We start from the raw sequence: 72,089 nt of genomic DNA, 5'->3' as shown, positions 1-72,089 counted from the left end.
ACTATAGCAAATGACACAAATTCTTGTGGTCTAATCATCACAGTGGAGCGTGTAGAAAGCATCCAATTGCGTAAAACTGTTTTGTGTGAGATAGAGTAAAAGGATATGAGCATTTCAACAGAGAGTTGTCCACGAAACTTTTGAGCAAACCACCCGTGAGTACTGCAATGACTTCATGATTATCATGATGGTTCCCTTCTTCAACATCCGGTGTATCATAAAGAGTATTGATTGTGGCAGGGTTAACTCAAAGCTTTTCTTTCACAAAAATTCTAGCACTGGTTTCCTACTGTAGGGCACCACTGCAATAAAAATAGCTTTTGATCCTTCAAAAATTCAACCAAATTGATCCTTTTATAGGCAACCACATCGATATTATTCTCATCAATCAGCATCGATTCACATACAAGAGCCACACAGCAGTATCTTCTCCATAGTAGAATTTGTGGGAAAAACAGTAGTCAAATAAAACTCAGTAGCATCCGTGTTGTCTGTGATGTTGGCAACACCATCAACAACACCAGCATCAGCATCATCATCTTCTTTAGAAGCCTTGATTCCTCATTAGCTTAAGCACTAGACTCATCTTTAAATGTGGAGAAATTATCAGATACATTTGGGCCTGATTGCAGCAAATTATTCCAGCATCTCTTTACCAAGCTTATCATCGGAAAGATGAATAGAAACAACCATAGAATATCAGCCTTCCATTGCTTTAGAATGTCCAGGACTTGAGTCGGGGAAGCTTCATTAGCATCATAAAAGACAATTTCCTTAGTAGCAATAGGAGGAACAAAAACATCAAATTCAATCGTCAATCGATACTTGGCAATAAGGCTTCATAGTATATACTGTATTCCTTCTCCTGACTTACTTTCTTCACTACATGATCCATCGAAGATTGTACATCAGCATGAGTGATCTGCATAAAATCAGCTGTGGGAGTAGTGTTGTGCACAATGTTGGCAAAACGAGACACAACATCAGATTCAGACCAAGTTAGGTCTATTTCCCCTTTCAGCAAAATATGACCAGCCTTCAATTCTTAACCAACCAGAGACAAAGACTCATCAATGTCTAGGATAAAGCCATATTATTCCAGAATCCCAAAGATGAGGTATGGAAAGGGCAAATTTGTGGACTTTATCAACCTCCATCAGCAAATTGGAATATGAACTTGAATATCAACTTCATCAAACTTGAAAGGACATCAAGTTCCAACTGCAAAAAGTACCACACCTTGTACTTGGTTACCACAGTAGATTTGGTTGAAGGAGTCTCGTTCTTCACAACACTAATTGATTTTCAGCAGAACCCCTTTCTCTTCAACATCAAAAGTGCGATGTAGAGCAGTGATAACAACTAAATCAAACATCTATTCGCTCATGCACAGACACTCTGTCAAAATTGGTAGATAGCGAGGTTTGTAAAGAGTTCCAAAATAGGCTTTTGACTGTGATGAACAAAAGCAAAGACAGTAGAAAAAAGACCTCGAGTCTTGAACAAATTCAACCAAATTCTGCCTCTTGCATCATCCAAATCAATCTTCTTCTCTTCAATGAATTCATGGTTGACATACGTATGTCAATAAACAATAGAAGCTTCTGAACACAACTTGTGAAATAAGACAAGTGACATATCATATTCTGCATAAACAGTGTTGCCTTCAGTGTTGGCAACACCATTCACAACATCATCACCAGTAGAATCTTTAGTGTTCGCTTCCTCAAATTCATCATCCTCAGAGATTAAAGATGAACTACCAGAAAAATTTTGCCTATTATCTGCAAGTTTCTGTTGCATATCTGCATCAGGTTCTTCCTCAATAACAGTAGAAGTAGGCACATGTTTGGAAAAACCAAAACAAAAAGACAATTTGATTAGCACAAAAAAACAGATAAGCTTAAATATAATCAAAGCGAGAGAATGTAGGAAGGCAATTTGATGACTGCAAAGGCCAATTAAGCATAAGAATTATCAAATCAATGAGTAATATATGCTTAAAAAAAATCCATTGGACAGTAAAAAGAAATTCAGAATTCAAACATTAACCTTCTAACAAACTCATCCAGAAACACTTACCAACGAAAATTCTTATGGTTAGAACTTTTCAAATCGAGGAAATAAAATCCAACCCAATTATGAAAATAATACGAGATTGAAAGAAATCAAAATTCCCATAAATAACTCCACATCGGATCAACTCCACTAAATCATTGTTAATAACAAAAATTCAATTTCCAGTAGATAGAGTATTTCACCAAATTTGTTCGTTTAGAACGTCAAACCCTGAACAGAAAATATTCACAATTCTGAATGCATATGCATGTCTTATTTTATGCCTAAAACAGAATATAATATAAAAATAAAATGCAATCACATGCACATGATATGTTCACAAGTGTAGTGTTGCCTCTCGTGTTGACATCATCATCAACAACACCATAGTTTTTCAAAAAGTATTTGAAACTTACACACTTGATTACCCTTGATTTCAGAAAATTTCCAGAAGTGGTAGTCTGCACACTAAAAGAACAGTCTTCATTGTATTCAATTAGGTAGCTTTTTCCATTTTCTTCCGATTATTGATAAAGTTTGTATGTATGACATTGGTCATCAAACTTAGTAAAAAGCTGAACACTGAATTTGCGAAACCACCTTTCACATGGGACAAGAACATGGAATACACGTACATCCCTCAACTGTTGGAAAACCGTGTTCAGATAAATTGAATCGATACCCGGTGCAGCGGAAGTTTAAAAAATTTATTTTTCTTTGATATGAAACAATTTCATATCATGGGTATCAAAACGTTTAACGATTAAATCACACAAGTAAAATAAATAATAATTAATTAAATATTTTACCTCCAATCTCGAAGCAAGATTATGGACACCAACAGAATTTAATCTGCTCTTCTTGTATATCCCGGGAACCGATGGCGTCACGATCAATCACCGGAATAAGGTCCACGAACAGAAAACAAAAACCCTCTGGTTGACTGCACTAGAAATCAATCAGAAGTTTTGCGTAGAGAATAAACAGATATGATCTGTTAATTCAGAATTGTAATTTTTCACAAAAATCACAAGTCTGAATTTTCTCCGGGAGGGACAAGGATTTTGAAAAACCCTTAGAATATTTAGAGTGTAATTTCGAAAATTATAAGACAAAAAGTGTTTGATTTTCGAACCCAACACCTCTATTTATAGATAATTTCTAGTTATAATTGTATCAGGACTCTAACTCCTTAAAGCCCACAATCCATAACTTAAGCCCAACAAGCCAAGCCCGTTGTTATAGAAATTAATATAAAATTCATCGTGACTCCGATTGATAAACTGATTTCACCAATGTGCACAGAAACCATTTCTACATCTTTTAGAGTCAAGATAATTTTTTTGAATCCGAATTCAGTGATTTCCAAAAATGCCCATCACTATGTCATTTTAGGAAATTTCACTCCCTTTAGTTGAGAAATCAAATTTCTCTTTCATTAAATTTAACTCTTTAAATTTAACTATCTCTACGGGGTTTTAGTAATCCATTACTTGTGTAACCCTCAATGGTTCAGGAATACTGCTAGCCGTGGGCTCACAACTCCTTGTGACTCGGAACAAAAATTTCCGACTTACCCAACGAATCATGGTAAGAACGTCTAGCAACATCGCCCCATGATTCCCTAGGTATTACTGCAGCCAGTAGATTTTGGTTAGCGTACAGTACGGTCCCTTCAACCAAATATCCCGATCGAATCAACAACCATTGGTGCATCGAGAGTCGTTCGAGATTCGATTACTATGCACAACATCTTCGAGATCTATTAGTGACATCGCATGTGTTACTAGGATAACCATTAACCTAAAACACATCATGTACTCTGGCCAGAGATTCGTCACACTAATATCTCCTCAGATCGCATAGGATATCCACACTCGCAAGTATGTGGTGAATCCTTGACAACAAAGCATCGACTCCTATATGCGTCGTAACTGTACCCAATCCCGACACCTGATGACCCCCATAGAGTTGGTAAACGAGTCAAAGCACAGTACTAGCATATAGAGTCTCAATAATGTTTCAAGTAATAAGGACTAATGGTGTACAACAAAAAACGCGGACTTTATCCACTCGATAAGTGATAACCACTTGGAAAGTCCGAATAGGGTAGTTCGATCATTCATCATATAAATATCCATTTGCATGCTTCGAACATCTCTATGTTCCCTACCAATGAAACGTGGTACTCTGCATCGCAAATGCTAGTCTCAAACTCGAGCGATCCTTATCCTTATTTTCGGATGGCTCAATCGACTAGGAACTGTTTAGAATATACAGTGACTATAAGATGTGTTTCATGATAGTCATCCCCATGTACTACCACATCTTACATACACTATAGTATATTCAAGGTCTTTATCAAAACAACAATAGTATATCACAATATAACAATATGAAGAAAGATAAAGTCATTGCCATTAATAAAATATAAATTATATTAAACAAAGATTGTTTACACAAAGAGTCATAAAAGCCCTTAGCCACAAGTTGGCTATCCGGGCACCCACTCTTTCAATCTCCTACTTGCCCTAAAGCCAACTAGTCATATTACGTAATCTTATTTCTTCGCGATGTTTGTCAAACAATGGTCCTGGCAAGGGCTTCGTAAGCGGATCAGCGATATTGTCTGCAGAGGCCACTCTCTCGACTGTAATGTCTCCTCTTTCCACGATCTCCCAGATGATGTCGTATTTCCTCAGTATGTGTTTGGATCTTTGATGAGACATTGGTTCCTTTGCCTGAGCAACGACACCAGTGTTGTTGAAGTACACCGGGACTGGACCAACAGATTCTGGAATCACACCCAACTCTTGGATGAATTTCCTCATCCAAACCGCCTCTTTAGCAGCAGCTGATGCTGCAATGTATTCTACTTCAGTGGTGGAATCCGCTGTGGTGTCTTGCTTGGAACTCTTCCAAGAGACAGCACTGCCATTGAGCACGAATACAAATCCAGAGGTTGATTTCGAGTCATCCACGTCACTTTGAAAGCTAGAGTCGGTGTAGCCTTCCAACTTCAATTCTCTTCCACCATAAACCATGAATATATTCTTAGTTATTCTCAAGTACTTAAGAATATCCTTCACGGCTTTTCAATGCATTTGACCTGGATTGGCTTGATATCTGCTCGTGACGCTCAGAGCATAGGCCACATCCGGTCTAGTAGATATCATCCCATACATGATACTACCTATGGCTGACGCATATGGTATATGTGTCATTTTCTCTATCTCTTCGTCAGTCTTGGGACACATAGACTTGGATAGAGAAACTCTATGACACATAGGTAGATGTCCTCTCTTGGACTCATCCATTGAAAACCTTTTCAATATAGTGTCGATGTAGGTTGCTTGAGTGAGTCCTATCATTCTCTTAGATCTATCTCTATAGATCTGTATCCCTAGAATATAGGATGCCTCACCCAAATCCTTCATCGAGAATCTACCTGATAACCATATCTTTGTTGACTGCAACATCCCTACGTCATTCCCAATGAGTAGGATGTCATCAACATAAAGTACTAAGAATGTTACCGCATCCTTAACTACTTTCTTGTACACGCATGGTTCCTCCGGGTTCTTGATGAAACCAAAATCCTTTATTGTTTCATCAAATTTTTGGTTCCAACTTCTTGATGCTTGTTTGAGACCATAAATTGATCTCTGAAGCTTGCATACCTATGCTCGCTTCCCATGGAGGTGAATCCTTCAGGCTGCATCATATAGATTTCTTCCTTAATGTTTCCATTAAGAAATGCAGTCTTTACATCCATTTGCCATATCTCATAGTCATACCATGCTGCTATGGCAATTAGGATTCTTATGGACTTGAACATTGCGACTGGTGAAAAGGTTTCATCATAGTCAACTCCTTGTCTTTGAGTATAACCTTTTGCAACCAATCGTGCCTTATAGGTCAACACCTTGCCATCAGGCCCAAGTTTTCTTTTGTAAATCCATTTACATCCTATTGGAACAATTCCATCAGGAGGATCTACTAAAGACCAAACTTGGTTTGAATGCATCGAGTCTATTTCCGACTGCATTGTTTCAAGCCATAAATTAGAATCCGCATCAGAAATTGCTTCCTTGAAGTTTCTTGGATCACATCCAATATCGGGTTCACTTTGATCCCCTTCAAGAAGAAGATCATATCTAACAGGAGGCCTAGAAGTCCTCTCAGATCTTCTAGCAATAGGCGTGTCTTGTGATGATTCTTGAGGTGTAGGATCGTTAATTTGTATTTCGGGTTCTTCTCGAATTTCTTCGAGTTCCATCATCTTGCCTTTCTTATCCAATAAGAATTCCTTCTCCAAAAAGGTGTCATTCCTTGAAACAAACACCTTTTGTTTCAGCAGGATGATAGAAATAATATCCGATTGAATTCTTCGGATACCCCACAAAATAACATAAATGGATCGACTATCCAACTTATCTCCCACTGTCAGCTTCACGTAAGCAGGACATCCCCAAATCCTCAAGTACGAATACTTAGGAGCTTTGCCATTCCATAACTCGTATGGTGTTTTATCTACTGCTTTAGTGTGAACGTTGTTCAACAACAAAACCGCCGTTTCAAGCGCGTAGCACCAAAACGATGGTGGGAGCTCAGTGAAGCTCATCATGGATCGAACCATGTCCAACAAGGTTCTATTATGACGCTCCGAAACACCATTCAGCTGTGGTGTCGTAGGAGGAGTCCACTGAGAGAGAATCCCATTCTCTTTTAGATAGTTCAAAAACTCGGCACTTAAGTATTCTCCACCACGATCCGATCGAAGTGCCTTAATACTTTTGCCTAGTTTGTTTTCTACTTCACCCTTGAATTCTTTGAACTTTTCAAATGCTTCAGACTTATATTTCATTAAATATAAATACTCATACCTTGAATAATCATCAGTAAAGGTAATGAAGTAGGTCTGGCCAAATTGAGTACCAATTCTAAATGGACCACAAACATCTGTATGGATCAAATCCAACAGATTTTGACTACGCTCAGGTTTCCCCTTGAATGGAGATTTAGTCATTTTTCCTTTCAGGCAGGATTCACAAGTAGGTAGAAAATTAATATCAGACATATCAAACATGCCCTCTCCCACTAGCTTGTTCATCCTCCTTGAGGAAATATGACCTAGCCTAGCATGCCAAAGATTTGCCGGGTTTTGACTATCGTTTTTCCTTTTATTTGTTGTTACCGGTTTATCGACATAATTCATTGAAACGTCTTTTAATTTTTTGTTATATAGATCGTTTTCAAGTTGTCCATTTCCAATCAAACATTCATTCTTGTAAATATTGCAAATCCCATTCACAAAATTGCAAGAATAACCATCTCTATCAAGCATAGAAATAGAAATAATGTTTTTGACCAAATCTGGAACATACAAAACATCTCTCAAAAATAACTTAAAATTGTTTTGCAAAATTAAATTAATGTCTCCTATCGCTTTGGCTTCGACTCTTGAACCATTCCCGAGTCTCAGTTGGTTCTCACCCATCCTTAGCTTACGACTTCTTGTCATCACCTGCAAATCATTGCAAATGTGAGATCCACATCCGGTATCCAATACCCAAGAAGAAGTATTAAGAGAAACATTTATTTCAATGTAAAACATACCCTTTTCAGTTCGCAACTGATCGAGGTATTCTTTGCAGTTACGTTTCCAATGACCGGGCTTCTTGCAGTAATGGCAAACGTTTTCATCCTTCTTCTCATATGAAACCTTGGCCTTCCCCTTCTTATTCGGTACACTCGTCTTGGGCGGGGCAGAACGCTTCTTACCCTTTCCACTTGGTCCCTTCTTCGAGTTAGAAGAGGACCCAACCAAGAGTACCGGTTTATCCTTCTTTAGTGTGGCTTCATATGTGACAAGCATAATGACCATCTCTTCAAGGGTGGCCTCTATCTTGTTCATGTTGAAGTTCACCACAAAACCTTCATACGATGAAGGAAGTGAAAGGAGTAACAAGTCCGAGCTGAGTTCATGCTCCAAAGTCAAGTCGAGTGTTACCAACTTTTCAATGAGCCCAATCATGCGCACCACATGCTCACGGACAGAAGTCCCCTCTCGCATGCGGCTTGTCATGAGCTCTCTGACAGTGGCATACCTCTCCGACCTTGACTGAGCTCCAAATAGCTCCTTGAGTGCTTTGTGAATGTTAGCAGCATTCACGGCATCCTCAAATCACCTCTGGAGTTCATCAGACATCGAAGCCTGCATGTAGCATTTGGCCTTGATATCATGACCCACCATAAATCAAGTTTGGCCAACTCTTCCGGACTTGTATTAGCCGGGGCTTCCTTCGGAGGCGGCTTCTCTAACATGTAGAAAGCCTTTTCCGAAGTGAGAATAATCTTTAACTTACGGAACCATTCCGTATAGTTTGCGCCAGTGAGTTTGTTTTGTTCGAGAATTGCAAATAGTGGATTACGCGAATTCATTGTAACGATATACTGAAAAGGAAACAAACAATAATCAGTGATTGTTTAATTTTTTACTAAGACATAAAATATGGCGAATTTTAATTTTATGAATTACACTCCCACTATTTTAACGATTTCACCACCCTCTAGTGAAAACGGGAAACTTTTTCCTTAGTGAGAACATGGAGTCCAATTGACAAATCATAGTCCCGAGTAATATCAGCCAACCATAATTTTCAAAAGGTAGAGCCCAATTACTTCCAAAGTAACCCCCATGTATTTACCTCATGTCCAATAAGGGCCCAATAATATGACGCCGTTTATTGTGATATGTCAAGATGACCCATCAATATTAAGTTGTGATGGACGGTCGCCATGTGGATCCCCCAATAATATGAGCCGATCCCATGGGAGTTCCACCCAACTTACAACATTTGTCGATCCAATGTACAGCTTTCCGACGAACGGGCCCCCCCAATAATATGAGCCGGACCATATCCGCGGGTAGCATCTCATACATTGATCGTTGATGGAAGGTAGGAAAATTTAAACAATATTTAAATTCCCTTTTATTAATCTTGATATAAATTTTAAATCATATTTAAAATGAGGGATTTTTAATTTTGAAAATTTGTCTCATCATTCATTTTTATATATGCTTGCGGGATTCATACAATTTGTTCTAAACATGCATACATCAATAATATCATATATTATTTAAGGATGATCGATCCCATTATCTATTCGACCCGTGGTTGCCAATCACGAGTCTAAGTCCAATCCTAGGTAATATGCAGGTATGCAATGCAATCCTATTACATTGAGCTTCCAATTTATATTTCTTCAGTCTTCATTGTCTGCTGGGCCCACCATTTCTTCAAATCTTTGTCTCCCACTAAGTCTAATAAATTTCGATGACAAATATGGAATACATTTGTAGGGGTGGGAACGGGCCATAAACCAGGCCCACTTTTATTACATATGACAATCATATTGGGCTATAAACCAAGCCCATTAATAAACACCAACAACAATAAGACAAATGTAAATTTCTAACATACACCTACAAAATTGGTTATGGAAATCGATCATCCCATTATCCAATTTTAAATTCAAAATTTAAATAATTGGATAAACATGCTGTGGCATCATAATTTAAAAGATAAAATCATATTTTATCTTATCCATCCATAAGATCACATCTTATCATCAATTGTACCCAAATAATCAATTTTCAAAATTCAATTTAACGGATAAAATATTTAAATTTTCCAAAAATTCAAATTTATCCAAAAATCAATTTTAAAAATTTCGGACTCGAACAATTCGATCCGATGCCTCGTGATCTTATCAAAAACATTTTTTGATCACATCGCTGCCCATGGGCAGCGCCGAGCGCTGCCCTTGGATCGCTGCCCTTTTTTCTTGCCCGTCAGAAAAATAAAATTTTTGATTTTTTAAAAAATATGTTTTGTTTCAAAAACCCGAGGCCAAAAATTTTTGTACAATCGATTAATTTAATCGTTTGATCTGAGCAACCTGACTCTGATACCACTGTTTGAAAACCGTGTTCAGATCAATTGAATCGATACCCGATGCAGCGGAAGTTTAAAAAATTTATTTTTCTTTGATATGAAACAATTTCATATCATGGGTATCAAAACGTTTAACGATTAAATCACACAAGTAAAATAAATAATAATTAATTAAATATTTTACCTCCAATCTTGAAGCGAGATTATGGACACCAACAGAATTTTGCTCTTCTTGTATATCCCGGGAACCGATGGCGTCACGATCAATCACCGGAATAAGGTCCACGAACAGAAAACAAAAACCCTCTGATTCACTGTACTAGAAATCAATCAGAAGTTTTTGCGTAGAGAATAAACAGATATGATCTGTTAATTCAGAATTGTAATTTTTCACAAAAATCACAAGTCTGAATTTTCTCCGGGAGGGACAAGGATTTCGAAAAACCCTTAGAATATTTAGAGTGTAATTTCGAAAATTATAAGACAAAAAGTGTTTGATTTTCGAACCCAACACATCTATTTATAGATAATTTCTAGTTATAATTGTATCAGGACTCTAACTCCTTAAAGCCCACAATCCATAACTTAAGCCCAACAAGCCAAGCCCGTTGTTATAGAAATTAATATAAAATTCATCGTGACTCCGATTGATAAACTGATTTCACCAATGTGCACAGAAACCATTTCTGCATCTTTTAGAGTCAAGATAATTTTTCTGAATCCGAATTCAGTGATTTCCAAAAATGCCCATCACTATGTCATTTTAGGAAATTCCACTCCCTTTAGTTGAGAAATCCAATTTCTCTTTCATTAAATTTAACTCTTTAAATTTAACTATCTCTACGGGGTTTTAGTAATTCATTACTTGTGTAACCCTCAATGGTTCAGGAATACAGCTAGCCGTGGGCTCACAACTCCTTGTGACTCGGAACAACAATTTCCGACTTACCCAACGAATCATGGTAAGAGCTTCTAGCAACATCGCCCCATGATTCCCTAGGTATTACTGATAGTGCCTGCAAGAACCAGTAGATTTTGGTTAGCGTACAGTACGGTCCCTTCAACCAAATATCCCGATCAAATCAACAACCATTGGTGCATCGAGAGTCGTTCGAGATTCGATAACTATGCACAACATCTTGGAGATCTATTAGTGACATTGCATGTGTTACTAGGATAACCATTAACCTAAAACACATCATGTACTCTGGCCAGAGATTCGTCACACTAATATCTCCTCAGATCGCATAGGATATCCACACTCGCAAGTATGTGGTGAATCCTTGACAACAAAGCATCGACTCCTATATGCGTCGTAACTGTACCCAATCCCGACACCTGATGACCCCCATAGAGTCGTTAAACGAGTCAAAGCACAGTACTAACATATAGAGTCTCAATGATGTTTCAAGTAATAAGGACTAATGGTGTACAACCAAAAACGCGGACTTTATCCACTCGATAAGTGATAACCACTTGGAAAGTCCGAATAGGGTAGTTCGATCATTCATCATATGAATATCCATTTGCATGCTTCAAACATCTCTATGTTCCCTACCAATGAAACGTGGTACTCTACATCGCAAATGCTAGTCTCAAACTCGAGCGATCCTTATCCTTATTTTCGGATGGATCAATCGACTAGGAACTGTTTAGAATATACAGTGACTATAAGATGTGTTTAATGATAGTCATCCCCATGTACTACCACATCTTACATACTTTATAGTATATTCAAGGTCTTTATCAAAACAACAATAGTATATCACAATATAACAATATGAAGAAAGATAAAGTCATTGCCATTAATAAAATGTAAATTATATTAAACAAAGATTGTTTACACAAAAAGTCATAAAAGCCCTTAGCCACAAGTTGGCTATCCGGGCACCCACTCTTTCATCAACTACTTAGTGGTTTAGTCAGAGTTCGATTTGCAAGGGCCAGTGTGTTTAAAAATTTTACTGAAAAGCTTGGTGCCTGTCGAATTACTGTAACAGAGATTAAAACACTACACACCACAAAGTGAATGCAGAATGTCTAAAATCCTAAACATGCATGAAAAAGAAAAACAGTGTTGTCTATGGTGTTGTAACACCGATGAAAACATCAGTAAATGGTTATAATGCACATATGCTAAGAGACCTCCGAAGAGTAGAAAATCTCTCGAAATCTAAAATTTTTGTGAATATAACTGCCAGTTGGTTATTAGTTCCAACAAAATTCATTCGGGTCACATTTTTTTCTACCAAATCTTGAATAAAGTGACGCCGAATGTCAATGGGTTTTGTGCGAGAGTGTTGAACTGGGTTTTCTAAAATGTCAATCGCACTCAAATTATCACAATAAAAAATGGGGGGTTGACTTTTAAATCCACAATCCTCTAACATTTGGTTCATCAAAAAAGGTTGTGAACAAAAAGTTCTATCTCCAAGACAACAACACCCTCCCATAGTGCATTTTCTATCATTCAAATCCCCATCACAATCAACACTACTAAAACCAACAAGAATGATATTTGTCTCCCTAGTATACCACAATCTCAAATCCAAGGTGTCGGAGGTGTATCTTAAGATACATTTTACTTCTTTTAAATGCGTGACCTTAGGATCAGATTGGTACCTAGCACATAAATACACACTAAACATGATATCAGCATGAATTGCAGTTAAGTACAAAAAACTTCCAATCATGATGTGGTACATGGTGTTTGCAACACCGGCCGCAACACCATTCTTACCCAGCTTTTCACCCGACCCATTGGTGTTTTCATGCTTTTAGTATTCTCATTACAGAACTTTTTCACCAAAATTTCAACATACTGACATTGTGACAAACAAATATCATCATGCATTTTCTTAACTTGAAAACCAAGAAAATAACTCAACTCAACTACCATGTTCAATTCAAAGATGGAAGACATACATTCAACAAAATCATGAACATGCTTTTGAGAAAAAGCACAAAAAATGATGTCATCCACGAAAACTTGGCAAACAGGTATTTCACTTTTGAACTTATGAATAAAACAGGTTTTATCAACCTTACCTCGTTTGAAGCCAATTTCAAGATGATATTCAATCAACCTTACCTCGTTTGTGGACATGAAATTCAAGCATACTAACCCAACCACCTTGAGTTAGTCCACTTTGTCCTTCATTCGAGTTTGCATTGTTCCAGAAGAATCTTCAATAATCTTGATGATGGATGGTTCTTTTGTATTTTGCTTGAAGTGTCATTACCATCATTTATCAAAACAACATCATCATTCACTAGTAGAATTTCTGCCTATTACTTAGGATATTACCTTAAGTAATAGGCAGATAAGTACCGAAGTAGATGCACGTGAAGTAAAAAGTTATTTTTTACTTCGCATTAAAACCAAAGTAATAAGTCGATAATTACCGAAGTCTTTGCCTGGTCCAAAAAACCCAAACCGGTTCGAAATTGAACCACTACCGAAGTAAAAACACATGTATTACTTCATCAATTTTGTAAAATAACGAAGTAATTGATGCATTTTTACTTCGTCAATTTTGTAAAATAACGAAGTAATTGATCCTCTATTACTTCACACATTGTAAAATAACGAAGTAATTGATCCTCTATTACTTCACACATTGTACAATTATCGAAGTAAAATAGATATACGAGTTCACAATTTTTAAATTGTGGTGAAGTAAAAGGTGTCATTTTACTTCCTCTTTCTTTGAATATTAAAGTAATTTATCATATAAGACTGCGGCGAATTTTCAATTACCGAAGTAATTGCTACAAACGACTTCTCTAATTTTTAAATATGGCGAAGTAAATGTTTTCTTCTACTTCGCCAGAAATTAAATTTTCCGAAGTGTTTTTGTTATATTACTTCACCATTTTATTTATAGTGTATAAGTAAATAGATAATAACAATACCACAATATCTAAAACTAAAATGATTAATTGGATTCATAAAATCATCCATACAAAAAACGAGGAATATTTACAAATCCACAAATTCACGAGTAGAACCAAAAAATGTATCCGCAAAACCAAAAATATGTACACAAATATATCCTATAAATCCACAATGGAAACAAGTTTATCTAAACGTACACGACCCATTTAGGCGCCCACATAGGAGTTGACGAATTCGCTCCATTTACTTCTGACTTGATCATATTGAGATTTGTAATATCGATTGTTGATTAATCCTGCAAATCCCAATGGTAGCAGTTTAGAACTATAAATATCTTGAAAACATACAAAAACTTTCATCAGCAGCTAGTGATTCAAGCAAATCATCTTGTATATCAGAATTCACATGTTAACTTAAGTACAAATATTGTTCTACATTCCTTCAAATACTTATGCAAAGCAGCAAGTTTATCGAAAAATTCTTGTTCACAAAATTTATACTACAAAATTAAGGTACGTATTGGCATATATTTGTTGATAATTCAAGCAAGGGGTACTAAGTGTCGATCGCGTTCATGAAACCGCCGAGGAAGCCAGCACCATTGCTATTGCCACAGAGGATCTCCTTTTTACCCCTGTCGAAAGGTTGATTCGAATCACAGATACGAAGAAAGTTCATAAAACTAATTGTCTAACAAATCCCTTTGCATGATTAACCTTTCAAACTCTAGGAATACAGAATAATACATAATATAAAATTTAAATTCTCCCAAAATAGCATATCACTAAAAATAGTAATCTTCTAACATCTTGTTTTTTTGTCCTATATTTAGAATATGTATTTAATTACATCTTGTAAACACAGTAACAAACTCATAGGAAGACATTAATAAATTTAAGAAAGGTAGCACTGAAAAGTTCGCTTCCAGCATACATATGGTTGACAAATTAATAAATCCAAAAAACTGGAAACAGATAAACTTGCACTGAAACAAGCTGAACTGTAAAACCAGATGGAAACAAATTGAATACAAAGCTAACGCCTTTTTTAAAAAAAGGCTTCCGAATTATTTTTCTTCCCTAAAATGATTAGGTGCAATATTCTAGTCAAATGTATCTTATGGGCTTCACCAAGATAAGTTATGTACCTCATTAATTGAAAAAACTAGAACGATAAAAACATATACGAAAGGACTATAATAGGAGGTAACATCATAATCCCAGACAAATATACTAATACACAACTCAAGTGCACTCATTTAAGTATGCATGATAAAGTTACGTTGTATGAAATGTATAAAAAAAATCATGCTTATAACGTTTTAAACAATAAAAAAAAGATAAACTAGTATATTGTTTGTTTAAGAGTATATAATTTGTTTAAGAGTTTAATAACCCTACCTAAATATCAAAATCACCAAATAAAACATCAAGGTATCGAGAGAGCTTACACTCATATGTAGTTCACATCTTGAGGAATCATGTGATTCTTTCCATGGGTCCATCACCACCTATTACAATTTACAGCAAAACGCTCAATACTTAACACACGTTGATAAAAGAACAATCTTTTCTAAAACTTAAGTGATTCTGCACCGCATTCTGTGGTTACACACTAATATACACTGGGCAAATCAACCTCCAAATGGTAAAGAATCAAGAAAAAAAAACCTTGCAGAAGTTGGTAAAAAAGTAGAAGGTAATAATAAGAAAAATGAACATTTGACACACACACACACTGTAAATTTGATAGAATTTCCTTTGCAGGTGATGATGCATCAGAAATGCTGTGGTAGATGGAATGCCAGCCCTTCAAATTTCACAAAAGTTGCCACAGACGAGTACACATGTACAAGATCCTGAAGTGAAAGAGTGGGTGCCCGGTGAGCCAACTTGTGGCTAAGGGCTTTGATGACTCTTTGTATAAACAATCTTTTGTTTAATATAATTTACACTTTTATTAATGGCAATGACTTTATCTTTCTTCATATTGTTATATTGTGATATACTATTGTTGTTTTGATAAAGACCTTGAATATACTATAGTGTATGTAAGATGTGGTAGAACATGGGGATGTCTATCATGAAACACATCTTATAGTCACTGTATATTCTAAACTGTTCCTAGTCGATTGAGCCGTCCGATAATAAGGATAAGGATCGCTCGAGTTTGAGACTAGCATTTGCGATGCGGAGTACCACGTTTCATTGGTAAGGAACATAGAGATGTTCGAAGCATGCAAATGAATATTCATATGATGAATGATCGAACTACCCTATCCGGACTTTCCAAGTGGTTATCACTTATCGAGTGGATAAAGTCTGCGGTTTTGGTTGTACACCATTAGTCCTTACTACTTGAGACATCATTGAGACTCTATATGCTAGTACTGTGCTTTGACTCGTTTACCGACTCTATTGGGGTCATCAGGTGTCGGGATTGGGTACAGTTACAACACATATAGGAGTCGATGCTTTGTTGTCAAGGATTCACCACATACTTGCGAGTGTGGATATCCTATGCGATCTGAGGAGATATTAGTGTGACGAATCTCTGTCCAGAGTACATGATGTGATTTAAGAAATGGTTTCTTAGTAGCACATGCGATGTCACTATTTGATCTTCAAGATGAATTGCATAGTTATCGAATCTCGAGCGACTCTCGATATACCAATGGTTGTTGATTCGATCGGGATATATGGATGAAGGGACCGTACTGTACGCTAACCAAAATCTATTGGTTCTTGTAGGCACTATCAGTGATACCTAGGGAATCATGGGGCGATGTTGCTAGGCGCTCATACCATGATTCGATGGGCAAGTCGGAAATTGTTGTTCCGAGTCACAAGGAGTTGTGAGCCCACGGCTAGCTGTATCCCTGAACCATTGAGGGTCACACAGTGTAATGGATTTTTAATCCCCGTTGAGATAGTTAAATTTAAAGAGTTAAATTTAATGAACGAAGAAGTTGGACTTCTTATTTAAGAGTAGAGGAGTAAGATTTCCTAAAATGACATAGGGATGGCCATTTTTGGAAATCACTGAATTCGGATTCAGAAAAATTTATCTTGACTTTAAAAGGTGCAGAAATGGTTTCTGTGCACATTGGTGAAATCAGTTTATCAATCGGAGTCACGATGAATTTTATATTAATTTCTGAACATGCGGGCTTTTCTTGTCGGGCTTGAACTTATGACTAATGGGCCCTAAGCTGTTAGTGGCCTACATTATAAATAAGTTATTGCAGTACAGAAATTACAGACAACAGGTCACAATTTTCGAAAACCTAAGTATTTTCTAACAAGAGTGGCCGCCCCCTCCCTGTCTACTCGAGAAAAATCCAGCCTGTGATTTTGAATTACAGTCTGGTTTAACGGATCAAATTCGTTAATCTCTTCGTAGAAACTTCTGATAGATTTTCTAGTGCAATCTATCAGAGGGATTAAATATTCATTCGTGGACCTGATGAAAGAGTGGGTGCCCAGTGAGCCAACTTGTGGCTAAGGGCTTTGATGACTCTTTGTATAAACAATCTTTTGTTTAATATAATTTACACTTTTATTAATGGCAATGACTTTGTCTTTCTTCATATTGTGATATTGTGATATACTATTGTTGCTTTGATAAAGACCTTGAATATACTATAGTGTATGTAAGATGTGGTAGAACATGGAGATGTCTATCATGAAACACATCTTATAGTCACTGTATATTCTAAACTGTTCCTAGTCGATTGAGCCGTCCGATAATAAGGATAAGGATCGCTTGAGTTTGAGACTAGCATTTGCGATGCAGAGTACCACGTTTCATTGGTAAGGAACATAGAGATGTTCGAAGCATGCAAATGGATATTCATATGATGAATGATCGAACTACCCTATCCGGACTTTCCAAGTGGTTATCACTTATCGAGTGGATAAAGTCCGCGATTTTGGTTGTACACCATTAGTCCTTACTACTTGAGACATCATTGAGACTCTATATGCTAGTACTGTGCTTTGACTCGTTTACCGACTCTATTGGGGTCATCAGGTGTCGGGATTGGGTAAAGTTACAACACATATAGGAGTCGATGCTTTGTTGTCAAGGATTCACCACATACTTGCGAGTGTGGATATCCTATGCGATCTGAGGAGATATTAGTGTGACGAATCTCTGGCCAGAGTACATGATGTGATTTAAGAAATGGTTTCTTAGTAGCACATGCGATGTCACTATTTGATCTTCAAGATGCATTGCATAGTTATCGAATCTCGAGCAACTCTCGATATACCAATGGTTGTTGATTCGATCGGGATATATGGATGAAGGGACCGTACTGTACGCTAACCAAAATCTACTGGTTCTTGTAGGCACTATCAGTGATACCTAGGGAATCATGGGGCGATGTTGCTAGGCGCTCATACCATGATTCGATGGGCAAGTAGGAAATTGTTGTTCCGAGTCACAAGGAGTTGTGAGCCCACGGCTAGCTGTATCCCTGAACCATTGAGGGTTACACAGTGTAATGGATTTTTAATCCCCGTTGAGATAGTTAAATTTAAAGAGTTAAATTTAATGAACGAAGAAGTTGGACTTCTTATTTAAGAGTAGAGGAGTAAGATTTCCTAAAATGACATAGGGATGGCCATTTTTGGAAATCACTGAATTCGGATTCAGAAAAATTTATCTTGACTTTAAAAGGTGCAGAAATGGTTTCTGTGCACATTGGTGAAATCGGTTTATCAATCGGAGTCACGATGAATTTTATATTAATTTCTGAACATGCGGGTTTTGCTTGTCGGGTTTGAACTTATGACTAATGGGCCCTAAGCTGTTAGTGGCCTACATTATAAATAAGTTATTGCAGTACAGAAATTACACACAACAGGTCACAAGGATTTTTCGAAAACCCTAGTTTATTTTTAAAGGTGGCCGTCCCCCCCCCCCCCCACCCCCTCCCCCCCCACCCCCCCCCCGCCCCCAACCCCCCCCCCACCCCCCCCCCCCCCCCCCCCCCCCCCCCCCCCCCCCCCTCTCCCTCTACACGAGAAAAATCCAGCCTGTGATTTTGAATTACAGTCTGGTTTAACGGATCAAATTCGTTAATCTCTTCGTAGAAAACTTCTGATAGATTTTCTAGTGCAATCTATCAGAGGGATTAAATCTCTGTTCGTGGACCTGATTGAAGAACAGTTCGTCCATCAGTTCCAGGGATATACAACAAGAGCAGAGAAATCTGTTGGTGTCCAAAATCTCGATTCGAGATTAAAGGTAAAAATTTTATAATTGTTATTTAATTTTTACACACACAATTTAATCGTAAGGTTGATACCCATTATGGAATCGTTCCATACAAAATTTTAAACTTCCGCTGCACCGGGTATCAATCATAATTGATCTGATCGCCACGCGTTATCCAACAGTGGTATCAAAGCCAGGTTGCTCAGATCAAGCGATTAAATTTAATCGATTGTACAAAATTTTTTAGGCCTCGGTTTTTGAAACAAAATAAATATTTAAAAATAATTTTTTTTTTCCGGGTAAAAACCCGGGCAGCGCACGGCGCTGCACAGGGCGGCGCACGGCGCTGCCCGGCGCAGCACTGGGCGCTGCCCATGGGCAGCGATGTGATTGCTGCCCAGGGCAGCGATCGTCGCTGCCCGGCCCGGGAACTTCCCGGGCGGCCCGCGGGAAAAACTATTTTAATTTTTTTTAAAATTAAATTTTAATATGTTAAAATTCTATTTTTGGTCCGATCGAAAATTGTTTTGATTGGTCCACGAGGTGTCGGATCGAATTGTTCGAGTCCGAAAATTTTAAAATTGATTTTTGGATAAATTTGAATTTTTGGAAAATTTTAATATTTTATCCTTTAATTGAATTTTGAAATTAATTATTTTTGGTACAATTGATGATAAGATATGATCTTATGGATATATTGAATAAAATATGATTTTATGTATAAAATTGGATTTTATAGATAAAATATGATTTTTTTTGATAAAAAGATAAAATATGATTTTATATGTAAAATAAGATTTTATGTATGAAATATGATTTTATCCTTTTAAATTTAAATTGCCATTGCATGTTATCCAATAAATTAATTTTGAATTAAATGTTATTGGATAAGGATGATCGATTGCCATGACCAATTTTGTAGGTGTATGTTAGGAATTTACATTTGTTTTTATTGTTGTTGGATTTATTAATGGGCCTGGTTTATGGCCCAATATGAATGTCATATGTAATAAAAGTGGGCTTGGTTTATGGCCCGTTCCCACCCCTTAAAAATGTATCCCCTACTTGTCATTGTTATTTATTGTAAATACATTAGATTTAGTGGGAGATCAAGAATTGAAGATGGAGGTGGGCCCAGCAGACAATAAAGACAGAAGAAATGTAAATTGGAAGCAAATGTAATAGGATTGCATTGCATACTGCATATTACCTAGGATTGGACTAAGACTCGTGATTGGCAACCACGGGTCGATTAGAAATGGAATCGATCATCCTATATAATATGTGATATTATAGTTGTATGCATGTTTTAGACATAATTGTGTAAATCCGGCAAGCATACAAAATTTTAAAAAATGATGAGACAAATTTTTATAATTAAAAATCCCTCATTTTAAATATGATTTAAAATTGATATCAAGATAAATAAAGGAAATTTAAATTTGTTTAAATGTTCCTACCTTCCATCAACGATCAATGTATGAGATGCTACCCGCGGATACGGTCCGACTCATATTATTGGGGGGGCCCGTTCGTCGGAAAGCTGTACATTGGGTCGACACATGTTGTAAGTTGGGTGGAACTCCCATGGGATCGGCTCATATTATTGGGGGATCCACATGGCGACCGTCCATCACAACTAAATATTGATGGGTCATCTTGACATGTCACAATAATCGGCGTCATATTATTGGGCCCTTATTGGACATGAGGTAAAAACGTGGAGGTTGCTTTGGAAGCATATGGGCTCTACCTTTTGAAAATTATGGTTGGCTGATATTATTCGGGACCATAAGTTTGTCAATTGGACTCCATGTTCTCACTAAGGAAAACAGTTTCCCGTTTTCACTAGAGGGTAGTGAAATCGTTAAAATAGTGGGAGTGAGATTCATAAAATAAATTTCGCCTATTTTATGTCTTAGTAAATTAATTAAACAATCACTGATAATTGTCTGTTTCAACTCAGTATTTCATTACAATGAATTCGTAATCCACATGTTCTCGAACAAAACAAACTTTCTGGCGCAACTATACGGAATGGTTCCATAAAGTTAAGAATGTCCTAAGTTCGGAAAAGATTTTCTAAGTGTTAGAAAAAGGCTTTTCCGAAAACAGCCCCGGCTGATGTAACTGCCGAAAGGTTGGCCGAACTAGAGAAATGGTTGGACCATGATCTCAAGGCCAAATGTTACATACAAAATTGGACAAGTCTAAACAAGTTTGCCATCACTGCAAGAAACCCGGTCATTGGAAACGTAACTACAAGAAATACCTCGAGCAGTTGCGAACTGCAAAGGGTATGTTTTACATTGAAATAAATGTTTTTCTTAATACTACTTCTTGGGTATTGGATACCAGATGTAGATCTCATATTTGCAATGAGTTGCAAATGATGATAAGAAGTAATAGGCTAAGGATGGGTGAGACCCAGTCAAGGCTCGGGAATAGTTCCAGAGTTAAATCCATAGCTATGGGAAATATTTATTTAATTTTGCAGAACGGTTTTAAGTTACTTTTGATAGATGTTTTATTTGTTTCAGATTTGATTAAAAACATTATTTCTGTTTCTATGCTTGATAGAGATGGTTATTCTTGCAATTTTGTGAATGGGATTTGCAATATTTACAAGAATGAATGTTTGATTGGAAATGGACAACTTGAAAACGATCTATATAACTTAAAACTAAAAGACGTTCCAATAAATTATGTTGATAAACCGGCAACAACAAACAAAAGGAAAATCGATAGTCAAAACCCGGCAAACCTTTGGCATGCTAGGCTAGGTCACATTTCCTCAAGGAGGATGAACAAGCTAGTGGGAGAAGGCATGTTTGATATGTCTGATATTAACTCTCTACCTACTTGTGAATCCTGCCTAAAAGGAAAAATGACTAAATCTCCTTTTAAGGGGAAACCTGAGCGTAGTCAAAATCTGTTGGATTTGATCCATACAGATGTTTGTGGTCCATTTAGAGTTGGTACTCAATTTGGCCACACCTACTTTATTACCTTTACTGATGATTATTCAAGGTATGGGTATTTATATTTAATGAAATATAAGTCTGAAGCATTTGAAAAGTTCAAAGAATTCAAGGCTGAAGTAGAAAACAAGCTAGGTAAAAGTATTAAAGCACTTCGATCGGATCGAGGTGGAGAATACTTAAGTACCGAGTTTTTGGACTATCTAAAAGAGAATGAGATTCTCTCTCAGTGGACTCCTCCTATGACACCACAGCTGAATGGTGTATCGGAGCGTCGTAATCAAACTTTGTTGGACATGGTTCGATCCATGATGAGCTTCACTGAGCTTCCACCTTCGTTTTGGGGCTATGCGCTTGAAACGGCGGTATTGTTGTTGAACAACGTCCACACTAAAGCAGTGGACAAAACACCATATGAGTTATGGAATGGCAAAGCTCCTAAGTATTCGTACTTGAGGATTTGGGGATGTCCTGCTTACGTAAAGCAGACAGTGGGAGATAAGTTGGATAGTCGATCTACCTTATGTTATTTTTTAGGGTATCCGAAGAATTCAATCGGATATTATTTCTATTATCCTGCTGAAACAAAGGTGTTTGTTTCAAGGAATGCCACCTTCTTGGAGAAGGAGTTCTTATTGGATAAGAAAGGCGAGATGATGGAACTCGAAGAAATTCGAGAAGAACCCAAAATACAAAATAACGATCCTGCACCTCAGGAACCATTGCTGGACACGCCTGTACCTAGAAGATCTGAGAGGACTTCTAGACCTCTTATTTGATATGGTCTTCTTCTTGAAGGGGATCAAGATGAACCCAATGTTGGATGTGATCCAAGAAACTTCAAGGAAGCAATTTCTGATGCGGATTCAAATTTATGGCTTGAAGCTATGCAGTCGGAAATAGATTCGATGCATACAAACCAAGTTTGGTCTTTAGTAGATCCTCCCGATGGAATTGTTTCAATAGGGTGTAAATGGATCTACAAGAGAAAGCTTGGGCCTGATGGTAAGGTATTGACCTACAAGGCGCGATTGATGGCAAAAGGTTATACTCAAAGACAAGGAGTTGACTATGATGAAACCTTTTCACCAGTTGCAATGTTCAAGTCCATAAGAATCCTTATTGCCATAGCTGCATGGTATGACTATGAGATATGGCAAATGGATGTGAAGACTGCTTTTCTTAGTGGAGACATTAAGGAAGAGATCTATATGAAGCAGCCTGAGGGGTACACATCCATGGGAAGCGAGCATAAGGTATGCAAGCTTCAGAGATCAATTTATGGTCTAAAACAAGCATCAAGAAGTTGGAACCAAAAATTTGATGAAACAATAAAAGATTTTGGTTTCATCAAGAATCTGGAGGAACCATGCGTGTACAAGAAAGTAGTTAAGGATGCTGTGACATTCTTAGTACTTTATGTTGATGACATCCTACTCATTGGGAATGATGTAGGGATGTTGCACTCAACAAAGATATGGTTATCAGGTAGATTCTCGATGAAGGATTTGGGTGAGGCATCCTATATTCTAGGGATACAGATCTATAGAGATAGATCTAAGAGAATGATAGGACTCACCCAATCAACCTACATCGACACCATATTGAAACGGTTTTCAATGGATGGGTCCAAGAGAGGACATCTACCCATGTGTCATGGAGTTTCTCTATCCAAGTCTATGTGTCCCAAGACGGATGAAGAGATAGAGAAAATGACACATGTACCATATGCGTCAGCCATAGGTAGTATCATGTATGGGATGATATCTACCAGACCGGATGTCGCATTTGCTCTGAGTGTCACGAGCAGATATCAAGCTAATCCCGGTCAAATGCATTGGAAAGCCGTGAAGGACATTCTTAAGTACTTACGAAGGACTAAGAATATGTTGATGGTATATGGAGGAAGAGAACTAAAATTGGAAGGCTATACCGACTCTAGCTTCCAAAGTGACGTGGATGACTCGAAGTCAACCTCTGGATTTGTGTTCATGCTCAATGGCGGTGCTGTCTCTTGGAAGAGTTTCAAGCAGGACACCACAGCGGATTCCACCACTGAAGCTGAATACATTGCAGCATCAGCTGCTGCTAAAGAGGCCGTTTGGATGAGGAATTTCGTCCAAGAGTTGGGCGTCATTCCTGAAGTTGTTGGTCCAGTCCCGGTGTACTGTGACAACACGGGTGCCGTTGCTCAGGCAAAAGAACCAAGGTCTCATCAAAGATCCAAACACGTACTGAGGAAATACCACATCATCCGGGAGATTGTGGAAAGAGGAGACATCACTGTCGAAAGAGTGGCCTCTGCAGACAATATCGCTGATCCACTTACTAAGCCCTTGCCAGGACCATTATTTGACAAACATCGCGAAGCAATGGGTCTACGTAGTATGACTAGTTGGCTATAGGGCAAGTGGGAGATTGAAAGAGTGGGTGCCCAGTGAGCCAACTTGTGGCTAAGGGCTTTGATGACTCTTTGTATAAACAATCTTTTGTTTAATATAATTTACACTTTTATTAATGGCAATGACTTTGTCTTTCTTCATATTGTGATATTGTGATATACTATTGTTGCTTTGATAAAGACCTTGAATATACTATAGTGTATGTAAGATGTGGTAGAACATGGAGATGTCTATCATGAAACACATCTTATAGTCACTGTATATTCTAAACTGTTCCTAGTCGATTGAGCCGTCCGATAATAAGGATAAGGATCGCTCGAGTTTGAGACTAGCATTTGCGATGCAGAGTACCACGTTTCATTGGTAAGGAACATAGAGATGTTCGAAGCATGCAAATGGATATTCATATGATGAATGATCGAACTACCCTATCCGGACTTTCCAAGTGGTTATCACTTATCGAGTGGATAAAGTCCGCGGTTTTGGTTGTACACCATTAGTCCTTACTACTTGAGACATCATTGAGACTCTATATGCTAGTACTGTGCTTTGACTCGTTTACCGACTCTATTGGGGTCATCAGGTGTCGGGATTGGGTAAAGTTACAACACATATAGGAGTCGATGCTTTGTTGTCAAGGATTCACCACATACTTGCGAGTGTGGATATCCTATGCGATCTGAGGAGATATTAGTGTGACGAATCTCTGGCCAGAGTACATGATGTGATTTAAGAAATGGTTTCTTAGTAGCACATGCGATGTCACTATTTGATCTTCAAGATGCATTGCATAGTTATCGAATCTCGAGCAACTCTCGATATACCAATGGTTGTTGATTCGATCGGGATATATGGATGAAGGGACCGTACTGTACGCTAACCAAAATCTACTGGTTCTTGTAGGCACTATCAGTGATACCTAGGGAATCATGGGGCGATGTTGCTAGGCGCTCATACCATGATTCGATGGGCAAGTCGGAAATTGTTGTTCCGAGTCACAAGGAGTTGTGAGCCCACGGCTAGCTGTATCCCTGAACCATTGAGGGTCACACAGTGTAATGGATTTTTAATCCCCATTGAGATAGTTAAATTTAAAGAGTTAAATTTAATGAACAAAAAAGTTGGACTTCTTATTTAAGAGTAGAGGAGTAAGATTTCCTAAAATGACATAGGGATGGCCATTTTTGGAAATCACTGAATTCGGATTCAGAAAAATTTATCTTGACTTTAAAAGGTGCAGAAATGGTTTCTGTGCACATTGGTGAAATCGGTTTATCAATCGGAGTCACGATGAATTTTATATTAATTTCTGAACATGCGAGCTTTGCTTGTCGGGCTTGAACTTATGACTAATGGGCCCTAAGCTGTTAGTGGCCTACATTATAAATAAGTTATTGCAGTACAGAAATTACACACAACAGGTCACAGGGATTTTTCGAAAACCCTAGTTTATTTTTAAAGGTGGCCGTCCCCCCCCCCCCCCCTCTCCCTCTACTCGAGAAAAATCCAGCCTGTGATTTTGAATTACAGTCTGGTTTAACGGATCAAATTCGTTAATCTCTTCGTAGAAAACTTCTGATAGATTTTCTAGTGCAATCTATCAGAGGGATTAAATCTCTGTTCGTGGACCTGATTGAAGAACAGTTCGTCCATCAGTTCCAGGGATATACAACAAGAGCAGAGAAATCTGTTGGTGTCCAAAATCTCGATTCGAGATTAAAGGTAAAAATTTTATAATTGTTATTTAATTTTTACACACACAATTTAATCGTAAGGTTGATACCCATTATGGAATCGTTCCATACAAAATTTTAAACTTCCGCTGCACCGGGTATCAATCATAATTGATCTGATCGCCACGCGTTATCCAACAGTGGTATCAAAGCCAGGTTGCTCAGATCAAGCGATTAAATTTAATCGATTGTACAAAATTTTTTAGGCCTCGGTTTTTGAAACAAAATAAATATTTAAAAATAATTTTTTTTTTCCGGGTAAAAACCCGGGCAGCGCACGGCGCTGCCCGGCGCAGCACTGGGCGCTGCCCATGGGCAGCGATGTGATCGCTGCCCAGGGCAGCGCACAGTGCTGCCCAGGGCAGCGATCGTCGCTGCCCTAGGGGCAGCCGGGCTGCCCGGCCCGGGAACGTCCCGGGCGGCCCGCGGGAAAAATTATTTTAATTTTTTTTTAAAATTAAATTTTAATATGTTAAAATTATATTTTTGGTCCGATCGAAAATTGTTTTGATTGGTCCACGAGGCGTCGGATCGAATTGTTCGAGTCCGAAAATTTTAAAATTGATTTTTGGATAAATTTGAATTTTTGGAAAATTTTAATATTTTATCCTTTAATTGAATTTTGAAATTAATTATTTTTGGTACAATTGATGATAAGATATGATCTTATGGATATATTGAGTAAAATATGATTTTATGTATAAAATTGGATTTTATAGATAAAATATGATTTTATTTGATAAAAAGATAAAATATGATTTTATATGTAAAATAAGATTTTATGTATGAAATATGATTTTATCCTTTTAAATTTAAATTGTCATTGCATGTTATCCAATAAATTAATTTTGAATTAAATTTTATTGGATAAGGATGATCGATTGCCATGACCAATTTTGTAGGTGTATGTTAGAAATTTACATTTGTTTTTATTGTTGTTGGATTTATTAATGGGCCTGGTTTATGGCCCAATATGAATGTCATATGTAATAAAAGTGGGCTTGGTTTATGGCCCGTTCCCACCCCTTAAAAATGTATCCCCTACTTGTCATTGTTATTTATTGTAAATACATTAGATTTAGTGGGAGATCAAGAATTGAAGATGGAGGTGGGCCCAGCAGACAATAAAGACAGAAGAAATGTAAATTGGAAGCAAATGTAATAGGATTGCATTGCATACTGCATATTACCTAGGATTGGACTAAGACTCGTGATTGGCAACCACGGGTCGATTAGAAATGGAATCGATCATCCTATATAATATGTGATATTATAGTTGTATGCATGTTTTAGACATAATTGTGTGAATCCGGCAAGCATACAAAATTTTAAAAAATGATGAGACAAATTTTTATAATTAAAAATCCCTCATTTTAAATATGATTTAAAATTGATATCAAGATAAATAAAGGAAATTTAAATTTGTTTAAATGTTCCTACCTTCCATCAACGATCAATGTATGAGATGCTACCCGCGGATACGGTCCGGCTCATATTATTGGGGGGGGCCCGTTCGTCGGAAAGCTGTACATTGGGTCGACACATGTTGTAAGTTGGGTGGAACTCCCATGGGATCGGCTCATATTATTGGGGGATCCACATGGCGACCGTCCATCACAACTTAATATTGATGGGTCATCTTGACATGTCACAATAATCGGCGTCATATTATTGGGCCCTTATTGGACATGAGGTAAAAACGTGGAGGTTGCTTTGGAAGCAATTGGGCTCTACCTTTTGAAAATTATGGTTGGCTGATATTATTTGGGACCATAAGTTTGTCAATTGGACTCCATGTTCTCACTAAGGAAAACAGTTTCCCGTTTTCACTAGAGGGTAGTGAAATCGTTAAAATAGTGGGAGTGAGATTCATAAAATAAATTTTGCCTATTTTATGTCTTAGTAAATTAATTAAACAATCACTGATAATTGTCTGTTTCAACTCAGTATTTCATTACAATGAATTCGTAATCCACATGTTCTCGAACAAAACAAACTTTCTGGCGCAACTATACGGAATGGTTCCATAAAGTTAAGAATGTCCTAAGTTCGAAAAAGATTTTCTAAGTGTTAGAAAAAGGCTTCTCCGAAAACAGCCCCGGCTGATGTAACTGCCGAAAGGTTGGCCGAACTAGAGAAATGGTTGGACCATGATCTCAAGGCCAAATGTTACATACAAAATTGGACAAGTCTAAACAAGTTTGCCATCACTGCAAGAAACCCGGTCATTGGAAACGTAACTACAAGAAATACCTCGAGCAGTTGCGAACTGCAAAGGGTATGTTTTACATTGAAATAAATGTTTTTCCTAATACTACTTCTTGGGTATTGGATACCAAATGTAGATCTCATATTTGCAATGAGTTGCAAATGATGATAAGAAGTAATAGGCTAAGGATGGGTGAGACCCAGTCAAGGCTCGGGAATGGTTCCAGAGTTAAATCCATAGCTATGGGAAATATTTATTTAATTTTGCAGAACGGTTTTAAGTTACTTTTGATAGATGTTTTATTTGTTCCAGATTTGATTAAAAACATTATTTCTGTTTCTATGCTTGATAGAGATGGTTATTCTTGAAATTTTGTGAATGAGATTTGCAATATTTACAAGAATGAATGTTTGATTGGAAATGGACAACTTGAAAACGATCTATATAATTTAAAACTAAAAGACGTTCCAAAAAATTATGTTGATAAACCGGCAACAACAAACAAAAGGAAAATCGATAGTCAAAACCCGGCAAACCTTTGGCATGCTAGGCTAGGTCACATTTCCTCAAGGAGGATGAACAAGCTAGTGGGAGAAGGCATGTTTGATATGTCTGATATTAACTCTCTACCTACTTGTGAATCCTGCCTAAAAGGAAAAATGACTAAATCTCCTTTTAAGGGGAAACCTGAGCGTAGTCAAAATCTGTTGGATTTGATCCATACAGATGTTTGTGGTCCATTTAGAGTTGGTACTCAATTTGGCCACACCTACTTCATTACCTTTACTGATGATTATTCAAGGTATGGGTATTTATATTTAATGAAATATAAGTCTGAAGCATTTGAAAAGTTCAAAGAATTCAAGGCTGAAGTAGAAAACAAGCTAGGTAAAAGTATTAAAGCACTTCGATCGAATCGAGGTGGAGAATACTTAAGTACCGAGTTTTTGGACTATCTAAAAGAGAATGGGATTCTCTCTCAGTGGACTCCTCCTATGACACCACAGCTGAATGGTGTATCGGAGCGTCGTAATCGAACTTTGTTGGACATGGTTCGATCCATGATGAGCATCACTGAGCTTCCACCTTCGTTTTGGGGCTATGCGCTTGAAACGGCGGTATTGTTGTTGAACAACGTCCACACTAAAGCAGTGAACAAAACACCATACGAGTTATGGAATGGCAAAGCTCCTAAGTATTTGTACTTGAGGATTTGGGGATGTCCTGCTTACGTGAAGCAGACAGTGGGAGATAAGTTGGATAGTCGATCTACCTTATGTTATTTTGTAGGGTATCCGAAGAATTCAATCGGATATTATTTCTATTATCCTGCTGAAACAAAGGTGTTTGTTTCAAGGAATGCCACCTTCTTGGAGAAGGAGTTCTTATTGGATAAGAAAGGCGAGATGATGGAACTCGAAGAAATTCGAGAAGAACCCAAAATACAAAATAACGATCCTGCACCTCAGGAACCATTGCTGGACACGCCTGTACCTAGAAGATCTGAGAGGACTTCTAGACCTCCTATTCGATATGGTCTTCTTCTTGAAGGGGATCAAGATGAACCCAATGTTGGATGTGATCCAAGAAACTTCAAGGAAGCAATTTCTGATGCGGATTCAAATTTATGGCTTGAAGCTATGCAGTCGGAAATAGATTCGATGCATACAAAACAAGTTTGGTCTTTAGTAGATCCTCCCGATGGAATTGTTCCAATAGGGTGTAAATGGATCTACAAGAGAAAGCTTGGGCCTGATGGTAAGGTATTGACCTACAAGGCGCGATTGATGGCAAAAGGTTATATGATGGCAAAAGGTTATACTCAAAGACAAGGAGTTGACTATGATGAAACCTTTTCACCAGTTGCAATGTTCAAGTCCATAAGAATCCTTATTGCCATAGCTGCATGGTATGACTATGAGATATGGCAAATGGATGTGAAGACTGCTTTTCTTAGTGGAGACATTAAGGAAGAGATCTATATGAAGCAGCCTGAGGGGTACACATCCATGGGAAGCGAGCATAAGGTATGCAAGCTTCAGAGATCAATTTATGGTCTAAAACAAGCATCAAGAAGTTGGAACCAAAAATTTGATGAAACAATAAAAGATTTTGGTTTCATCAAGAATCCGGAGGAACCATGCGTGTACAAGAAAGTAGTTAAGGATGCTGTGACATTCTTAGTACTTTATGTTGATGACATCCTACTCATTGGGAATGATGTAGGGATGTTGCAGTCAACAAAGATATGGTTATCAGGTAGATTCTCGATGAAGGATTTGGGTGAGGCATCCTATATTCTAGGGATACAGATCTATAGAGATAGATCTAAGAGAATGATAGGACTCACCCAATCAACCTACATCGACACCATATTGAAACGGTTTTCAATGGATGGGTCCAAGAGAGGACATCTACCCATGTGTCATGGAGTTTCTCTATCCAAGTCTATGTGTCCCAAGACGGATGAAGAGATAGAGAAAATGACACATGTACCATATGCGTCAGCCATAGGTAGTATCATGTATGGGATGATATCTACCAGACCGGATGTCGCATTTGCTCTGAGTGTCACGAGCAGATATCAAGCTAATCCCGGTCAAATGCATTGGAAAGCCGTGAAGGACATTCTTAAGTACTTACGAAGGACTAAGAATATGTTCATGGTATATGGAGGAAGAGAACTAAAATTGGAAGGCTATACCGACTCTAGCTTCCAAAGTGACGTGGATGACTCGAAGTCAACCTCTGGATTTGTGTTCATGCTCAATGGCGGTGCTGTCTCTTGGAAGAGTTCCAAGCAGGACACCACAGCGGATTCCACCACTGAAGCTGAATACATTGCAAGCATCAGCTGCTGCTAAAGAGGCCGTTTGGATGAGGAATTTCGTCCAAGAGTTGGGCGTCATTCCTGAAGTTGTTGGTCCAGTCCCGGTGTACTGTGACAACACGGGTGCCGTTGCTCAGGCAAAAGAACCAAGGTCTCATCAAAGATCCAAACACGTACTGAGGAAATACCACATCATCCGGGAGATTGTGGAAAGAGGAGACATCACTGTCGAAAGAGTGGCCTCTGCAGACAATATCGCTGATCCACTTACTAAGCCCTTGCCAGGACCATTATTTGACAAACATCGCGAAGCAATGGGTCTACGTAGTATGACTAGTTGGCTATAGGGCAAGTGGGAGATTGAAAGAGTGGGTGCCCAGTGAGCCAACTTGTGGCTAAGGGCTTTGATGACTCTTTGTATAAACAATCTTTTGTTTAATATAATTTACACTTTTATTAATGGCAATGACTTTGTCTTTCTTCATATTGTGATATTGTGATATACTATTGTTGCTTTGATAAAGACCTTGAATATACTATAGTGTATGTAAGATGTGGTAGAACATGGAGATGTCTATCATGAAACACATCTTATAGTCACTGTATATTCTAAACTGTTCCTAGTCGATTGAGCCGTCCGATAATAAGGATAAGGATCGCGCGAGTTTGAGACTAGCATTTGCGATGCAGAGTACCACGTTTCATTGGTAAGGAACATAGAGATGTTCGAAGCATGCAAATGGATATTCATATGATGAATGATCGAACTACCCTATCCGAACTTTCCAAGTGGTTATCACTTATCGAGTGGATAAAGTCCGCGGTTTTGGTTGTACACCATTAGTCCTTACTACTTGAGACATCATTGAGACTCTATATGCTAGTACTGTGCTTTGACTCGTTTACCGACTCTATTGGGGTCATCAGGTGTCGGGATTGGGTACAGTTACAACACATATAGGAGTCGATGCTTTGTTGTCAAGGATTCACCACATACTTGCGAGTGTGGATATCCTATGCGATCTGAGGAGATATTAGTGTGACGAATCTCTGGCCAGAGTACATGATGTGATTTAAGAAATGGTTTCTTAGTAGCACATGCGATGTCACTATTTGATCTTCAAGATGCATTGCATAGTTATCGAATATCGAGCAACTCTCGATATACCAATGGTTGTTGATTCGATCGGGATATATGGATGAAGGGACCGTACTGTACGCTAACCAAAATCTACTGGTTCTTGTAGGCACTATCAGTGATACCTAGGGAATCATGGGGCGATGTTGCTAGGCGCTCATACCATGATTCGATGGGCAAGTCGGAAATTGTTGTTCTGAGTCACAAGGAGTTGTGAGCCCACGGCTAGCTGTATCCCTGAACCATTGAGGGTCACACAGTGTAATGGATTTTTAATCCCCGTTGAGATAGTTAAATTTAAAGAGTTAAATTTAATGAACGAAGAAGTTGGACTTCTTATTTAAGAGTAGAGGAGTAAGATTTCCTAAAATGACATAGGGATGGCCATTTTTGGAAATCACTGAATTCGGATTCAGAAAAATTTATCTTGACTTTAAAAGGTGCAGAAATGGTTTCTGTGCACATTGGTGAAATCGGTTTATCAATCGGAGTCACGATGAATTTTATATTAATTTTTGAACATGCGGGCTTTGCTTGTCAGGCTTGAACTTATGACTAATGGGCCCTAAGCTGTTAGTGGCCTACATTATAAATAAGTTATTGCAGTACAGAAATTACACACAACAGGTCACAGGGATTTTTCGAAAACCCTAGTTTATTTTTAAAGGTGGCCGTCCCCCCCCCCCCCCCCTCTCCCTCTACTCGAGAAAAATCCAGCCTGTGATTTTGAATTACAGTCTGGTTTAACGGATCAAATTCGTTAATCTCTTCGTAGAAAACTTCTGATAGATTTTCTAGTGCAATCTATCAGAGGGATTAAATCTCTGTTCGTGGACCTGATTGAAGAACAGTTCGTCCATCAGTTCCAGGGATATACAACAAGAGCAGAGAAATCTGTTGGTGTCCAAAATCTCGATTCGAGATTAAAGGTAAAAATTTTATAATTGTTATTTAATTTTTACACACACAATTTAATCGTAAGGTTGATACCCATTATGGAATCGTTCCATACAAAATTTTAAACTTCCGCTGCACCGGGTATCAATCCTAATTGATCTGATCGCCGCGTTCTCCAACAGTGGTATCAGAGCCAGGTTGCTCAGATCAAGCGATTAAATTAATTGATTGTACAAAAAATTTTAGGCCTCGGTTTTTGAAACAAAATAAATATTTTAAAAATAAAAAATTATTTTTCGGGAAAAAACCCGGGCAGAGATTGGATCGCTGCCCGGGACAGGGGCAGCGATCGTCGCTGCCCTAAGGGCAGCCGGGCTGCCCGGCCCGAGCCCTACGAGGCGCGGGCAGCCCGGGAATGTCCCGGGCGGCCCGCGGGAAAAATTATTTTTTAATTTTTAAATTAAATTTTAATATGTTAAAATTCTATTTTTGGTCCGATAGAAAATTGTTTTGATTGGTCCACGAGGCGTCGGATCGAATTGTTCGAGTCCGAAAATTTTAAAATTGATTTTTGGATAAATTTGAATTTTTGGAAAATTTTAATATTTTATCCTTTAATTGAATTTTGAAATTAATTATTTTTGGTACAATTGATGAATAAGATATGATCTTATGGATATATTGAGTAAAATATGATTTTATGTATAAAATTGGATTTTATAGATAAAATATGATTTTATTTGATAAAAAGATAAAATATGATTTTGTATGTAAAATAAGATTTTATGTATGAAATATGATTTTATCCTTTTAAATTTAAATTGCCATTGCATGTTATCCAATAAATTAATTTTGAATTAAATGTTATTGGATAAGGATGTTCGATTGCCATGACCAATTTTGTAGGTGTATGTTAGGAATTTACATTTGTTTTTATTGTTGTTGGTTTTATTAATGGGCCTGGTTTATGGCCCAATATGAATGTCATATGTAATAAAAGTGGGCTTGGTTTATGGCTCGTTCCCACCCCTTAAAAATGTATCCCCTACTTGTCATTGTTATTTATTGTAAATACATTAGATTTAATGGAAGATCAAGATTTGAAGATGGAGGGGGCCCAGCAGACAATAAAGACAGAAGAAATGTAAATTGGAAGCAAATGTAATAGGATTGCATTGCATACTGCATATTACCTAGGATTGGACTAAGACTCGTGATTGGCAACCACGGGTCGATTAGAAATGGAATCGATCATCCTATATAATATGTGATATTATAGTTGTATGCATGTTTTAGACATAATTGTGTGAATCCGGCAAGCATACAAAAATTTTTAAAAATTATGAGACAAATTTTTATAATTAAAAATCCCTCATTTTAAATATGATTTAAAATTGATATCAAGATAAATAAAGGAAATTTAAATTTGTTTAAATGTTCCTACCTTCCATCAACGATCAATGTATGAGATGCTACCCGCGGATACGGTCCGGCTCATATTATTGGGGGGGCCCGTTCGTCGGAAAGCTGTACATTGGATCGACACATGTTGTAAGTTGGGTGGAACTCCCATGGGATCGGCTCATATTATTGGGGGATCCACATGGCGACCGTCCATCACAACTTAATATTGATGGGTAATCTTGACATGTCACAATAAACGGCGTCATATTATTGGGCCCTTATTGGACATGAGGTAAAAACGTGGAGGTTGCTTTGGAAGCAATTGGGCTCTACCTTTTGAAAATTATGGTTGGCTGATATTATTCGGGACCATAAGTTTGTCAATTGGACTCCATGTTCTCACTAAGGAAAACAGTTTCCGTTTTCACTAGAGGGTAGTGAAATCGTTAAAATAGTGGGAGTGAGATTCATAAAATAAATTTCGCCTATTTTATGTCTTAGTAAATTGCTTAAACAATCACTGATATTTGTCTGTTTCTTTTCAGTATTTCATAAGATGAATTCGCGTAATCCACTTTTCTCGATCCTCGAACAAAATAAGTTGACTGGCGCAAACTATACGGAATGGTTCCGTAAGTTGAAGATTGTCTTGACTTCGGAGAAGATGCTCTATGTGTTAGAAAAATCTCCTCCGAAGGAAGCACCAGCTGACGTAAGTCCGGAGGAGTTAGCCAAGCTTGATACATGGTGGGACCATGATATCAAGACCAAATGCTATATGCAAGCCTCGATGTCTGATGAACTCCAGAGGCGATTTGAGGACACCGTGAATGCTGTTGAAATTCACGTTCAACTCAAGGAACTTTTTGGGGCTCAATCGAGGGCTGAAAGGTTCGCTACTGTAAAGGAGCTAATGATGTGTCGCATGCGTGAAGGGACTTCGGTCCGTGATCATGGGGTACGAGTGATTTGGCTCATACAGAAGTTGGTAACCCTTGATTTGGTGTTGGAGCATGAACTCAACGTGGACTTACTACTTCTGTCTCTTCCTTCTTCGTTTGACGGATTTGTGGTAAATTTCAATATGAACAAGATAGAGGCCTCCCTTGAAGAGATGGTCAATATGCTTGTGACATATGAATCCACATTAAAGAAGGATAAACCGGCTTTCTTGGTGGGCTCCTCTTCTTCTGCTAAGAAGGGGCCAAGTACAAAGGGTAAGAAACGTTCTGCCCCACCCAAGAAAATTGAACCCGAGAAGAAGTATAAGACAAAGGCTTCAAACATGGAAAAATCCAAGGATGTTTGCCATTACTGCAAGAAGCCCGGTCATTGGAAGCGTAACTGCAAGGAATATCTAGAGCAGTTGCGAACTGCAAAGGGTATGTTCTATATTGAAATAAATGTTTCACTTAATACTACTTCTTGGGTATTGGATACCGGATGTGGATCTCACATTTGCAATGATTTGCAGGTGATGACAAGAAGTCGCAGGCTTAGGATGGGTGAGACCCAGCTGAGGCTCGAAAATGGTTCCAGAGTTGAAACAAAAGCCGTGGGAGATGTTTATTTAATTTTGCAGAACGGTTTTAAGTTACTTTTAAGAGATGTTTTATTTGTTCCGGATTTGATTAAAAACATTATTTCTGTTTCTATGCTTGATAGAGATGGTTATTCTTGCAATTTTGTGAATGGGATTTGCAATATTTACAAGAATGAATGTTTGATTGGAAATGGACAACTTGAAAACGATCTATACAACTTAAAACTAAAAGACGTTCCAATAAATTATGTTGATAAACCGGCAACAACAAACAAAAGGAAAATCGCTAGCCAAAACCCGGCAAACCTTTGGCACGCTAGGCTAGGTCATATTTCCTCAAGGAGGATGAACAAGCTAGTGGGATAGGGCATGTTTGATATGTCTGATATTAACTCTCTACCTACTTGTGAATCCTGCCTAAAAGGAAAAATGACTAAATCTCCTTTTAAGGGGAAACCTGAGCGTAGTCAAAATCTGTTGGATTTGATCCATACAGATGTTTGTGGTCCATTTAGAGTTGGGACTCAATATGGCCACACCTACTTCATTACCTTTACTGATGATTATTCAAGGTATGGGTATTTATATTTAATGAAATATAAGTCTGAAGCATTTGAAAAGTTCAAAGAATTCAAGGCTGAAGTAGAAAACAAGCTAGGTAAAAGTATTAAAGCACTTCGATCGGATCGAGGTGGAGAATACTTAAGTACCGAGTTTTTGGACTATCTAAAAGAGAATGGGATTCTCTCTCAGTGGACTTCTCCTATGACACCACAGCTTAATGGTGTATCGGAGCGTCGTAATCGAACTTTGTTGGACATGGTTCGGTCCATGATGAGCTTCACTGAGCTTCCACCTTCGTTTTGGGGCGATGCGCTTGAAACGGCGGTATTGTTGTTGAACAACGTCCACACTAAAGTAGTGGACAAAACACCATACGAGTTATGGAATGGCAAAGCTCCTAAGTATTCGTACTTGAGGATTTGGGGATGTCCTGCTTACGTGAAGCGGACAGTGGGAGATAAGTTGGATAGTCGATCCAGCTTATGTTATTTTGTAGGGTATCCGAAGAATTCAATCGGATATTATTTCTATTATCCTGCTGAAACAAAGGTGTTTGTTTCAAGGAATGCCACCTTCTTGGAGAAGGAGTTCTTATTGGATAAGAAAGGCGAGATGATGGAACTCGAAGAAATTCGAGAAGAACCCGAAATACAAAATAACGATCCTACACCTCAGGAACCATTGATAGGCACGCCTGTACCTAGAAGATCCGAGAGGACTTCTAGACCTCCTATTCGATATGGTCTTCTTCTTGAAGGGGATCAAGATGAACCCGATGTTGGATGTGATCCAAGGAACTTCAAGGAAGCAATTTCTGATGCGGATTCAAATTTATGGCTTGAAGCTATGCAGTCGGAAATAGATTCGATGCATACAAACCAAGTTTGGTCTTTAGTAGATCCTCCCGATGGAATTGTTCCAATAGGGTGTAAATGGATCTACAAGAGAAAGCTTGGGCCTGATGGTAAGGTATTGACCTACAAGGCGCGATTGGTGGCAAAAGGTTATACTCAAAGACAAGGAGTTGACTATGATGAAACCTTTTCACCAGTTGCAATGTTCAAGTCCATAAGAATCCTTATTGCCATAGCTGCATGGTATGACTATGAGATATGGCAAATGGATGTGAAGACTGCTTTTCTTAATGGAGACATTAAGGAAGAGATCTATATGAAGCAGCCTGAAGGGTACACATCCATGGGAAGCGAGCATAAGGTATGCAAGCTTCAGAGATCAATTTATGGTCTAAAACAAGCATCAAGAAGTTGGAACCAAAAATTTGATGAAACAATAAAAGATTTTGGTTTCATCAAGAATCCGGAGGAACCATGCGTGTACAAGAAAGTAGTTAAGGATGCTGTGACATTCTTAGTACTTTATGTTGATGACATCCTACTCATTGGGAATGATGTAGGGATGTTGCAGTCAACAAAGATATGGTTATCAGGTAGATTCTCGATGAAGGATTTGGGTGAGGCATCCTATATTCTAGGGATACAGATCTATAGGGATAGATCTAAGAGAATGATAGGACTCACTCAATCAACCTACATCGACACCATATTGAAACGGTTTTCAATGGATGGGTCCAAGAGAGGACATCTACCCATGTGTCATGGAGTTTCTCTATCCAAGTCTATGTGTCCCAAGACTGATGAAGAGATAGAGAAAATGACACATGTACCATATGCGTCAGCCATAGGTAGTATCATGTATGGGATGATATCTACCAGACCGGATGTAGCATTTGCTCTGAGTGTCACGAGCAGATATCAAGCTAATCCCGGTCAAATGCATTGGAAAGCCGCGAAGGACATTCTTAAGTACTTACGAAGGACTAAGAATATGTTCATGGTATATGGAGGAAGAGAACTAAAATTGGAAGGCTATACCGACTCTAGCTTCCAAAGTGACGTGGATGACTCGAAGTCAACCTCTGGATTTGTGTTCATGCTCAATGGCGGTGCTGTCTCTTGGAAGAGTTCCAAGCAGGACACCACAGCGGATTCCACCACTGAAGCTGAATACATTGCAGCATCAGCTGCTGCTAAAGATGCCGTTTGGATGAGGAATTTCGTCCAAGAGTTGGGCGTCATTCCTGAAGTTGTTGGTCCAGTCCCGGTATACTGTGACAACACGGGTGCCGTTGCTCAGGCAAAAGAACCAAGGTCTCATCAAAGATCCAAACACGTACTGAGAAAATACCACATCATCCGGGAGATTGTGGAAAGAGGAGACATCACTGTCGAAAGAGTGGCCTCTGCTGACAATATCGCTGATCCACTTACTAAGCCCTTGCCAGGACCATTATTTGACAAACATCGCGAAGCAATGGGTCTACGTAGTATGACTAGTTGGCTATAGGGCAAGTGGGAGATTGAAAGAGTGGGTGCCCGGTGAGCCAACTTGTGGCTAAGGGCTTTGATGACTCTTTGTATAAACAATATTTTGTTTAATATAATTTACACTTTTATTAATGACAATGACTTTATCTTTCTTCATATTGTTATATTGTGATATACTATTGTTGTTTTGATAAAGACCTTGAATATACTATAGTGTATGTAAGATGTGGTAGAAAATGGGGATGTCTATCATGAAACACATCTTATAGTCACTGTATATTCTAAACTGTTCCTAGTCGATTGAGCCGTCCGATAATAAGGATAAGGATCGCTCGAGTTTGAGACTAGCATTTGCGATGCGGAGTACCACGTTTCATTGGTAAGGAACATAGAGATGTTCGAAGCATGCAAATGGATATTCATATGATGAATGATCGAACTACCCTATCCGAACTTTCCAAGTGGTTATCACTTATCGAGTGGATAAAGTCTGCGGTTTTGGTTGTACACCATTAGTCCTTACTACTTGAGACATCATTGAGACTCTATATGCTAGTACTGTGCTTTGACTCGTTTACCAACTCTATTGGGGTCATCAGGTGTCGGGATTGGGTACAGTTACAACACATATAGGAGTCGATGCTTTGTTGTCAAGGATTCACCACATACTTGTGAGTGTGGATATCCTATGCGATCTGAGGAGATATTAGTGTGACGAATCTCTGTCCAGAGTACATGATGTGATTTAAGAAATGGTTTCTTAGTAGCACATGCGATGTCACTATTTGATCTTCAAGATGAATTGCATAGTTATCGAATCTCGAGCGACTCTCGATATACCAATGGTTGTTGATTCGATCAGGATATATGGATGAAGGGACCGTACTGTACGCTAACCAAAATCTATTGGTTCTTGTAGGCACTATCAGTGATACCTAGGGAATCATGGGGTGATGTTGCTAGGCGCTCATACCATGATTCGATGGGCAAGTCGGAAATTGTTGTTCCGAGTCACAAGGAGTTGTGAGCCCACGGCTAGCTGTATCCCTGAACCATTGAGGGTCACACAGTGTAATGGATTTTTAATCCCCGTTGAGATAGTTAAATTTAAAGAGTTAAATTTAATGAACGAAGAAGTTGGACTTCTTATTTAAGAGTAGAGGAGTAAGATTTTCTAAAATGACATAGGGATGGCCATTTTTGGAAATCACTGAATTCGGATTCAGAAAAATTTATCTTGACTTTAAAAGGTGCAGAAATGGTTTCTGTGCACATTGGTGAAATCGGTTTATCAATCGGAGTCATGATGAATTTTATATTAATTTCTGAACATGCGGGCTTTGCTTGTCGGGCTTGAACTTATGACTAATGGGCCCTAAGCTGTTAGTGGCCTACATTATAAATAAGTTATTGCAGTACAGAAATTACAGACAACAGGTCACAATTTTCGAAAACCTAAGTATTTTCTAACAAGAGTGGCCGCCCCCCTCCCTGTCTACTCGAGAAAAATCCAGCCTGTGATTTTGAATTACAGTCTGGTTTAACGGATCAAATTCGTTAATCTCTTCGTAGAAACTTCTGATAGATTTTTTAGTGCAATCTATCAAAGGGATTAAATATTCATTCGTGGACCTGATTGAAGAACAGTTCGTCCATCAGTTCCAGGGATATACAACAAGAGCAGAGAAATCTGTTGGTGTCCAAAATCTCGATTCGAGATTAAAGGTAAAAATTTTATAATTGTTATTTAATTTTTACACACACAATTTAATCGTAAGGTTGATACCTATTATGGAATCGTTCCATACAAAAAATTTTAAACTTCCGCTGCACCGGGTATCAATCCTAATTGATCTGATCGCCGCGTTCTCCAACATGAAGGTCTAAATATATGTTTCCCTTCCATACTCATTTTTACCAAAAAAAGATACAAGCAACTTCCCAATTGCCAACTGTACCTCCCCTGCATTTCAGTGTATCAGATAAGCAAATTGTATGCCGACAAGCTAGTGACCTTTTCTATACACGACATTGGAAAGAGCTTGTGTGCGAGGCCTAGCACGCATGATTGTTTCATCGCTGTCTAATCAATTCTGAAAGTCTCCAGGGTTTTTGCCTAACCACTGATGATGACTCTTCTTCCATCTCCACAGTTTTCCACCATGTCCAACAAGTGCTAATTTCTTCATTGACAACTGACCCATGGGAACCATCTGCACAAGCCAAAAACATTTGTAGTGAGCTTACCTAAACATCAAAATGACCAAAAAAAATTAATATTCACTTGTAGTTCATAAAGTAAATTTTAATTATTAGGGAGGGAGTGAACGTGAAAGGAGACGTGGTTATCATACCTTGCTAATCAAGGATAAACCATTAGCCATAAAGACTTGAAATTTAAAGCCTTCATGAACATATGAGAAAATGGAGACAATTTTACATGCTTGCACTAAAATAAACAAGAAAAAATTATATTTAAATGAAAGAAAAGAAGTTTAAAAAATTATATTTAAGAGATCTAAGCAAGCGCATGAAAAAGTAAAAGATGCTAGAAAATTATTCAAGATACAGCTAGTTAGCACCCCAGCAGAAGGCATACACGAGTGACAAAATAACTGGGGGCAGTGGAATGAGAAAAAAAATATAAAAAATGAACATGAAGCATAAACAAATAGAGAAATAAATAATGGTTGCACTTTTACCTTACCTGTTGAGGAGACAATGCACACGAAATCACGAGACTAAGTGAGTTTGACAAGCATCAAGGCTTAGATAAAAATTTCAAAACAAAATAAACACGAGATAACCAGATTTAAATAAAAAAAATAGATAGATAAAACATAAAACTACATATCAAGATCCCATAAAATTTCTATTTATATTGTTCGAAGTCACATCAAAATCGTAGGGTCAAAATCAAATCGCAAAAACAGATGCATTCAATACACCACCAAGTGTACATCAAATCATCACTTTTATCCAAAATAGGCAGTAAAATCAAAGGGAAGCAGCAGAGCTACACAATGTATCGTTTTACCGTGAAGAAGTTCCAGACCCACTCAGTGTAGTCTTCTCTACTAATCTTAGGCCCCGTGAAAAATCACGGAATAAGCATACTAGATTCGAGAGATTTAATTATTTAGCATTTGGAATGTATCTAAAACAAGTACCTGGCCATCTTCAGGCAAAGTAACTTTTTGATTATGGATTCAAATGATCCACTTTTCTCCAATATTGCTCGTTGTTTAACAATGTCATCGAAACAAAATAACCTACACTCAAAATCATCCAACCTAAAGAGAGAAAATATCACAAAAATGATGTGGCATAATATGTTAAAAAAGAAGCCAAGCACTGTGAAACCTCACCTTTGGATCAGAAAACTGTGAAGCAAAGTAAAGCATCATGTTTCCATAGCCTGACATATATTTATGGGAATTTTATCCAAATTTGGTAATAAATTTGGACATTGATAAGTATACACGACAAATTTTAAATACAAAGTTATCATGGTAGCGACACTAGCTCACACTAGTTGAGCCAAGGCCCTTGGCAACAGGAAGATCACCAAAGTCTAGATTTGCATATCAATAGAAACTGAAAAATAAGAGGAATGACTATACAAAAGGAAGATCGGAGATAATCCTTTCACAAGTTAGTCTATTTATCAAATAAAATAAAATCATAGCATAGATGGGTAAAAAAGAACACCTTTAATGTCAAATAAAGGCTAACAATGTGCGAAGTCAAGTCAATCTGCACCAAAAATAGAATCTCGTCACTTAAATTATGAGAAAAACAAAAAACAGATTTGGGAATAAACATATCATTCTCCTGAAATTCTACAAAAAAACTGTTTCATAGAAGAGAGCGTCAATATAATCAAAGCATAATCAACATAGGAAAGAATAATGAAAAAATCGAAAGTCAATAAAATCAAAGCATAATCAACAGAGGAAAAGAATAATGAAAAAATCGAAACAACTCAAACAAGATATCAATCGAGATTTTACTTGACGCTCAGCCTGGAAGGTCTGGCTCACCAAATCTATAACGAATCCCTAAAACTTACTAGCTTTATCCACCCTCTTGGAGCCAGAGAACCCTTTAATGAGCTTAGTGCACAGAACCACAACAGCTTTGTGACTCGATCTCACCATGCTCTGATTGGAAAACAAAGAAAGCATAAACGAACAATACTCACGGGCTCATAGCAAAATTCACACAAAATCCAAAAGAATCAAGCCATTATAATTTCCAAAAAAATTTCCTTACATCTTTGAATAACATTGCCTCTGTTCTTCGCCGAGAGCTCCAAATCGGCCTGGGTTATTGCAGGAGTAACATTTTTGCTCTTCATCAAAATATATTGATATATGAACTGGACCATGTCATCTCCCACCTCCAAAGACATCGTAGCTCAAAAAATAGTACAGGGTTTGAATGAAACCTTTAGTCGATGAAAGACGGCTAACGAAGTAGACGAAATAGCAAGGAAGAATGTTGCACAGTTTTGTTTGCGACAGGGCTTCATTCACACTGTTCTTGAGATCCAAAACTCGATCCAGGCCATAACCAAGGTCCTGAGGCACTGATGTATCATCTAGGGTGGTCGCTGTGCAGTTTCCACCGATGTAGGAGCGGCGATGGTAGTAGATTTGTGCAGGAACGAGAGCGACGGGAAAAGGGGGCTGCGTTTCTTACTTAAAAAAAACAACCCTAAAGAAGAGGGCAGAGCAAGAGAGAAGAAGCAAAAAAAGACGTGAATAAAACCGAGATTCTAACATATCATTATATTACTTCACCAAATATAAATTAAAAAATTTTATTTTCATTTTTTACTTCATCAAATTTGATTCGACGAAGTAAAAACTCACTTAAATATTTAGTGAAGCCCGTTTTTTTAAATCGATGAAGTCTAAAGTGGATTTTACTTCGTTAATTTTATAACCGAAGTAAATAACTATGTATTACTTTGGTAATAGTGATTGCCGAAGTAAAAACTAGCGAAGTAAAAAGCAGAAATTCTATTAGTGATTTCTTGGTTGATTATCCTCAGGTTCAGTCACTGTTGGACCCGGTGTTATGCTTGATGTTGCAACATCAGAGGCAACACCTGAATCTTTCAATGGACTGAAAATTTTCAGCAGATCATCCTTAGTAGTTTTTCCTTTGATATATGCAAAATCATCAAAATCTACATTAATAGATTCCATAACTGCTCCAGTTCTCATATTAAATATTCTACATGCATGATTATTCAAAGCATATCCAAGAAACAAGCATTTTTCACTTTTGGAATCAAATTTGGCTAGGTGATCTCTTTCATTCAAAACAAAACAAATACAGCCAAAAACATGAAAGAATTTAAGGTTTGGCCTCTTTCCCATGAGAATCTCATAGGAAGTCATAGTAGAACCACTCCTTAAGTATACTCGATTCAATACATGACAAGCTGTATCCACAAATTCTGCCCAAAATCTTTTTGAGATATTTTTTGAGCTCAGCATCACCCTAGTCATCTCCTACAATGTCCTGTTCTTTATTTTGGCCATGCCATTGTGTTGAGGAGTCTTTGGGGCAGAAAACTCATGTGAAATGCCTTTCTTTTCACAAAAATATAAAGAGTTCTCAAAAATCTTACCATGATCGGTCCTGATCCTTCCAACCTTCAAGTTATACAGGTTAGTAATCTTTGTGAGTAAATTATTAAAAATATAAAACATATCCAACTTCTCTTTGAAGAATCTTACTCGTGTAAAACGTGAGAATTCATCAACACACACAAAAGAAAACTTCTTACCTTTATAGCTTTCCAGTTCCATAGGATCCATTAAATCCAAATGCAAAAGTTCAAGGCACCGTGTTGTCCCAAAGTGTTGTAACATGAGGTGCAACACGAGAGTTTTCTTACCTATTTTTCATGCAGCACAAACATATGGAACTCCAGAATTCAAAATAGACATACCTTGGACAGCTTCAGTCTTACACAGATTTTCCAATGTCTCCAAATTTACATGACACAACTTTTGGTGCCATAAATCAAGATCATCAACTTTCATGTGGTTGCAGGAAAATTTCTCTCCAAGTTGGTAGTACTTTGTTGATCTTGTACCTATCAAAATACATATGTCACTAATAGAATTTTCTTAATAGACTTCGCTACAAATTACTTCGCCAATACCTAATGATGAAGTAATATATAATAATCTACTTCGGTTATTGAATTGGTGAAGTAAAATACTATTTTACACTTCATATGTTAAAAAACACGGGCTTCATTCTTGAATTTAAGTATCATTTTACTTCGCCAATATTTATTTAATGAAGTAAAAGAGATTAAATAGAAATTTTAATTCATAATTTGTGAAGTAAAAAATTGAACCGGTCTCTCGTCTCTCATTTTCTTTCTCTCTTCTTTCTTATGAAACCCGATTTCCTTTCCCCCAACTCCTCAAACCCTTTCCGCCACCTTCCTCGCCGGATTTTTGCCGCATATTCGACGGAAATGTTCAACTGACTACATATTCGATAAGATCTCGTCGCAACTTATCTATCGGTACCCATTTCATAAGGTAATTCGCGACTTTACATTTTGTTCGTCGGAGTTATTTGTTGTTTTCCATCAGTTTCTCGGTTGATTTTGGTGTTTTATGGTTGTAAGTGTCTTGGGTTTGAGTTTTAGATAAATTTACGCCACTTTCTGGGTTTTCCGATGTGTTTTTCAGCCACTGCTTCGATGATTGCTAGAGGGGATGATGTGATAGTGATATACAATTTTTTTACTGGGAGAAAGGAGAATATCGTTCATTTTTTTTGGGAATCTGAGGTTCGAGTTGATTAGGCATGATGTGGTTGAACCCATTTTGCTCTAGGTGGATCAGATCTATCATTTGGCGTGCCCTGCGTCCCCGATTCATTACAAGTATAATCCTGTCAAGACTATCATATCCTTGTTCTTTTATGTTATGAGCATTTCTCGTTATAATTGAGTGTAACAATGTGTAAAGGTTTGTGGGTAAGTGTCTCAGTGTCTGTGTTGGTGAATTTGTGTTAATTTTTGTTTCTCCTGAAAATTGGCTTGCATAGTTTTAGATCAAGATTCAAGCAAGATAGAGCAGATGCGAGTGTGTATTTCTGTAGGTATTCCTGTATAAATTTATAAATAAATATGAGTTCTAATGCTTGCAACTATAATTATTTTGTACTAAACAAAAACTATAATTATGTTTTTAAGTATGTAAAATCTTATGAAATTTAATCTACTGCACTTAAGAAAATAATTTGATTTCCCCTAATTAAATTACTATTTGAGTGTGTGAATGAAAAATTCACTTACTATGCGTGCTCATGACATTAAAGCCATAAGAGTCCCAGTTGAAGTAAGTTTTTAATCATAAAGTTTATTGTGTTTGTAGAATATTGTTCGATCTTTAAATTCAAGTTTTTCTATGGCATTTTGAGTTATTTTTATAGGAATTTTTAATTGTTGTGCCTCGACGAGTTTTAGAGAAATTTACGCCACTTTCATAAGGATTTCTCTCTTTAATTTTGAGACTGGAACTTTCCTTTGCTAATGGAATGGATTAAACTTATTTTGAACCTGCCAAGTTTATTTATTGTATGGATTTCCTTTCTTGCTTATTTGAAAATTTGATTGTAATTTGGTGAACAAAACATATCTTGATTAACTTGATACTCTGTTGAAGTGAGAAATAAAATATAGTTTCAGCTTAGTTATGGTACATCTTATTCTGCATTTCATAATGTTGTTCTGAATTTTTTGGGTCGCAGGAAATCTCAACAATCTATTAATCCTAAATATTATCCAATTAATTAAAAATCTTGTTTGCTATGTGATGGTATTATCAAATGTTTCAGTATCCAATGTATTTGGATTTGAGGATGAGTATGTCAATGCTGTGCTAGTTGACGTGAAGAAGAATGATGCTACTGGTCAGCTGGCAACTGCCACAACATGAGGGTTAGTCGAAAAACTCGACGCATTATTTAGAGAAATTTTCTAACATAAAATCACTTTAACCAAGTGTGTCCACAAACAATGTGGTTGTTGGGGAGGGTTGGTAGTATTCTTTTTATACTCAGGCATGTTTCTATAGATAATGCTCAAGTTTTTATACCCGTGCTTTTGTTATATTCCGAGTTTTTATCTCTTATCCATGTATTATATATCCTAATAGATTCGTTGTTTAATTGATCAGAATGATCCAAAATAAGTTTTTAAATGATCTACAACTTGTAATTTAAGAGTTGCTTGGGCCTTTCAGTAAATTTTTAGATGTCATAAAAGATTGCATAAAATATCTACTAAATAGAAATATATGTAAAGCGGCTAGATATTTGGATCTATCGTTCTTTATCCTTGGTTTCATACAACTCTTTTAGATGTGGTGAAATCATTCTTTTATCAGTGCCATGCATTAATACTAGATTTTCCAAGTTCCAAACGGCAATCTTCGAACTGGTACTTCTCTAGTTACGCTTTGTGGCCTCAGGGTTCCATGGTGCAGCAATAGTAAATCCGCAATCTCGGTTTCTAGCTTATTATTAATGTTTGTAAAGCTACAAAGTCTTCGATAACTATTCCCAGATGTTGATAGTTGCCATCATGTGCCATCTCCTTATTAATTGGTAAACTAATTTTGAGACTCTGGTACTGTTATTGCTCGCTATTTGTTTAATAATATTGGGTATTTGACTATTTTCTTTGTATCTTTGTCAATTCCATTTGTTTCTTATATTTTGAATTTTTTAAAGGGTGATAACCGCTTTCATGGTTTTTGCAACTTTATATGTTGGCATCACATTAACATAGCAATGCTCCTAATCATTTTGAACTTTTTTGATGTTACTTGTGCCTTTTAAAACTAATAAGGGTTGTCAAAGTCAATAATGAAATAACCTTGTCATAATGGAAATCTGATTTAAAATGTCAGGTAAAACTTCTTTTCGCTGGAGCAGAACCCAAGAAAGTTACCTCTCCCACAATCACAAATATTGATCAGGTCTAGCTATAGGCCTGTACCTTTTATATTATATCGGGTGTCTGCTTCTAAATTCCAATGTGATTAAATTTGATGTATGCTGCATTCTGTTGTTTCAATTCCTCATTGTGGTGCCAATGATTTGTTGATTGATGTAGCACCGCACCTCCAAATTGAGGAGGGTTCATGGGTTTAGCCATCAATCCTCCTACCCCCATGTCAATGTAAGTCCTAAATGTGGGAGAGTTATTGCAGCATTAGTTCCACTGATATTCAAACTGTGTAAATAAAATTATTTCAATCGTTTGGATGTTGTGGTATGTCAGGGATGGCTACAAGGCTTGAGAGCTTACTGCGATTCCAATCAACTTCCAACTATTGTTGTAGTGGCATCATATGACACATTTGGAGCTGCTCCAGTTAATTATTTCTTACTGAACATTTACCTTTCTTTTATTTTTTGTTTTTTTTGATAGTATATGGCCTTATGCCATCTCAATGCTTACAGGCACTATCCGTTGGAAGTGATAGCAATGGAAGTGGAATTGTGGCACTTCTAGAAATAGCTAGGTTATTTTCAGCTTTGTATAAAAATACTAAGACAAGAGGAAGGTATAATTTACACTTTGTACTGAAATCTGGAGGACCTTATAACTACAATGGAACTCAAAATTTACCTTTTCTTCACAAAAGTCTTACTATCCTTCACACTCGTATGCCGCGTGTTTTGCCAGATTTTGATTTGACACTTATATTTTTTAGTGGCTACGGAGTTTGGACCAAAGGTTGCGTGAAACTATTGACTATGTTATTTGCTTGAATAACCTTGGTTCATCTAACAATGAGTTATGGATTATGTCTTCAAGCCTCCCGAGAATGCATATATAAAACAAATTTTTAAGGTAACCCTGATTAGTTTTTGTGATGACTGATGCAGAAACATGGCGATTGACAGGTAGCTATCTCTATGCAACTGTGCTTCTGTCTTACTTGTGTAATTTTACAGGGTTTTTCCTGCGTTCCTGGAGAATTGGGACTAAAAGTTGGTCTGAAGCACAAGAAGATTAACATATCTAATTCTCGAGTAAGTATCTTGTTTTATGTCAGAGAGAACCAACTCAATTGGTGGATCAAAACGAACCTTTGGATAAGTTTCTTTTGAACCAAAGATTTCATCAGTCTTTCATGGAATTTGCCGATAGGTGCTTAGAAGTCCTCTGTTAAAGTACATATTGTTTCTTCTATTGGCATACGACTGAGTTATGTTCTATCTATGTAGCTGTTTGGCTGGGGAAAATGTCCATTTCTATGAAGAGTTGCAGCAGCCCAACAAAAGAAATATTGAATTTAAAGTTGTTTTTGAGTTGAGTGCAGAGTTTATTGAATATGAATAAAATAAATATGATGTAATTAGATAGTACTAATGATTTCTTGCATACATGTATTTATCCTACAGATTGGGATGATAGATAATATATTGAAGATCCAAAATGATGTCAAACCTGAGGTATTGCGATTTGCATCATATGGCATGTTTTCAGTTGTTTATAATGTTTTATGCTCTGTGTTCTAACATTTCAGTTAGAGGATATCCATTTGGGAGCTGTAAGAGAAGTAAAAGAGAAAAGTGGGGTGCGTAAGATTACTTATTATTAGCTAATTTCACTATGACCAGTCAATTCCTCTATATCATACTGTGCTTAGATGTGAAATGTGATATGTATTTCGCTGTCGTGCCAGATTGATACTGAATTTTTTGTAGTTTTAACTTTCAGGTAAAAAACGAACTGCTTCATATGCCTATTTAGAGAGATATGCCCATTTTTTGCTTCACTTTCCCATTTAGTCTGAGATTTCGTCATCTTGTGGATTAGTTAGTTGCCTATTTAAATCCTCATTCAACTCACCAATGACTTCTATGATTTTGTCTTAACATATTGCTTGGATGTTGCTGATGTGATCCAATTTCAATAATTTGAGCTCGTTCGAAACTTGGCTCGAAACTCGAAATGAGTTCTTTTGGACTCAAGTATACGATGAGTTAGATTTTGATTCATTTGTTTTAATGAAAGTGATAGTAATTGGCGCAAAATAAACAGAGGATTCATAAGGATACATCCCAAGATCAATTTAGTCGATTGTATTTTATTTCTCTTGTGCATACAAATTTCAAGTCCCTTTGGTAGTACTCACTATTTTTTGCTATCTAAATTTATTATGTAAAACATTCCATTTCATTATACATTCAAGCTGTTGAAACACTGAAAGTTTGTAGCCAAATTTATCATACTGTTGAAACACTGAAAGTTTATCTCTTATGTATTGTTCTGATAATCTCATGTAGGTGGTCGAGTTATGTCTTCCTTTTTTCCTCCTTGGTGGGAATGTAATCAGCCTTGTTGTGGGAATGTAATTTAGGTGAAATGTGAGTTTATTGATCTACCTTTTGTGTACAATTAGAAGTTATAACTTTATCACGCTTACGAATATGTATCTGATGATGAAGGCCAGAGCAGGAGTTGAGATGGCACTGATTGGTCAGGTCAGAGCAGGAGTTGAGAAGGTCAGAGCAGAATTTAGTTCCTTTCATGTTCAGCTAGCAAGTGTCGGTCTCCATCGCAACCAACGAAGCTCTGTTCACCAATCTACCTCGTAAGTTTTCTTTCATTTTAGGTTCATTTTTCGCTTTATAATCCATATATAGATCGCAAGTGCTCGATTCCTTCTACGTGATCTCCTGAAGATCAGAATGTCATTTCTCTAATACGCATCCGATTTAACCGGCGAACGACCGGAGATTTGTTTGAAGAGTTTTCAGCTGGTTGCAGCGTCTGCTAAGTGCATTAGGCAAAGAGCATGTGATCGAGTATCTGGAATCATATCGAAGAGATCTGATGAGAAGAATCGGAATTTTATTTTTTTAGTTAATGAATCGTTTGACTGATTTTTAAGTGTTGGGAAAAGAAAAGAAAAGAAGTGGTTACCAATAGTTGGTTCCATTAATGCAAGCTTCTGGTACCACCTAATTAATTTCTTAATTTTCTGAATCCGGTTGACTCCTTGAAATTGTCCCCTTGAAATTGTCCTTGGTATCTTTGTATGCAGGCGTTATCCCATGTACTTCATCAAGTTTATTGTTTATCATTGTAGGCCAAAACAATATGTTTCTACTCGCATTATCATCTCAAAAGCTTTATGCCAATAGGAGATGGTTGAATGAGAAAATCCACAGTTGGAGAAGATGATGAGTTTCCTATTGACATTGATCTTTTTTTTTTTACATTTCAGTTTGCAGGATCTATTAAGAACCAATATTACAGCCAAGATCAATTTGATGAAGTTAGAAGTGAATTAGTGAATTCGTCTACTCCTATGTAGGTGATTAAATGTGTCGTGCACGTTGGGATAATACTTTGTTTTGTCTCTGTGAATACAATTTTAGTTTTTTGAAAATACTTGTGGATACATGCATATTTTCGGGTTATTTTGGTGAATATACTTTTGGATTTATGGATGTTCGTCGTTTTGGAATGAATGTTGTAGTCATATGTATTCTATTGCTTTGGAAATTTTAGTAATCGACAAATATGGAAGTAAATTATTATATTCTACTTCGTATATTAATCAAAATACCGAAGTAAAACAAATTCTATTACTTCGGCAATTTCATTAATAAACGAAGTAGAAGAATGCATTTTACTACGTTAATATAGGAAATTAACGAAGTAAAAGATATTATATCACTTCGTCTGTTAATGAAATTGATGAAGTAAAAGTTATTCTATGGCTTCAGTATTTTCATTCATAAGCGAAGTAGAAGATTTCATTTTACTTCGGTGATAAAAGAAATTAACGAAATAAAACACAATATTTCACTTCGTATACGAACCGAAGTATAATCATAGTTGTTACTGCATTAAATTCATTAATTACCGAAGTATAAGCATATGTTTGACTTCGTAACTTATGAAATGAGCGAAGTAAAATATATGTTTTTACTTCGGCACCAGTCCAATTCTGCCCCCAAAAAATAACCAAAGACTTTGGTAATTTAAGGTCTAAGACTTTGGCGATTAAGTGAAGTAAAAAAGTACCATATTACTTCACGTGACACTACTTCGGTAATTAAGTTTAATAACCGAAGTTTTATGCGATTTTTCTACTAGTGTGTTAGCATTATCAAAAACTTCACAAGTATTTTTATCAAACTTGACATGAAAATCATCATCACACAATTGACTAAAACAAATCAAGTTTGAGTTTAGTCCCTTTACATGTAGCACATTGTGAAGCTTTAGAATTCCTTCCATTTTTGGTGTTCCTTTGCCAACAAACCTTCCTTTTGCACCACATCTGTAAGTCACTTTACCACATTTTTGTTCAATATGGTCCATGAGATGTTCTTTCAAACCTGAAAGAGTGGGTGCCCAGTGAGCCAACTTGTGGCTATGGGCTTTGATGACTCTTTGTATAAACAATCTTTTGTTTAATATAATTTACATTTTTTAATGGCAATGACTTTATCTTTCTTCATATTGTTATATTATGATATACTATTGTTGTTTTGATAAAGACCTTGAATATACTATAGTGTATGTAAGATGTGGTAGAACATGGGGATGTCTATCATGAAATACATCTTATAGTCACTGTATATTCTAAACTGTTCCTAGTCGATTGAGCCGTCCGATAATAAGGATAAGGATCGCTCGAGTTTGAGACTAGCATTTGCGATGCGGAGTACCACGTTTCATTGGTAGGGAACATGGAGATGTTCGAAGCATGCAAATGGATATTCATAGGATGAATAATCGAACTACCCTATCCGGACTTTCCAAGTGGTTATCACTTATCAAGTGGATTAAGTCCGCGGTTTTGGTTGTACACCATTAGTCCTTACTACTTGAAACATCATGGAGACTCTATATGCTAGTACTGTGCTTTGACTCGTTTACCGACTCTATGGGGGTCATCAGGTGTCGGGATTGGGTACAGTTACAACACATATAGGAGTCGATGCATTGTTGTCAAGGATTCACCACATACTTGCGAGTGTGGATATCCTATGCGATTTGAGGAGATATTAGTGTGACGAATCTCTGGCCAGAGTACTTGATGTGATTTAAGAAATGGTTTCTTAGTAGCACATGCGATGTCACTAATTTGATCTTCAAGATGTATTGCATAGTTATCGAATCTTGAGCGACTCTCGATATACCAATGGTTGTTGATTCGATCGGGATATATGGATGAAGGGACCGTACTGTACGCGAACCAAAATCTACTGGTTCTTGTAGGCACTATCAGTGATACCTAGGGAATCATGGGGCGATGTTGCTAGGCGCTTTACCATGATTCGTTGGGCAAGTCGGAAAGTGTTGTTCTGAGTCACAAGGAGTTGTGAGCCCACGGCTAGCTGTATCCCTGAACCATTGAGGGTCACACAGTGTAATGGAGTTTTAATCCCCGTTGAGATAGTTAAATTTAAAGAGTTAAATTTAATGAATAAAGAAGTTGGACTTCTTAAATAAGAGTAAGGGAGTAGGATTTCCTAAAATGACATAGGGATGTACATTTTTGGAAACCACTGAATTCGGATTCAGGAAAATTTATCTTGACTTTAAAATGTGCAGAAATGGTTTCTGTGCACATTGGTAAAATCGGTTTATCAATCGGAGTCACGATGAATTTTATATTAATTTCTGAACATGCGGGCTTTGCTTGTCGGGCCTCAACTTATGACTAATGGGCCCTAAGGTGTTAGTGGCCTGCATTATAAATAAGTTATTGCAGTACAGAAATTACACACAGTTGGTCATAATTTTGAGAGACAGTTTTCGAAAAAAAAAACCCTAGCTCTCTCTAGAAATTCGGCCGCCCCTCCCTCTCTCTGTCAGAGATTTTCCGGTCTGTGATTTTGAATTGCAGACAGGATTAGCGAATCAAATTCGTTATTCTCTTCGCAGAAAACTTCTGATAGATTTTCTAGTGCAATCTATCAGAGGGATTAAACCTCCATTCGTGGACCTGATTGAAGGAAAGCTTGTTCATCAGTTCCAGGGAGATACAAGAAGCGCAGAGAAATCTGTGTGGTGTCCAATAATCTCGCTTCGAGATTGAAGGTAAAATTTAATAATAGTTATTTAATTTTACACACACAAATAATTTAATCGTATGGTTGATACCCACACTATGGAATTGTTCCATACTAAAATTTTTAAACTTCCGCTGCACCGGGTATCAATCGTGATTGATCTGAACGCCAGTTACCCAACAGTGGTATCAAAGCCAGGTTGCTCAGATCAAACGATTAAATTAATCGATTGTACAAAAATTTTTGAGTCTTTGTTTTTAAAACAAAATAAATATTTTGAATAAAAAAAAATAATTTTTTTTTTCGGGCAAAACCCGGGCAGCGACGGTCGCTGCCCCGGGCGGCGCGCAGCGCAGCGCACACGGCGGCGCTCGGCGCTGCCCAGGGCGGCGCACGGCGCCGCCAGGGCAGCGATTGTCGCTGCCCTAAAAGGGCAGCCGGGCTGCCCCGGCCCGCGCCCACGGGTGCGGGCCGGCCCGGGAGTGTCCCGGGCGGCCCGCGGGAAAAAAATTATTTTTTTATTTAAATTAATTTTAATGTGTTAAAATTTTATTTTTGGTCCGGTCAAAAATTGTTTTTGATTGGTTCACGAGGCATCGGATCGAATTGTTCGAGTCCGAAAATTTTAAAATTGATTTTTGGATAAATTTGAATTTTTGGAAAACTTTAATATTTTATCCTTAAATTGAATTTTGAAATCAATTATTTTTGGTACAATTGATGATAAGATTTGATCTTATGTATATATTAAGTAAAATATGATTTTATCTATAAAATTAGATTCTGTAGATAAAATATGATTTTATTTAATAAAAGGTAAAATATGATTTTATATGTAAAATATGATTTTATATATAAAATATGATTTTATCCTGTTTAAATTTAAATTGCCATATGCATGATATCCAATAAATTAATTTTGAATTAAATGTTATTGGATAAGGATGATCGATTGCCATGACCAATTTTGTAGGTGTATGTTAGGAATTTACATTTGTTTTATTGTTGTTGGTTTTATTAATGGGCCTGGTTTATGGCCCAATATGAATGTCATATGTAATAAAAGTGGGCTTGGTTTATGGCCCGTTCCCACCCCTAAAATGTATCCCCTACTTGTCATTGCTATTTATTGTAAATACATTAGATTTAGTGGGAGATCAAGATTTGAAGATGGTGGGCCCAGCAGACAATAAAGACGAAGAAATGTAAATTGGAAGCTAATGTAATAGGATTGCATTGCATACTGCATATTACCTAGGATTGGACTAAGACTCGTGATTGGCAACCACGAGTCAATTAGAAATGGAATCGATCATCCTATATATAATATATGATATTATGATTGTATGCATGTTTTAGACATAATTGTATGAATCCGGCAAGCATAAAATAAATTGAAAAATGATGAGACAAATTTTCATAATTAAAAATCCCTCATTTTAAATATGATTTAAAATTGATATCAAGATAAATAAAGGAAATTTAAATTTGTTTAAATGTTCCTACCTTCCATCAACGGTCAATGTATGTGATGCTACCCGCGGATACGGTCCGGCTCATATTATTGGGGGGGCCCGTCCGTCGAAAAGCTGTACATTGAATCGACACATGTTGTAAGTTGGGTGGAACTCCCATGGGATCGGCTCATATTATTGGGGGATCCACATGGCGACCGTCCATCACAACTTAATATTGATGGGTCATCTTGACATGTCACTATAAACGGCATCATATTATTGGGCCCTTATTGGACATGAGGTAAATACATGGGGGTTGCTTTGGAAGCAATTGGGCTCTACCTTTTGAGAATTATGGTTGGCTGATATTATTCGGGACCATAAGTTTGTCAATTGGACTCCATGTTCTCACTAAGGAAAAAGTTTCCCGTTTTCACTAGAGGGTAGTGAAATCGTTAAAATAGTGGGAGTGAGATTCATAAAATTAAATTCGCCTATTTTATGTCTTAGTAAATTGCTTAAACAATCATTGATATATGTCTGTTTTTCTTTTCAGTATTTCATACAATGAATTCGCGTAATCCATTATTCTCGATCCTCGAACAAAACAAGTTGACTGGCGCAAACTATACGGAATGGTTCCGGAAGTTGAAGATTGTCTTGACTTCGGAGAAGATGCTCTACGTGTTAGAGAAATCACCTCCGAAGGAAGCACCAGCTGACGTAAGTCCGGAGGAATTGGCCAAACTTGATGCATGGTGGGACCATGACATCAAGACCAAATGCTATATGCAAGCCTCGATGTCTGATGAACTCCAGAGGCGATTTGAGGACACCGTGAATGCTGCTGACATTCACGCTCAACTCAAGGAACTTTTTGGGGCTCAATCGAGGGCTGAAAGGTTCGCTACTGTTAAGGAGCTAATGACGTGTCGCATGCGTGAAGGGACTTCGGTCCGTGATCATGGGGTACGAGTGATTTGGCTCATACAGAAGTTAGCAACTCTTGATTTGGTGTTGGAGCATGAACTCAACGTGGATTTACTGCTTCTGTCTCTTCCTTCTTCGTTTGACGGATTTGTGGTAAATTTTAATATGAACAAGATAGAGGCCACCCTTGAAGAGATGGTCAATATGCTTGTGACATATGAATCCACACTAAAGAAGGATAAACCAGCTTTCTTGGTGGGCTCCTCATCTTCTGCTAAGAAGGGGCCAAGTACGAAGGGTAAGAAACGTTCTGCCCCACCCAAGAAAGTCGAACCCGAGAAGAAGCACAAGACAAAGGCTTCAAACAATGGAAAATCCAAGGATGTTTGCCATTACTGCAAGAAGTCCGGTCATTGGAAGCGCAACTGCAAGGAATATCTAGAGCAGTTGGGAACTGCAAAGGGTATGTTCTATATTGAAATAAACATTTCACTTAATACTACTTCTTGGGTATTGGATACCGGATGTGGATCTCACATTTGCAATGATTTGCAGGTGATGACAAGAAGTCGCAGGCTTAGAATGGGTGAGACCCAGCTGAGGCTCGGGAATGGTTCCAGAGTTGAAGCTACAGCCATTGGAGATGTTTGTTTAATTTTGCAGAATGGTTTTAAGTTATTTTTAAGAGATGTTTTATTTGTTCCGGATTTAATTAAAAACATTATTTCTGTTTCTATGCTAGATAGAGATGGTTATTCTTGCAATTTTGTGAATGGGATTTGCAATATTTACAAGAATGAATGTTTGATTGGAAATGGACAACTTGAAAACGATCTATACAACTTAAAACTAAAAGACGTTCCAATAAATTATGTTGATAAACCGGCGACAACAAACAAAAGGAAAATCGATAGCCAAAACCCGGCAAACCTTTGGCACGCTAGGCTAGGTCATATTTCCTCAAGGAGGATGAACAAGCTAGTGGGAGAGGGCATGTTTGATATGTCTGATATTAACTCTCTACCTACTTGTGAATCCTGCCTAAAAGGAAAAATGACTAAATCTCCTTTTAAGGGGAAACCTGAGCGTAGTCAAAATCTGTTGGATTTGATCCATACAGATGTTTGTGGTCCATTTAGAGTTGGGACTCAATATGGCCACACCTACTTCATTACCTTTACTGATGATTATTCAAGGTATGGGTATTTATATTTAATGAAATATAAGTCTGAAGCATTTGAAAAGTTCAAAGAATTCAAGGCTGAAGTAGAAAACAAGCTAGGTAAAAGTATTAAAGCACTTAGATCGGATCGAGGTGGAGAATACTTGAGTACCGAGTTTTTGGACTATCTGAAAGAGAATGGGATTCTCTCTCAGTGGACTCCTCCTATGACACCACAGCTGAATGGTGTATCGGAGCGTCGTAATCGAACTTTGTTGGACATGGTTCGATCCATGATGAGCTTCACTGAGCTTCCACCTTCGTTTTGGGGCTATGCGCTTGAAACGGCGGTATTGTTGTTGAACAACGTCCACACTAAAGCAGTGGACAAAACACCATACGAGTTATGGAATGGCAAAGCTCCTAAGTATTCGTACTTAAGGATTTGGGGATGTCCTGCTTACGTGAAGCAGACAGTGGGAAATAAGTTGGATAGTCGATCCAGCTTATGTTATTTTGTAGGGTATCCGAAGAATTCAATCGGATATTATTTCTATTATCCTGCTGAAACAAAGGTGTTTGTTTCTAGGAATGCCACCTTCTTGGAGAAGGAGTTCTTATTGGATAAGAAAGGCGAGATGATGGAACTCGAAGAAGTTCGAGAAGAACCCGAAATACAAAATAACGATCCTACGCCTCAGGAACCATTACTGGACACGCCTGAACCTAGAAGATCCGAGAGGACTTCTAGACCTCCTGTTCGATATGGTCTTCTTCTTGAAGGGGATCAAGATGAACCCGACATTGGATGTGATCCAAGAAATTTCAAGGAAGCAATTTCTGATGCGGATTCAAATTTATGGCTTGAAGCTATGCAGTCTGAATTGGATTCAATGCATACAAACCAAGTTTGGTCTTTAGTAGATCCTCCTGATGGAATTGTTCCAATAGGGTGTAAATGGATCTACAAGAGAAAGCTTGGGCCTGATGGTAAGGTATTGACCTACAAGGCGCGATTGGTGGCGAAAGGTTACACTCAAAGACAAGGAGTTGACTATGATGAAACCTTTTCACCATTTGCAATGTTCAAGTCCATAAGAATCCTTATTGCCATAGCTGCATGGTATGACTATGAGATATGGCAAATGGATGTGAAGACTGCTTTTCTTAATGGAGACATTAAGGAAGAAATCTATATGAAGCAGCCGGAGGGGTTCACATCCATGGGAAGCGAGCATAAGGTATGCAAGCTTCAGAGATCAATTTATGGTCTAAAACAAGCATCAAGAAGTTGGAACCAGAAATTTGATGAAACAATAAAAGATTTTGGTTTCATCAAGAACCCGGAGGAACCGTGCGTGTACAAGAAAGTAGTTAAGGATGCTGTGACATTCTTAGTACTTTATGTTGATGACATCCTACTCATTGGGAATGATGTAGGGATGTTGCAGTCAACAAAGATATGGTTATCAGGTAGATTCTCGATGAAGGATTTGGGTGAGGCATCCTAAATTCTTGGGATACAGATCTATAGAGATAGATCTAAGAGAATGATAGGACTCACTCAATCAACCTACATCGACACCATATTGAAACGGTTTTCAATGGATGGGTCCAAGAGAGGACATCTACCCATGTGTCATGGAGTTTCTTTATCCAAGTCTATGTGTCCCAAGACTGATGCAGAGATAGAGAATATGACACATGTACCATATGCGTCAGCTATAGGTAGTATCATGTATGGGATGATATCTACCAGACCGGATGTAGCATTTGCTCTGAGTGTCACGAGCAGATATCAGGCTAATCCTGGTCAAATGCATTGGAAAGCCGTGAAGGACATTCTTAAGTACTTGCGAAGGACTAAGAATATGTTCATGGTATATGGAGGACGAGATCTGAAATTGGAAGGCTATACCGACTCTAGCTTCCAAAGTGACGTGGATGACTCGAAGTCAACCTCTGGATTTGTGTTCATGCTCAATGGCGGTGCTGTCTCTTGGAAGAGTTCCAAGCAGGACACCACAGCGGATTCCACCACTGAGGCTGAATACATTGCAGCATCAGCTGCTGCTAAAGAGGCCGTTTGGATGAGGAAGTTCGTCCAAGAGTTGGGCGTCATTCCTGAATTTGTTGGTCCAGTCCCGGTGTACTGTGACAACACGGGTGCCGTTGCTCAAGCAAAGGAACCAAGGTCTCATCAAAGATCCAAACACGTACTGAGGAAATACCACATCATCCGGGAGATTGTGGAAAGAGGAGACATCACTGTCGAACGAGTGGCCTCTGCAGACAATATCGCTGATCCGCTTACTAAGCCCTTGCCAGGACCATTGTTTGACAAACATCGCGAAGCAATGGGTCTACGTAGTATGACTAGTTGGCTATAGGGCAAGTGGGAGATTGAAAGAGTGGGTGCCCAGTGAGCCAACTTGTGGCTATGGGCTTTGATGACTCTTTGTATAAACAATCTTTTGTTTAATATAATTTACATTTTTTAATGGCAATGACTTTATCTTTCTTCATATTGTTATATTATGATATACTATTGTTGTTTTGATAAAGACCTTGAATATACTATAGTGTATGTAAGATGTGGTAGAACATGGGGATGTCTATCATGAAATACATCTTATAGTCACTGTATATTCTAAACTGTTCCTAGTCGATTGAGCCGTCCGATAATAAGGATAAGGATCGCTCGAGTTTGAGACTAGCATTTGCGATGCGGAGTACCACGTTTCATTGGTAGGGAACATGGAGATGTTCGAAGCATGCAAATGGATATTCATAGGATGAATAATCGAACTACCCTATCCGGACTTTCCAAGTGGTTATCACTTATCAAGTAGATTAAGTCCGCGGTTTTGGTTGTACACCATTAGTCCTTACTACTTGAAACATCATGGAGACTCTATATGCTAGTACTGTGCTTTGACTCGTTTACCGACTCTATGGGGGTCATCAGGTGTCGGGATTGGGTACAGTTACAACACATATAGGAGTCGATGCATTGTTGTCAAGGATTCACCACATACTTGCGAGTGTGGATATCCTATGCGATTTGAGGAGATATTAGTGTGACGAATCTCTGGCCAGAGTACTTGATGTGATTTAAGAAATGGTTTCTTAGTAGCACATGCGATGTCACTAATTTGATCTTCAAGATGTATTGCATAGTTATCGAATCTTGAGCGACTCTCGATATACCAATGGTTGTTGATTCGATCGGGATATATGGATGAAGGGACCGTACTGTACGCGAACCAAAATCTACTGGTTCTTGTAGGCACTATCAGTGATACCTAGGGAATCATGGGGCGATGTTGCTAGGCGCTTTACCATGATTCGTTGGGCAAGTCGGAAAGTGTTGTTCTGAGTCACAAGGAGTTGTGAGCCCACGGCTAGCTGTATCCCTGAACCATTGAGGGTCACACAGTGTAATGGAGTTTTAATCCCCGTTGAGATAGTTAAATTTAAAGAGTTAAATTTAATGAATAAAGAAGTTGGACTTCTTAAATAAGAGTAAGGGAGTAGGATTTCCTAAAATGACATAGGGATGTACATTTTTGGAAACCACTGAATTCGGATTCAGGAAAATTTATCTTGACTTTAAAATGTGCAGAAATGGTTTCTGTGCACATTGGTAAAATCGGTTTATCAATCGGAGTCACGATGAATTTTATATTAATTTCTGAACATGCGGGCTTTGCTTGTCGGGCCTCAACTTATGACTAATGGGCCCTAAGGTGTTAGTGGCCTGCATTATAAATAAGTTATTGCAGTACAGAAATTACACACAGTTGGTCATAATTTTGAGAGACAGTTTTCGAAAAAAAAAACCCTAGCTCTCTCTAGAAATTCGGCCGCCCCTCCCTCTCTCTGTCAGAGATTTTCCGGTCTGTGATTTTGAATTGCAGACAGGATTAGCGAATCAAATTCGTTATTCTCTTCGCAGAAAACTTCTGATAGATTTTCTAGTGCAATCTATCAGAGGGATTAAACCTCCATTCGTGGACCTGATTGAAGGAAAGCTTGTTCATCAGTTCCAGGGAGATACAAGAAGCGCAGAGAAATCTGTGTGGTGTCCAATAATCTCGCTTCGAGATTGAAGGTAAAATTTAATAATAGTTATTTAATTTTACACACACAAATAATTTAATCGTATGGTTGATACCCACACTATGGAATTGTTCCATACTAAAATTTTTAAACTTCCGCTGCACCGGGTATCAATCGTGATTGATCTGAACGCCAGTTACCCAACAAAACCTGTAATGTGGCATGAGCTTCCACTATGAAAGTACCAGTAACCTGCAATGTTAGTTTTCAAGGAAGTATAAACAACAAAACACTGAAAATCAAACATTGGTACCCAAATTTTCTTTGTTGTGGGTCTGTTTTTGGTGGTTTTGCGCCTGGTGTTGTGCAACACGGGGGGGCAACATCAGCTTTGACTTCCAAAACATGCAGTCATTCCTGGTCTTGAAACAAAAGGGCCTGATGTGATCTGGTTTGAAACAGTAATGACACATAAAATGGAGCTTCCATTGCTTTGGCTTTTGATGAGGAACAAACTCTTTTGATGGAGAATTCTTGAATGACGGAGCGACAATGGGTGTGCTAGAAGTATTGCTACCTTCTTTCACAAACACAGTTGGTTTTGATGATTCTCCAACTTCAAACACTCTGTTTTCTAACACTAGACCAGCCTTACCATATTTACCCAATATAAAATCAAGCTTGTATGTACTTGAATTAAACTTAGCAAGTTTTAGAGTTACCTTTTCAAGCTCCCCCTTATCCTTGCAGAATTCAAGATTTTTCTTACCTAGAATCACTTCAAGCTTGGCCATGGCAGACTTTAAATCAGAATTTTCTTTAGAGAGAGTTGTGTTCAAATTGTTCCGTTTGATCCGATCAGCATACAACTCCTCATAAAGTTTTTGTACACACTCTAGAGTTATATCATCATTGACAGTGTAGTAGCCCGTACCCTAATTGAGTAATCAAAGGATTAATGCTAATTAAATAAATAGGGTATCGAATGGATCGAAAGCTCCGAAGGCACGATCGGAAGCTTCGAACAGGATCGGAAGCTCCGATGAGTGATCGGAGGCACCGATGATATTACGTCATTCATGACGTGTGGTTAGATCGGAAGCTCCGATTAGGACCGGAAGCTCCGATCACCCCTATCCGGATTCAACAAGTGATATTTTGACACGTGGTAGATCAGGATCTTCGGAAGCTCCGATGGCAGGATCGGACGATCCGATCGAGGTTCGGACGTTCCGATCAAGGATCGGAAGTTTTGATCGTTGTCTATAAATAGAGGGCCAAGGCTTCATTTCCAATTGCCAATTCCGAGTGTTTCCCTCTCCTTTCTAGTCTATTCGAGTTGTTCTAGCCTTCCTAGGCTTGACCCGGCAGTCGGCGAGGCGTTCGGTAGTCGTAGCGGAGTTGTGCCCAAGTTCTGGAGGCATCGACATCAAAGGGCTAACGACGGACGAAGGTATAGCTTTTGCTTCCTATAAATATTTAGGAGTATGCAATAGCTTAGTTAAGGCTTTTAGAGAACTTTAATGATAGTAGTATCATTTGGCAGTGTAGAGCAGACTATAGGCGTGGACCTAGAGTTGGTAGAGCTTGCACTGTTTTGAGGTACGGAAGTACTGTTCGAGATATCCTGACTGAGTATGTATGTATTATGTGACTGCATGGTTTATATGTCATTGATTTATGCTGCATTCATTTGCATCTTGCTGTATCTCTTTCGAGATGTCTGTTAGTAGGGTTGTACCCTATCCTGTTAGTGGATGGACTTCCATCGATTTGGGTCCGGCGTATCCACGATTATCTCGGTATAGGAGCCACCTCCTGAAGCGACGGCACAGCGTGCTACATACCAGGGTCCGGTCTGTTTTTGTTATCTGATCCTTGACCTCGAGTCTATATGGAGTTCACTTTGCATGCATGTATACTCATACTCTCGTACTGAGCGTTTTATGCTCACGTCTCGTACTCTGTGTTTCTGGACACCCTATTCCATGGGGCAGGTTTGCGATTGGACGAGGAGGGTGGATCCAGGAGGGGCTAGTCAGTGGTTGGCCAGCTGGAGCTTCGTCTAGGTTTTATTACTGTTGTTTGGGTTTATACAGCTATTCGATTTGGTTGTATATTATTTGGATAAATTACAGATTCCTTTACTTGGGATTGTATAATATTTATGGTTTCCTCAGTTTTATTCTGATATCTGTTTAATTAAGTTAATTGCATGCCTAAGTTCTGTTTAGTAGGTGATTCAGGTAAGAGTCACTAAATTTATGGTATCAGAGCATGCAAAAGAATTCTTGGAATTTAGTCTCATCATGAGGTATTTTTGTAGATGGCAAATCGTGACGACCGGAGTTCTCATGGCAGTGTTGGTGGGCGTTGGGGTGATGCCGACCGGGAGCCTCGTCGAGAACGGCGTCATCGTTATCATGACGACGATGTTGGAGAATGGCGATCAGATCAATCAGAATTGATACCCGGTGCAGCGGAAGTTTAAAATTTTTATATGGAACGATTCCATAATGGGTATCAAAACTTTACGATTAAATTGTGTGTGTAAAAATTAAATAACAATTATAAATTTTTACCTCCAATCTCGAATCGAGATTATGGACACCAACAGATTGCTCTGCTCTTGTTGTATCTCCCAGGAACTGATGGACGAACTGTTCTTCAATCAGGTCCACGAACAGAGATTTAATCCCTCTGATAGATTGCACTAGAAAATCTATCAGAAGTTTCTACGAAGAGAATTAACGAATTTGATCTGTTAAACCAGACTGTAATTCAAAATTCACAGGCTGGATTTTTCCCGAGCAGAGGGGAGGGGGGCGGCCACTGTTAGAGAGAAAAATAGGGTTTTTTCGAAAATTGTGACCTGTTGTGTTTAATTTCTGTACTGCAATAACTTATTTATAATGTAGGCCGCTAACAGCTTAGGGCCCATTAGTCATAAGTTCAAGCCCGACAAGCAAAGTGAAAGAGTGGGTGCCTAGTGAGCCAACTTGTGGCTATGGGCTTTGATGACTCTTTGTACAAACGATCTTTTGTTTAATGTAATTTACACTTTTATTAATGGCAATGACTTTATCTTTCTTCATATTGTTATATTGTGATATATTATTGTTGTTTTGATAAAGACCTTGAATATACTATAGTGTATGTAAGATGTGGTAGAACATGGGGATGTCTATCATGAAATACATCTTATAGTCACTGTATATTCTAAACTGTTCCTAGTCGATTGAGCCGTCCGAGAATAAGGATAAGGATCGCTCGAGTTTGAGACTAGCATTTGCGATGCGGAGTACCACGTTTCATTGGTAGGGAACATGGAGATGTTCGAAGCATGCAAATGGATATTCATAGGATGAATAATCGAACTACCCTATCCGGACTTTCCAAGTGGTTATCACTTATCGAGTGGATAAAGTCCGCGGTTTTGGTTGTACACCATTAGTCCTTACTACTTGAAACATCATGGAGACTCTATATGCTAGTACTGTACTTTGACTCGTTTACCGACTCTATGGGGGTCATCAGGTGTCGGGATTGGGTACAGTTACAACACATATAGGAGTCGATGCATTGTTGTCAAGGATTCACCACATACTTGCGAGTGTGGATATCCTATGCGATCTGAGGAGATATTAGTGTGACGAATCTCTGGCCAGAGTACTTGATGTGATTTAAGAAATGGTTTCTTAGTAGCACATGCGATTTCACTAATTTGATCTTCAAGATGTATTGCATAGTTATCGAATCTTGAGCGACTCTCGATATACCAATGGTTGTTGATTCGATCGGGATATATGGATGAAGGGACCGTACTGTACGCTAACCAAAATCTACTGGTTCTTGTAGGCACTATTAGTGATACCTAGGGAATCATGGGGCAATGTTGCTAGGCGCTTTACCATGATTCGTTGGGCAAGTCGGAAAGTGTTGTTCCGAGTCACAAGGAGTTGTGAGCCCACAGCTAGCTGTATCCCTGAACCATTGAGGGTCACACAGTGTAATGGAGTTTTAATCCCCGTTGAGATAGTTAAATTTAAAGAGTTAAATTTAATGAATAAAGAAGTTGGACTTCTTAAATAAGAGTAAGGGAGTAGGATTTCCTAAAATGACATAGGGATGGACATTTTTGGAAACCACTGAATTCGGATTCAGGAAAATTTATCTTGACTTTATAATGTGCAGAAATGGTTTCTGTGCACATTGGTGAAATCGGTTCATCAATCGGAGTCACGATGAATTTTATATTAATTTCTGAACGTGCGGGCTTTGCTTGTCGGGCCTCAACTTATGACTAATGGGCCCTAAGCTGTTAGTGGCCTGCATTATAAATAAGTTATTGCAGTACAGAAATTACACACAACTGGTCATAATTTTGAGAGCAAAATTTCGAAACCCTAGCCTCCTCTCTCTCAAATTCGGCCGCCCCTCCCTTCTCTGCGTGAGAAATTTTGGTCTGTGATTTTGAATTGCAGTCTGGAATAGCGAATCAAATTCGTTTATTCTCTTCGCAGAAAACTTCTGATAGATTTTCTAGTGCAATCTATCAGAGGGATTAAACCTCCATTCGTGGACCTGATTGAAGGAGTTCATCGGTTCCAGGGAGAGACAACAAGAGCAGAGAAATCTGTTGGAGTCCAATAATCTCGATTCGAGATTGAAGGTAAAATTTAATAATTGTTATTTAAATTTTACACACACTTATAATTTAATCGTTGAACGGTTGATATCCACACTATGGAATTGTTCCATAACAAAATTTTTAAACTTCCGCTGCATCGGGTATCAATCGTGATTGATCTGAACGCCAGTTTTCCAACAGTGGTATCAGAGCCAGGTTGCTCAGATCAAACGATTAAATTAATCAATTGTACAAAAATTTTTGAGTCTCGGTTTTTGAAACAAAATAAATATTTTTAAATAAAAAAAAAAAAAAAAAAAATTTTCGGGGCAAAACCCGGGCAGCGATTGGATCGCTGCCCGGTGGGGCAGCAATTGTTGCTGCCCCGGGAGGCGCACGGCGCCGCCCACGGCGTCGCCCAGGGGCGGCGCGCAGCGCCGCCAGGGCAGCGCTCGGCGCTGCCCAGCGCAGCGCTGGGCGCTGCCCAGGGCGGCGCACGGCGCCGCCCATGGGCGACGCTCGGCACCGCCCAGGGCGGCGCACGGCGCCGCCAGGGCAGCAACTGTTGCTGCCCTAAAGGGGCAGCCGGGCTGCCCCGGCCCGCGCCCACGGGTGCGGGCCGACCCGGGAGTGTCCCGGGCGGCCCGCGGGAAAAATTAAATTTTTATTTAAAATTAATTTTAATGTGTTAAAATTTTATTTTTGGTCCGGTCAAAAATTGTTTTTGATTGGTTCACGAGATTTCGGATCGAATTGTTCGAGTCCGTAAACTTTAAAATTGATTTTTGGATAAATTTGAATTTTTGGAAAATTTTAATATTTTATCCTTAAATTGAATTTTGAAATCAATTATTTTTGGTACAATTGATGATAAGATTTGATCTTATGAATATATTGAGTAAAATATGATTTTATCCATAAAATTGGATTTTGTAGATAAAATATGATTTTATTTGATAAAGAGATAAAATATGATTTTATATGTAAAATGAGATTTTATATATAAAATATGATTTTATCCTGTTTAAATTTGAATTGCCACTGCATGTTATCCAATAAATTAATTTTGAATTAAATGTTATTGGATAAGGATGATCGATTGCCATGACCAATTTTGTAGGTGTATGTTAGGAATTTACATTTGTTTTTATTGTTGTTGGTTTTATTAATGGGCCTGGTTTATGGCCCAGTATGAATGTCATATGTAATAAAAGTGGGCTTGGTTTATGGCCCGTTCCCACCCCCTAAAAATGTATCCCCTACTTGTCATTGTTATTTATTGTAAATACATTAGATTTAGTGGGAGATCAAGATTTGAAGATGGTGGGCCCAGCAGACAATAAAGACAGAAGAAATGTAAATTGGAAGCACATGTAATAGGATTGCATTGCATACTGCATATTACCTAGGATTGGACTAAGACTCGTGATTGGCAACCACGGGTCAATTAGAAATGGAATCGATCATCCTATATAATATATGATATTATGATTGTATGCATGTTTTAGACATAATTGCGTGAATCCGGCAAGCATGCAATAATTTGAAATTGATGAGACAAATTTTTTATAATTAAAAATCCCTCATTTTAAATATGATTTAAAATTGATATCAAGATAAATAAAGGAAATTTAAATTTGTTTAAATGTTCCTACCTTCCATCAACGGTCAATGTATGTGATGCTACCCGCGGATACGGTCCGGCTCATATTATTGGGGGGCCCGTCCGTCGGAAAGCTGTACATTGGATCGACACATGTTGTAAGTTGGGTGGAACTCCCATGGGATCGGCTCATATTATTGGGGGATCCACATGGCGACCGTCCATCACAACTTAATATTGATGGGTCATCTTGACATGTCACTATAAACGGCGTCATATTATTGGGCCCTTATTGGACATGAGGTAAAAACATGGGGGTTGCTTTGGAAGCAATTGGGCTCTACCTTTTGAGAATTATGGTTGGCTGATATTATTCGGGACCATAAGTTTGTCAATTGGACTCCATGTTCTCACTAAGGAAAAAGTTTCCCGTTTTCACTAGAGGGTAGTGAAATCGTTAAAATAGTGGGAGTGAGATTCATAAAATTAAATTCGCCTATTTTATGTCTTAGTAAATTGCTTAAACAATCATTGATATATGTCTGTTTTTCTTTTCAGTATTTCATACGATGAATTCGCGTAATCCTTTATTCTCGATCCTCGAACAAAACAAGTTAACTGGCGCAAACTATACGGAATGGTTCCGGAAGTTGAAGATTGTCTTGACTTCGGAGAAGATGCTCTACGTGTTAGAGAAATCACCTCCGAAGGAAGCACCAGCTGACGTAAGTCCGGAGGAATTGGCCAAACTTGATGCATGGTGGGACCATGACATCAAGACCAAATGCTATATGCAAGCCTCGATGTCTGATGAACTCCAGAGGCGATTTGAGGACACCGTGAATGCTGCTGACATTCACGCTCAACTCAAGGAACTTTTTGGGGCTCAATCGAGGGCTGAAAGGTTCGCTACTGTTAAGGAGCTAATGACGTGTCGCATGCGTGAAGGGACTTCGGTCCGTGATCATGGGGTACGAGTGATTTGGCTCATACAGAAGTTAGCAACTCTTGATTTGGTGTTGGAGCATGAACTCAACGTGGATTTACTGCTTCTGTCTCTTCCTTCTTCGTTTGACGGATTTGTGGTAAATTTTAATATGAACAAGATAGAGGCCACCCTTGAAGAGATGGTCAATATGCTTGTGACATATGAATCCACACTAAAGAAGGATAAACCAGCTTTCTTGGTGGGCTCCTCATCTTCTGCTAAGAAGGGGCCAAGTACGAAGGGTAAGAAACGTTCTGCCCCACCCAAGAAAGTCGAACCCGAGAAGAAGCACAAGACAAAGGCTTCAAACAATGGAAAATCCAAGGATGTTTGCCATTACTGCAAGAAGCCCGGTCATTGGAAGCGCAACTGCAAGGAATATCTAGAGCAGTTGGGAACTGCAAAGGGTATGTTCTATATTGAAATAAACATTTCACTTAATACTACTTCTTGGGTATTGGATACCGGATGTGGATCTCACATTTGCAATGATTTGCAGGTGATGACAAGAAGTCGCAGGCTTAGAATGGGTGAGACCCAGCTGAGGCTCGGGAATGGTTCCAGAGTTGAAGCTACAGCCATTGGAGATGTTTGTTTAATTTTGCAGAACGGTTTTAAGTTATTTTTAAGAGATGTTTTATTTGTTCCGGATTTAATTAAAAACATTATTTCTGTTTCTATGCTAGATAGAGATGGTTATTCTTGCAATTTTGTGAATGGGATTTGCAATATTTACAAGAATGAATGTTTGATTGGAAATGGACAACTTGAAAACGATCTATACAACTTAAAACTAAAAGACGTTCCAATAAATTATATTGATAAACCGGCGACAACAAACAAAAGGAAAATCGATAGCCAAATCCGGCAAACCTTTGGCACGCTAGGCTAGGTCATATTTCCTCAAGGAGGATGAACAAGCTAGTGGGAGAGGGCATGTTTGATATGTCTGATATTAACTCTCTACCTACTTGTGAATCCTGCCTAAAAGGAAAAATGACTAAATCTCCTTTTAAGGGGAAACCTGAGCGTAGTCAAAATCTGTTGGATTTGATCCATACAGATGTTTGTGGTCCATTTAGAGTTGGGACTCAATATGGCCACACCTACTTCATTACCTTTACTGATGATTATTCAAGGTATGGGTATTTATATTTAATGAAATATAAGTCTGAAGCATTTGAAAAGTTCAAAGAATTCAAGGCTGAAGTAGAAAACAAGCTAGGTAAAAGTATTAAAGCACTTCGATCGGATCGAGGTGGAGAATACTTGAGTACCGAGTTTTTGGACTATCTGAAAGAGAATGGGATTCTCTCTCAGTGGACTCCTCCTATGACACCACAGCTGAATGGTGTATCGGAGCGTCGTAATCGAACTTTGTTGGACATGGTTCGATCCATGATGAGCTTCACTGAGCTTCCACCTTCGTTTTGGGGCTATGCGCTTGAAACGACGGTATTGTTGTTGAACAACGTCCACACTAAAGCAGTGGACAAAACACCATACGAGTTATGGAATGGCAAAGCTCCTAAGTATTCGTACTTGAGGATTTGGGGATGTCCTGCTTACGTGAAGCGGACAGTGGGAGATAAGTTGGATAGTCGATCCAGCTTATGTTATTTTGTAGGGTATCCGAAGAATTCAATCGGATATTATTTCTATTATCCTGCTGAAACAAAGGTGTTTGTTTCTAGGAATGCCACCTTCTTGGAGAAGGAGTTCTTATTGGATAAGAAAGGCGAGATGATGGAACTCGAAGAAGTTCGAGAAGAACCCGAAATACAAAATAACGATCCTACGCCTCAGGAACCATTACTGGACACGCCTGAACCTAGAAGATCCGAGAGGACTTCTAGACCTCCTGTTCGATATGGTCTTCTTCTTGAAGGGGATCAAGATGAACCCGACATTGGATGTGATCCAAGAAAATTCAAGGAAGCAATTTTTGATGCGGATTCAAATTTATGGCTTGAAGCTATGCAGTCTGAATTGGATTCAATGCATACAAACCAAGTTTGGTCTTTAGTAGATCCTCCTGATGGAATTGTTCCAATAGGGTGTAAATGGATCTAAAAGAGAAAGCTTGGGCCTGATGGTAAGGTATTGACCTACAAGGCGCGATTGGTGGCGAAAGGTTACACTCAAAGACAAGGAGTTGACTATGATGAAACCTTTTCACCAGTTGCAATGTTCAAGTCCATAAGAATCCTTATTGCCATAGCTGCATGGTATGACTATGAGATATGGCAAATGGATGTGAAGACTGCTTTTCTTAATGGAGACATTAAGGAAGAAATCTATATGAAGCAGCCGGAGGGGTTCACATCCATGGGAAGCGAGCATAAGGTATGCAAGCTTCAGAGATCAATTTATGGTCTAAAACAAGCATCAAGAAGTTGGAACCAAAAATTTGATGAAATAATAAAAGATTTTGGTTTCATCAAGAACCCGGAGGAACCGTGCGTGTACAAGAAAGTAGTTAAGGATGCTGTGACATTCTTAGTACTTTATGTTGATGACATCCTACTCATTGGGAATGATGTAGGGATGTTGCAGTCAACAAAGATATGGTTATCAGGTAGATTCTCGATGAAGGATTTGGGTGAGGCATCCTACATTCTTGGGATACAGATCTATAGAGATAGATCTAAGAGAATGATAGGACTCACTCAATCAACCTACATCGACACCATATTGAAACGGTTTTCAATGGATGGGTCCAAGAGAGGACATCTACCCATGTGTCATGGAGTTTCTTTATCCAAGTCTATGTGTCCCAAGACTGATGCAGAGATAGAGAATATGACACATGTACCATATGCGTCAGCTATAGGTAGTATCATGTATGGGATGATATCTACCAGACCGGATGTATCATTTGCTCTGAGTGTCACGAGCAGATATCAGGCTAATCCTGGTCAAATGCATTGGAAAGCCGTGAAGGACATTCTTAAGTACTTACGAAGGACTAA

The 72,089-nt window shown here is 38.1% G+C and overlaps 1 protein-coding gene and 1 long non-coding RNA gene across 13 annotated transcripts; one reads left to right on the top strand and one right to left on the bottom strand.

Annotated features, from left to right (window-relative positions):
- Window positions 1-15,366: 15,366 nt before the first annotated feature.
- LOC140866315 (uncharacterized) lies at window positions 15,367-43,923 on the bottom strand. Of its 3 annotated transcripts, none has more exons than XR_012144849.1 (5): window positions 43,462-43,923; window positions 43,259-43,349; window positions 41,894-42,942; window positions 41,201-41,381; window positions 15,367-15,427 (listed from the first exon to the last, which is right to left on the bottom strand). It is a non-coding gene; the product is annotated as an uncharacterized lncRNA (long non-coding RNA). The 3 variants fall into 3 exon arrangements; XR_012144850.1 differs by lacking the exon at window positions 15,367-15,427 and having other exon boundaries at window positions 41,087-41,399; window positions 42,357-42,479; window positions 42,555-42,942; XR_012144848.1 differs by lacking the exon at window positions 15,367-15,427 and having other exon boundaries at window positions 41,087-41,381.
- Window positions 43,924-46,076: 2,153 nt separating this feature from the next.
- Window positions 46,077-51,705, top strand: LOC140866204 (uncharacterized). Of its 10 annotated transcripts, none has more exons than XM_073271130.1 (13): window positions 46,077-46,111; window positions 47,068-47,170; window positions 48,144-48,212; window positions 48,350-48,415; window positions 48,518-48,610; window positions 48,700-48,803; window positions 48,954-49,275; window positions 49,471-49,554; window positions 49,648-49,698; window positions 49,773-49,823; window positions 50,536-50,616; window positions 50,698-50,843; window positions 51,480-51,705. In XM_073271130.1, exons 2-7 carry the CDS (start codon window positions 47,165-47,167, stop codon window positions 49,009-49,011), a joined length of 396 nt encoding a protein of 131 aa, XP_073127231.1. In that variant the 5' UTR covers window positions 46,077-46,111; window positions 47,068-47,164; the 3' UTR covers window positions 49,012-49,275; window positions 49,471-49,554; window positions 49,648-49,698; window positions 49,773-49,823; window positions 50,536-50,616; window positions 50,698-50,843; window positions 51,480-51,705. The 10 variants fall into 10 exon arrangements, with proteins under 10 accessions (XP_073127231.1, XP_073127230.1, XP_073127227.1 ...); XM_073271129.1 differs by having other exon boundaries at window positions 48,700-49,093; window positions 49,198-49,275; XM_073271126.1 differs by having other exon boundaries at window positions 48,700-49,275; window positions 49,777-49,823; window positions 51,480-51,704.
- Window positions 51,706-72,089: the final 20,384 nt, after the last annotated feature.

The sequence above is a fragment of the Henckelia pumila genome, chromosome 4, assembly GCF_033568475.1.
Source record: "Henckelia pumila isolate YLH828 chromosome 4, ASM3356847v2, whole genome shotgun sequence".
NCBI lineage: Eukaryota > Viridiplantae > Streptophyta > Magnoliopsida > Lamiales > Gesneriaceae > Henckelia > Henckelia pumila.
This window is presented reverse-complemented; position numbering and strand designations above follow the sequence as displayed.

Bases quoted from the DNA above. Each gene is read 5' to 3' on its own strand.
- LOC140866204 (XM_073271129.1), top strand. The intron at 48,213-48,349 runs GTCTAGCTATAG...TGATTGATGTAG, and splicing joins CAATCACAAATATTGATCAG to CACCGCACCTCCAAATTGAG. The intron at 48,611-48,699 runs GTTAATTATTTC...CAATGCTTACAG, and splicing joins ACACATTTGGAGCTGCTCCA to GCACTATCCGTTGGAAGTGA.